The 72,089-nt window shown below is 41.1% G+C and overlaps 1 long non-coding RNA gene across 1 annotated transcript; it reads right to left on the bottom strand.

The window, feature by feature from the left end:
* Positions 1-27,957: 27,957 nt before the first annotated feature.
* On the bottom strand, positions 27,958-70,042 carry LOC119254853 (uncharacterized). Its single transcript, XR_005127381.2, has 4 exons — positions 69,882-70,042; positions 62,074-62,187; positions 36,286-36,380; positions 27,958-28,142 (listed from the first exon to the last, which is right to left on the bottom strand). It is a non-coding gene; the product is annotated as an uncharacterized LOC119254853 (long non-coding RNA).
* Between the last annotated feature and the right edge of the window lie 2,047 nt (positions 70,043-72,089).

Genomic DNA, 72,089 nt, shown 5'->3' with positions numbered 1-72,089 from the left:
ATTTTTCAAACCCAGAACCATATTCATCTCCTTGATTATAAAAGCAGAATGGTCATGCCCTCCTGGTTTTAAAGAATGGTGTGTGTGTGTGTGTGCATGAGTGCCAACTATGTAAAACAGTTCTATGGACAAGTGTAAAAGCAGGCTTCTGGCATCTGTTTAAAAATTACATGCAGTTTTCTGTCTTTTCTAAAATACCTATCACACAATTCATCTCTTCATTTCTCCCATCGATCCTAGTCTTCACTTTGCCCTTCTATGCAACCCTCTTTTTCTAAAACTTTAAAATGGGGGTGACATTTTTTCATGTCTTCTGATGTATTTACATTTTCAGTAACATGATTCTCCCTGCCCTTACTGCTGTCTCACTATTATTGCCTCAAGAGGGAGCATAAACCCCTAGGAAAAGTAAAGGCTGTGACATAGGGGCAGTTCCAGCAGGCAAAGAAGAGAAAAGATAAAGTTGTTCCAACACTCGGGAGAGAAGAGAGTAAGGAGAGGCAAGGGGTCACACTCAGGTGAGATATTTTGTTTTCCCTCCCACATTGGAGATGAACCTTGAAGTAAGGAAGAAATAGGGGTGTCTTTGGCAATATCACTCTATTTCGAGTGATATCTGATTGCAGCTTTGAACTTTCCAAGAGCAACTTGGAAGAAACGATTAGAAATGCCAGAAATTGAGTCATCTTTGATTGTTGAGATCAAGTTTCCCTTTCACCATCAACAAAACCAAGAAGGAGACTATCTATGGAAAATAAAGTGACTTTTATTCTATGCTACTTGAGAGACTGCAGAGATAGTCCATTGCTATCGTGAAGGATATCTGGATTTTCTGAGACAGTCAGAATTACTTACAAATAGTCTATTCCATTGTTCATGTAATGTTAATTTTCATTCAAAAATGAATAGCATTATCCAGAGAATATTGTCATTTCAGAAATGATTAGTTGTATTTTTTTAAGAAAAGAATCATAAACTCTTCTCAACTAAAAGGCAATATTGACAAAATATGTAGCAACTATAATGTAGGCTTCTTACAGTAAGTGAAACTTTTCCAACAAAAGGTTACACCCACTTGCTTTGGAGAAAAGAAAATTTTCTTCTGGCCTCCTTTCAAATAAAAGGAAAATCTGCTATACTACATATGCACTACTCTCAGCTTATGAAAAGAAGGCAGGTGCCCAATATAAATATTACAGCCAACGAAAACCAAAAGGGGAGAAAATTATTGCAAGATCAAATATTTTAAAGCCCAGAAGGTTAGGAGGGCGGGACAGGTCTTAAACAGACAAGTCTGGGTACAAAGAAGTATATAAGAGGGCCCCTTTTCTTTACTAGACAAAGACTACCCCATTTCTGCTTCTCACTTCTCAAATGTTCCCTAAATCCCAGAGTCTGGCTGCTTTCCAGCCTGAGAATAAGCCAGTTTTCCCACAGTTCACAACTCTTAAGTCAGAGCAGAAAATGAATAAGCTATTTATTGAAGTCAATGTAAAAGCTGAAATGACCACTGCAGAAACCAGCAAACATGTGATCACTGTCCCTCACAAGGAAAATAAAGCAAAGCAGAGATGTTATTTTACAGTGGCAAATATGTTTGAAGAAAACAGGCAATTCTGCTGAGGTTTCAGTGGTACTGGTCTCACCGCCGCTGGTGACCGACAACATTGTGGTAGCATCATGAGAATATAGAATCACACTCACAGCAATGGCCCAGTCTCTGCACAGCAACGCTAGCATCCCAATTCTGAGATAAGCCTAAAACTTTTTTCAAGAAGAAAGCAAAGAGCTATGTGCACAAAGATATTTACTGTAATCTCGTTTATTTCACCAAACAAGAAAACTCAAAAAATGGGCACAAAGAAAAGATTAAAAGTGATTCACGACACATTAACATAACATAATCGTCTGCTTCTTTGAAAGTATGTATAATGCAACCCATTGAGATGCTGGGACTATGTTTATTATATTATGTTAAATGGAAAAATGAGGCATCAATAAGTACCCGCCCTCTGCTACAAATACATGCAAGTGTTTGCTTGCAGTATAAAAACAATAAAACAGTTGTATTCTGATAGTGAGGTTCAGTTTCTTCCTTGTTTAAAAAGAAACAAGTCTTATTTTTATGATCTTAATACACAAACATTCTGCCTCTTCCAATGCAAGTTTTAAGAAAGTCCTTTGAAGAGGCAGTGTGGCTCTGATGTAAATCCAGATGGCAAAACGACAACGTATTTAAAGAAGCCTTTCGATTTTGATACAACTTAGAAATTAAAAAGTAAAGGGAAGAAAAGAGGCTGGAAAGTGAGGAAATCTATAACTGGCGAAGGAGCAGGTGCCACTCATGTTTAGCCCAGAAAGGGGAATGTTTGGTCATTTTGGCTTGGGCCATGTACCTTTTTTTTGGCTGTGTGGAGACATGTTTGTGAAGTGGTTTTGCTTTTGTCTTTCATGGTCAGAGCATGGGTCCTATTGACACTGTTTATATCAACAGCACTCCAGGGTCGAGCCATTAGGACCAGGCTGCTCCAAGCAGACAGTAGTCAGGGGCTGCCCTTTTCTTTCTCACCACTAAGAAAATAATTAACTCCAGGGATGAGTAATTAGCTAGGAACCAGGGAAGGAGGCCCCAGGGTGAAAGCTATTGAAAAGTAGAGAGTCAATCCACAAAGCTCAAGTTCTAGGAAAATGAGCCAGAAAACAAGTAAAAGGTACTATTGACTTGAAAAAAAAATTAAGAAAACAGACCTATGAGCAGGTGACAAAAGATAGGCAGGGAACTCACACCAGGAACGGAGAGCTTCCACCAGGCCCCGCTGCTTCTGCACAGGCCTGCAGAGTTCACAGCTGGGGCAGATTTTTCAAGGGATTCAGCTAGTCCAAGCATAGTAATATCTCGACCATTCCCCAGCCTGCTAATTTTATGAAACGCTGCTCCAAATGGCATTTTATCTTAAACTGATTTGTGTTTGAAATAACAACTATTGGTCTATTTTATTTCATACTTTAGTTTCTTTTATTAAAAATTGAATTGTCATAACAAGAGATGCTCTATTCAATCTCTAAATTTTCTATGCTTGGAGCAAAGGGAATGCCCATTCACCTCTCGAAAGCTATCAAAAGCATAGAAATAATACTTCAGAAGAAATGAGTTTATACAGATGGGAAGGATATGCATTTCAGATGATATAAAACCTTTTTGGTTTCAGAGAGTAATGCCTTTCTCACTCAGTATATCTGTTCATACCACAGCATATGCTCTGAGTTTTTTTCAAATGTCTCTACATCAAACAAAACACCCTGGTCTTGCCAACGTAGATCTATTTAGTGATGCTAAGACCCATAGTCTGTAATGGTTAATTGGTTGCATATTCTGATAAGTGTCTGTGAGATAGGAGTTTGGATCGTGCTGAAAAGTGTTTAAACACACAAGCTGAGCCATAAAGACTCTCCATCCTACATCTATGGGTCTCCTGGAGTATACACTGAGAACAGGATGCATATTAGACATCACACAGGGCTACCAGCATCCAAGGAGGCCTCCGAAACATTTGGAAGTGGCAGCAGTATTCATGGGCTGCAAAATGACAAAATAGTGATTCTGGTGTTAGTTCCAGTAATTGACTTTGAAGCAGCAGCAGAGGCAGGGCACCCCCTACAGAGGGCATCGATAACTTGGTTCCTCAAGGCAAAGTCTTGCTGGCACCTGGGTGATCCATGACCTTTGGCAGATGGAGTAGAATTTGGATAAACCAGATCAGGAAAATAAAACACAATAAAAAGCAATTTGCTAAGAAAAACCTACATCAACTGAGCTGCCTGCAACAGCTCATCAGTTGGACCTATGAGAGTCACACAGGAGGCTTAGCCTTCTCCTCTGCTCCAATGAACATGCACTTGGCCCCCACCCCATTCAGTCTTTTTGGTCTTGGCCAAAAAGGAAAATGAGCCAGAATGTGTGTGTATACACATAACTTTATATCCATTGCAATTTTTATCTGCTAACAAAAAGCAAAGGAACATCCATAAGACCTCCTCTGAGCAGTTTTAGTGGAAGAACAAATCGTGCATTTATGGGCCAATCAGACATTCCCAGGATTCAGGTTCCATTGCTGTTATTTGCACCCCATGATGAGCACTGAACTTGGTAAAAATCTTCAGAGTTCACAGAAGATCTGGGAGGGTTCATCTGGGGATACTGAATGACTTTTCTCTACAATGCATGTTCACAACAAGGACCTGCATCCGAAGGTGTGTCCCCCTTTTAAGCTAGTACATACATGAGAATATAGTCTCCTCCCTTGAGAAGTCCACATGGGACACTGTTGAAGCCAGTGGCTTTCACCTGTGCTACATATTAGAACCACCAGAATATGCCCTACCCCAGAATATTTAGATCAGAGTCTCTGTTAGCAGACCCAGGGATCAGTACTTTTAAAAGCTCCTCAGATAATTCTCATATGCCATCCAGTTTGAGAACCACTGGTTTAGGGTAAAGGGAAGAAAAACAAAACTAAAGTCAGGAGCTATCTCTTTACTATAACTTGGTAGGAATGGAACCACACGAATGCCTCAAGGAGTCTAGAGCCAGTTACTCCCCAGAATCAGGGTGCAGATGAAAGGACCTTCTGGAATTTGAATAGAAGTCACAGCAGCCATATGGATGGAGCTGAGTTGAATGCAACTTTCTCACGTAGCCTGAAAGAATCTGCTAAGTGAAAATGCAGAGGGGAGTCCTTGCACCCAGGGAGAAAAAATTTCTCTTTGCACACAGGGGCTCTTTGGCCCCAGAGAGAAAGAATTTCAACCACCATGAGTCACAACTGATCAAGGTCATAAAACTTCCTTTGAGTGTAAGACAGAGTCTAAAGTGAGGACACTCTTTTCTAGTGTCTTCTGGGCCCTCCCAAGCACCTGCCTTTGCTGCCTCTGTTTGCCTATTTTCCTGGGGTATTGGCACCTGGGAGCAAAGTCATGGGGACAGATAAGTTTTGCTTTCAGAGAAGCAGGTGCATGGATAAGCTATTATGCAGAAATGGGGGCTGCTATTTTCTCTGCAACCCCAAGATATGTTTTGCCATACACTCCAGCCAGCTGGTAAGATTTAATTCATAGTTATGCATCCCACTGTGTTAAACTTATCCACACAGTCAAAGGAAAGTTTCTAACAAATTTGTTTTAATGCCTTGCTATTTGGTGACCATCCCAAAGTCTGTAGACTCTTAGGCTGTAGGACCCCAGTTTACTGGCTTCACAGCCACTTCTCAGTTTCTGTGACTCCTCCCTTCCTGTTTGGATGATATAAGCACTGTGTATCGCTCAGGGCGTTTTATGTCTCATACTAGATAAACATTTGCCAGATAGATGAGTAATAACAATGGCTCTTAATAATGCGCATTTACTATGGGCCAGGCACTCTGCACACTTTACCAGGATGGACTCACTTAAGTCTCAATAAGTCCTATGAAGTCAGTACTCACGTAGGGCCCATGCCACAGTTCAGGACCCTGAGCACAGAGAAGTTAAGTCATTTGATCAGAGTCACAGAGCGAGAAAAGTGGGGACCCCACACTGAGGCCAGCTGGCTGCAGCAGCTGCCTCTTTGTGGAGGGTGCATGATGATGAGGTCTTCTCTTGCTGTTGAGTGTGTCTTCCTTTAGATGACATACTTTCTATTTTGTTGCTTTTTTCCCCCAAGCTCTCTATGGAAACAAGCTGTGACTGACTACTGGGTTCCACTGAGAATCCCGACAGAGTTACAAAGTCACTTCTCCAGGAGGGAGACCCAGCAGACTTTCAGCTCTCAGAACCCCAAACAGCAACAAGGGTGCCCCCTTGCTTTTGTCCCTTGTGAACTTTTGCAAGAGTTCCTGCAGCGACAAATCCAGAGCATAAAGTGTGGTGGAAGGGAACCTCCTTCACAATGAAGCTGACAGGTCCTCCTCACTCCACTCTCCAGATACAGGAGAGCAGTTTATACCCAGCGTGGGGTGTGTGAGTAAGAACAGCACTGACTGGGCTGTGTGACCAAGCAAAAGTGAATCAAAATTCAAGACTTTCTGAGCTTTCAATGACCCTGGTTCTACCTAAACTCCTTCTAGCTTAAGCCAGTGTTCTCAGGCATTGAAGCAATTATTTTTATTCTTACTAAAAATAGATGGATTATGTATTACACAAGCTAGTTCATGCCACCTTCCAAATCCCAGTTATGATTTTAAATCTGACTTCATTCTGTGCATAACGCATAATGTCTAAAAGCTACCATGTGGATTTTTATTTTCTGAATAACAACTCAAAAATAATAGGAAAGTTAAAATCTATCTATCCCTGCAACGCATGTACAAATATAGTACTTGGCATTGGTGTTCTGCTCAGGGAACCACCTTAAGAAATGCAGGCCTACTAAAAAGCACGTTGGTATTTAAGAGTTCTGGGGCAGGGGGAGGAGGGAGAAGAAGAAGAAAGAGAAACTGTACCCAACATTGAAACCCCAAGAATGTTCTGGCCAGATCCAGGTTGTCGGCAGGAAAAGATTTTTATAATTTCTTTTCCATAATTTAGCCTAGCTGGCTAATTACATTAGAAAAATAAGAGAGTAACCACAGATGTGTATGCAATGGAATACAAAAAATGTAGATATGTCTCTTGTGGAAATAAAAGGGACACTAAAAAGCCATTGTTATCAACTTTAGAATAGAAGTTGTAGTCGCTCCAACCAAAAGGACAAATAAAACCAGCCAGGGAGACACAGGATGCCAATCTCTTCCATTTGTCACTTCAGCAAGCTAGCCCCAGAGTGCTCCACCCTCACTGTCACACTTCCAAGGACTAAATCAACTTAGACAGGTGTGGGTAGTCAAGCCTCTTACCCAGACCAGCTTCACCCAAAGAGCTCAGAACTTTAAACAGCAGCTTGAGCTAAAACCATTCTTGGTTCCCCATCCATAGCTGCAATGTTCTGGGATGGCATCATGCTAAAATTGAAAAGAGCTCAGGCTTTAGGATCAGCTGGGTAACAGTCACACCAGCTATATGATCCTGGGAAAATGACTTAACTTCTGGAGGTTCCAAAAGAAAACCTGTTGACTGCCTTTGCCAGCGTCTGTCTGTGTTCCTCGGCTCATAGCCCCATTCAGCAATCACATCCTACTGAGTTCTGCTTCTGTCATCACATCTCTGGTCCTCTGATCAAGAGGCAGGATCAAGAGGCAAGAGCTCCCTTGATCACTTACAAATGCCTTTGTGGTAACAGTGGCCCTACCCAAAAATCCAGAACAACCCCCCTCCCCATCAAGAGACTTAATTTAATCATAGCTGCTAAACCCTTGCCATTTATTCCCAGGTTGCAGGGGTAAGGAATGGAGTCTATGTACACCATTATCATCAGCCACGTGACATTTGGCAAGGTGCAATCTAGAGGGAACTCAGTTTTCTTTTCTGTCAAATGGGAATTCTAGATAATTTTGAGGTTGAAATCAAATAGTGACTGTAGAGTACCCTGCAGAGGGCCATACACACTTGTTCACAGGGCAAGTGTTCTGTGATGGAAACTCCCAAAACTGAGAACGAAAGTCCAATGACAGAGCAAGTGTCCTGAGGGTTTTATAATTCAAATTGGTTTAACTCTTTCATTGCCCATGTTTGAAAGACGTCTGTTGTGTGATCATACTGAAACCGCCGTGCATGATTTTTTTTCAAGTTCTGATAAAAATAGAAGTTGATGCCATAAACTAGAAGGTTTACAACTACTTAGACGACACGTAATAGAGTAAAAAGAGGACTATATAGAAAAGATTGGCTGAAACACAGCTTAGCTCAAGAGAAAGACCACAACTGTGGAGTGGACAGTAGGTATCAAAAGCCTAACACTGCACTTTTCCAATGACTTAGAGGACCCACATTTAAGTAGACAGTCCAGGGGTCTGCGCAATGGCTCAGCTACACGACTGCTTGTAACAGCATTATTTATAAAAGGACAAAAGCAAGAAAATTAAATTATCTTCCATTAAGGAACTGTCTTTGTAAGTTAAGCCTATATTTGTTTTCAAATGAAAGAAAAAGAGAGAAGAAACACACCAAAATGTTAAAAGTGTCTGATTATGATGCAAATTGTGGGTGGTATTTTCTTTTTTACATTTGCCTAGATTTATGTGCTAAATTTTTGACAGTTTTCTACTTTGTAGCAGACCACAACCAATCTTGTTCTCTTGTCTGTAGAGTCTGTTGGTTTTATGTTGCAACACTTAATGAGTGAGTTCAGTTACGGCTCTGCCTGAAGGTACATGTCCTCAGACAAGCCAGTTGGTTCAAGAACCTGAAGAATCAGGCAAAAGAGAGCACTTTCCCGAGTGTCAGGAGTCCATGAGCTGCATTTAAGCCAGGCACAAAAGGAGTCAGTGAAAGATTTACAGAGGTCCTGGATAATCAAAAAGAATTTTTTAAGCTGGGGTACAGATAGAACTTAAGTGGTTAATATAGGCATCTAAAATATGCCTATTTTGAAAGCTTTGACTATTTTGTTTAATACCACTGTCGATATTAGCGTTCTTTCTCCATACTCGCATTTGCATGTGTAAACCCTACCTTCTGTTGCATCAAAAGTATTGACCTGAGATTATATCAGGGCTGGGGTAAGCAGGGCACAGGGGATCTGGGAGACGACTTCTCTGATGTTACAGTCCAACATAAGAACTGCAAATAATATGATCCTCGTGCAGCACCTCAAGTAAGTACACCTGTGCCCTACACTTGCTATTCCATTAATTAACTATGTGACCTTGAGCAGATCAATTATCCTCTCAGAATTTATTTCCAGAGAAGATCAAACTAGGATTAATGATTTTCTAACTATTATTCTTGGGAACAGCAGGGGGAAGGAGCAAGGGATGCCTAGAAAGAGCTCCCGCCCCCACCCCATCCACTCCTGCCTAAAACCAGAGCAATTATAATTTTTATATATTTAATCATTTACATGTCCTTATAAAATTTTATTTAAAGGATTCCACTGTCTTTCTAAAATATTTTGAACATTCCTTGACTAGATATTTTTCTAATGTATTTCCAAGGATAGCCATTTAGCTGTGATCACCTCAGATGGTGGCCAGAAGTCAGGAAACAAAGAACTTGGGGGTCAGATGCCTGGAGCTTGAGGACAAAGGTGTTGACTGTGTAACACAGGCCAGTTTCACAGGCCACTGGGCAGCTAGAAAGTCAGTGCATCTCGTGTATGTCCTATCTTGCCACTATTCCAGGTAAACTCCCACCACTACCCACATTTCTTAAGTGCTGGATTTGCTTTGTAGCAGTTATACGGGCCAGGTCAAATGGGGCAAATTTTAGATTGAAATTATACCCAAACTTTTAGATGGAGAGAAAGGGACAGGAGCACATATATAATTCTAGACCACTGTCATGTCTAGTGCGGCTAATTATCAAGAGCATGGGGAAGAGTCATATGGTGGGAGGAAAGGATCTGTATCTGTTCGGATAAATTGATGAAAAGGAAAACCAGCACTCTTCCCTTATTATCCTTCCTTCCCACTTTCTGAAAACGTGTACATCTAACTCCTGCTCAGTCTTGGATTTTAACAATCATGGCTCCACTTATTTAGCACCACCTATGGGCCAACTGCACTACTGCATGCTCTCCATACAGAACCTAATTAGTTTCTCATCACACTCCTACAAGGCATTATCCACTGCTTTTAAAGATGATGAAAGCAATATAGAAGAAATGTAAATAACCTGCTCAAAATCTCAGAACTAGTCCAAAAAGGAGGACAAGACTCAAACTTTGATGTTCCTGACTGCAGAGCCTATTTTCCCACTGGGGATGAGCAGTTAAGTGTGCAAAACTGGGGAATCCACACAGCAGTCAAATAACCAATAATTTGTCCCACTACTTAATTATTCATTTTAACAAACACATTTTGACTAATAACAGAGTGCATAATTTCTTTTTTCAAAATGTCTTCTGAAGGTCATGACTTTTAGCAGAACAGCTATTTTCTATTTTGGTCTGGCTTTAATTTGGGTAATAGCCTGATTGAATGTAGATATTTATGACATTTATTAAAAGCTTTTATTACTAATTTTGCCCAGAAAAAAATTCTAATGGAGATGTATTGGAGAATTTCCATAAAATTAATGTCCAGATTTAATGGATGTCTAAGGTATCATTATTAACGGGAATGCTCCATATACTAGGATCCTTTGATTAGAGATTAGATACAGTTAGATAAGAACTTATTTAAAACTGGATGCATGCCAAAGTATCCAGAAATTCAATTTAAACACGTTTTAGAGGCTAATGCTTTATTTAGGTTGTGTCTTTCGGATGCCAAATAAAAAGCTGCAGTTACAAAAAATCAATTGATTTGGTCAGCTGCTGGATGATCTAAAGACCACATCATGCTCAGTTTGACTCCCGCTGATGCCTATGTGAAGCTGGTCCGTTGAATCAAGGTGAATTTTCCATCTGTAGAAATGGATTGCCATCCGTTCAGAAAGACCGGCAGCCAGGTCCCACATGCTACCTGTTGTCTTGACTGATAGTTCCAGCGGGACTTGCTGACTCAAGATCTCAGAACCACAACTGTGATTCTCAGCAATCTGGGGAAATCCCAATTCTCCTGCTCCCCACCCTGAAAAAAGCTTGTCAGAAACTCCTGGAGACATCTGCCTACTATACCTTCTACCAACACTGAAAGTCTGAGAGGTCATCTTCCTTCCCACTGGCCGTGAAGTAAACATGAAAAGTGGGGTCGCCTGGGTGTATTGCTTTGGTTCCCTCCCAGGAATCCTAAGCTGTGCTCAACATTCTTAAGAACTAAAATAAAACTTGAAAGTGGCTAGAAATATCAGAGGAGGGAGACTCGGTATTTCCGATCCAATAGGAACAGGATTCGGTTTCAATTACCTTATTGTCTGCAGGTAATTTCCTGGGTTGGAGGGCCTGGGGTTACCCCTCCTTAGAAATCTTCACTAGTGAAGCAGAGGGCAAGCCCCAGATCCCAGAGGCAATGAGTGAGTCTTTTTGTAAAACATGCCCTGAAGACTCTCACTTTTTAGGCCCTGGTTTTTACTTTCCTTCCTGGATCTGTAATAAACCCGAGGCGGCAAACCAGTGGCCTACTAATGTAATTTGGTTGCCTCACAAAGCAGTGGCCCAGACAAATAGTTACAACAAATGAACAACAAACTGAATTAGTTGCTTTTGAAACATTGTGAGAATTCATAGATAATGTGGACTCCCAGCTTCTAGAGAAAAAATTCAGAATACCTGGTGCTGCTGACCTCACATTCCCCAAGGTAATATTTAGAAGGACTCAGTTTACCAAGTCTCCTCACTCTCAATTGTCGACTGTGCTGAGATCAAGTTTTTCTTTACAATGGACTCCGTTGGTTGGTTATTATTGCCTGCCTGGCCTCTGTAGGTATTTGATTTTGCAACTTCACCCCAAACTGAAAAAACTTGGTACAATCAGAGGCCATCTTCTCAAATCACCTTCTACTATAAACGAGTAATTGTTGGTCCAAAAAAGGGAACCAACTTACCCCAAATTACCCATCTTGCTAGTGGCAAAACTGGGAGTAGATTCCAGGTCTTAATCCATCAATTTCACCTCCAAATATATCAACTTCAACAACTACTCCAGCCATTAATATACCAAAAGGAGCTAAAATGTACTGAGCCCTGAATATAAACGTGACACAGTGATTTTGTAACAGAGTATCCCCAGGGAAAGGAGAGGTTCCAGGTTCCCTGCAGGCAGGTTTGGGGGTTCCTGGGATGCCCCTCACCCTGCCCTGTAACATTTTCATTCCATTCTCATGAAGCACTATGAAGTAGGCAGTCATGTCACCCCTATTTCTTGGGTAAGGACAGCAAGACTTGGAGTGATTAAGAAACCAGTCACACATCACACAGTAAGGGGCAGACCTACGATGAAAAATCCAGTCCAGATTCTTAAACATCATATATTGTCACACCGTTCTCTATGCTCTGATCCTTTCATTCATTCATCATATCTGTGAACCCTATATTATGAACTCGATGCTGTTCTAGGAGTTGGGGATATAGAGCAGAGATCCAAAGTGGCTGCCCTGCCAGAGGCTGCAGTCCACAGCAGCTGTGGGTGCACTGCCTGTCTCAGGGTCAGCCCTGTGAAAGTAACCATCTCATGCCACGTGCTCTACATTCCACTGGGTTCATGAATTTTTCTTCTCTTACATTACCCACAACATAATGCAGCTCAAGGACTGGCCCCGGTAGGTGTGGTGTAGAGATCATTGATCTGAGATTATAAACAAACACAGACCAGAAAGGACAATACAGGAAGAGAGCCCAGCTTCCATTCTTCCAGGGATTTGGCTGGAAGGGCGGGACAGACACACATCTAGGGTTCTTGTCTGCTCCTCTATAAGCAAACCCTTGCCTGTGTGACCTCCAATACTTGCTCAAATACCTGCATACTCACAGACCTCCCTCCTGGCTGCTCCAGCCAGGTCTCGCAGTGGCTGCAGAATCCTGTGCTTTGGCCTATGAAATAAAAGTAAAAACTGCCGCTATGCCTCATAGGAGTCAAGCTTGCTTTCTTCGGTGGAAAATTCAGGTCCTTCCCCTTGGACCGATATCCAGGCCAGGCGCTGATGGTACAAATGACACCAACTCAAAGTCACCGGAAGGATCCACGCACATGTTGATTAGAAGAGGTGCCTGATTACATCCCACCCAGAAGAGAGAGCTTCCTTGCCCAGGAAGTGATGAGACCCTCTGATGACTGTCGAGAGAACCCCCAGGCCTCAGCTGACAGCTGCTGTCAGCCCCCAAAGCAATTGCTGAGCCGGCAGCCGGCAGGTGCCCTGGCCGCGAGCACAGTTGGTGTGGGAGCCAAAGCAAGACACGGGGAAGGGGGTGAGGAGTGTGTGCTTAGCCCTCAGAGCCACCTCCACGAACCATGAATTCCCTCCCCCCAGGGGAGCATCTCTGCAGCAATGTGTAAAGTGCAACAGAACCAGAAGTCACCTGATAGCTACCTGGTTCACAACAGACTCCAGCAAACTGTTTATCTTCTAAATCATGATTTACTCACTCCTGCATCCGTGATCTCAAAAGCAAACAAGAAGTGAATAGTTGATATGCTCCAGCCACACGTCCATCCCCCACACACCCCAAGTTCATTCACAAAACTTCCCAAAACTGTTATCCTTTTATATTTTCACAAACTTTCCCAAAAAAAGTTAACCTGAGTGAACCTGAGTGGAAAGAGCTTCAGCCTTGGGATCCTAGAGCCCTCTACTATTTTCATTTGACATTCATTTTTTTCCCCACCATTCTCTAGCCTGTGGCATTTATTCACTGCCAGCGGTGTTGATGTGGTACTTTTGCTTAAGCCACCCCATGAGGTGGTAAGGTTAGAACATCACCTCCCAGCTGGTCCTGAGACTTCTTAGATCACAGACAAGAGAGTCTGAACATGCTTCCTGGCCAGGAAAGCTCTCAATGAGTGGGGTCTTTCATTTTAATCTATTGCATTATTTACACAGGGACTTTCTCAGGAAAGATCATCATATTTCCTTTAAATGTATATGTTACTCATGGACTGGTTCACACCAGTTTCATTGAAGGCAAGGACTTGTGCCACCCTCACCAAAGCTCTATGTAAAGCTGGGCATGTAGGAATGAGAGGTTTGAATCTACTTACTATTGTATTACTGTAACAATTACATATTAGCAAAAATAATACAGTTACAATAAAATAAAGCATTTGAAACAAAACAATACTAAAAGGTAGAGGTGATAGGAAAATCATTGAAGATTTCAGGACATATTTTAAATAATGGAAGTAGCAAGGAAAGGATATATATGAAAATTTAGACAGAGACAAGAATCAAAAGCTGAAATAAAGATTCATCAAATCTAAGAAAACAACAACACAAAGAGAAAGCAATTAACTACCAAGGACCAGGTTCACAAGGCATAAAGTCTACTCGAATGGGGCCTATAATTTCCACTTTTAGCAAGAATAAAAACATATACCCGAAATGTCAAAAATAAAAATCTAATTTGTAAATCTCAACTTAAGGTCTACCAAGGAGAACTTAAATTTTCAAGAAAAAAATTACTATAATACTTTAAGTTTCTTAGAAGAAAAAACAGGCCATGCCCTAATTTCAGATTAGATTCCATAGTATAATAGTACAAGAGAGGAGAGAAGATCCTTCTTTTAATCTTCTCATTCTACCAGCTTTTGCATTTCTGCGCAGAATTGAATTCCACTATCTATGCTTCTACTTGTTCAGCATCCTGTGGGGGCTGGTATACATGTGTAAAATGCAAATGAAAATAGGTTCGGTACCTTTAAATTATTCAGACACAAATGTATTTTCCATTATTCAAAGCAATTTCCTGTTGTCTTTTCTATAACATGTAGATCTCAATGTGATATTCAGAGTCTCTTCAATTTGAATTAAAAAACAGTATCTGCCTTTTTCCATACGAAAAACAGTTGCTGATATGAAAACCTATCTGATGAGGAGCGTCAGGGCAGAAAGTCCCTGAGGTAGTCCTCTGGGGTTGAAGCATGATGGAATTTCTGTAAGCCTTTCTTAAGTTGATATTTTTGCTTTTCTTTTTAATTATTTTGGCTGCAAGTAACAGAATGTGAATGTTTTTTAGAAGATGAGTCACTATCACAACATTCAAGGAAAAATTGAACAAATGAGGCTAACAAAAGTCAAGAAACACTGATACTCTAGAGACTGTCCAGAGTTGTTCAGGAATTTTCTCTCCAAAAATACATAATATTCTCAATGGGGATGATATTACCCTCAAGGGGGAAAAAATCAGTTCTTGGGGGAGGAAGCAAAGAATATCTTGCTCTTTTTGTAGCATGGATCTACTACATATGGTGCATACACAGACCTGTAGTATGTAGATTAGTGAATTAAAATTTCATGGGGGTGAAAGTCATCAGGGGAAAATGTCTAGAAAGACTTCCTAAAGGTTGAGAAACAGCACTCTAGGACACCTACCAGCATGTAGATGCAGCTCAGACTTCCCATTTCATTGGTGCCAGTTTTCTACTCTAAGTTTTTAAGACCCGGAGTAGGCCCATCTGTGTCCCAGGCCAGCTATGGCATATCCCAAAGTTGTATATCAGGAGCCTTATACTGCTTGTCTAAACACAAACCTAGCCTTAGCTTCTAAGGTTACTGGAAGTACACTTAAGTACAGAGTATTCATCAATTGGCTGCTCAACACCAAAATAATTGCTTCTTCCTCTCTCATACCTTTGCCCTGGGTTCTTTTTTGGCCTCTCTCTAAGAATGAAAGAGTGGACTTTCATTCTGTGCCTTAGCATAATAACTTTTACATTGGAATCCAAGAGGAAAAGGAATGACTACCTTATTAAACAAGAGATCATGACATTTTCTGTGCAATTCCAGTGAATAACGATGATTTTAACACTTACATCTATGTTGACATCTTCCTGAATAGACTGATTTTTCTTTAGGAGCTGCTCTCCTCCCTAATCTCATTTTTTGTGATCTGGTTAGGGCCCACCCCGAGCCTAAGACACTCAGACATAGGTTACATCCACACATTGTAGTCCCACTGCCTCAGTAATTGGTACAGTTTGCCGTAGGACTAAATCCAGGCAACACAAAAAGAATCTTAAGACTAGCGGATTTTCACCTTCTGACCACACCAACCCTCTATGCTAGAGGAAATTAAGTGCTTGATGCAGAACAGACACTTGATAAGGATTTGTTTTCTTTTTTAACTTTTTATTCATTTCTGGCCTATTGCACTGTCAAGGTCCTCTAGGAAAATGCTGAATAAGAATAGTAAAGTTGTTATCTTTAGTTCATTACCTATCTCAGAGAGAAAACATTTAATATTTATCATTGAAATTGTTCTGCTTGCTGTAGATTTTCTAAAGATAACTTTTAGATTAAAAAATCTTCTGTTCTGAGTTTACTAACAATGTTTTTATTTTAAATCATGAATTAGTGTTAAATCTTTTCTCTTTTAAATCAGATTGGTTGATTTTCTAATGTAAGTTAGCTTTATATTCTTGGAATAAATTCAACATGGAGATGTATTGTCATAAGGTAGGTATGTAGGTAAATAGGTAGATTGATAGATATTCATTGTACTTAATTAATAGTATTTTATTCATCTATGTTCACAAAAAAATGGTTGATCTGTAATTTTTGTTTACAATGTATTTATCAAATGTTGATATAAAATTATGCCATCTCATGAAACAAGTTGGAAATAACATTTCTTTTTCTATCCTCCAGAAGACTATGTAAGAAGCTGGTAAAAATTCTTCCTTAGCTATTTTGAAAAAAGTACACTTAAAGCTATCTGAGCCTGAAGGTCCCTATGTGTGAAGAATTTTAATTACATATTCATATTTTAATGAAAACAGAAAATTCAGAATATTTTTTCTTCTTCCAGATTTGTACAATTTTTCTAGGTATTTGTCCATTTCCTCGAAATATTTGAACTTGTGGGTTTAAGTTATTGATAATTCTCTGAGATGGCTCCAATTCTTTTTTTATTCCTGATATTATTATATGTTTTCTCTCTTTATTAGTTTCTTAGGGATTTCTCAGTTTCATTTTGTGTATTCAAAAAACCAACTTTCAGTTTGTTTTCTCTCTATTGTATGTTTGATTTGCATTTCATTGCTTCCTGATCTTATCTTTAATTTCCTTTCTTTTACTGTCCTTTTTAATTTGTTCTTTCTTTTAGCTTCCTGGGATATAAGATAAGACCTTGATTTTGCATTCTTATCTAGTAATACTTCTTAATTTAACATCTATTTGATCATATTAGCATTTATAGCAGCTTACTTTTGGTTACTGTTGGTATAGTATCTTCTTCCATTATTTTACTTTTAATCTTTCTATGTTGTTTCTGGGCTACGTGCTCTTGTGAGCAGCATATAATATCGTCTGGTAGGATGAGTGCCAAGAGTTAAAATTAAGCCAATTTAAAGGAAAAGTACATCTGCTGCACACCTGAGCTTATGAAATAAGATCGGTACTTACTGTACCTACCTGTAGGTGTGCATGTGGTGAGTACCTGGCCCAAGAACAAGGAACTTGGGGCTAATTATAATTGCACAGTGGTTAGGAGTGCAGACTCACTAAGAGAACCTGGTTCTTCTAGCTTCTTGCCAGCAGTGGCTGGGACAGCTATTTCAAAACTATTTTCCAAAACCAGAGGAAGCTGTAGCCTTGAGTAGGATGGAAGTGGAGAGGTGGGGAGACGGATTTCTAGAGAAAACTGTTTGCAAAAACAATATACACACAGTGGCAAAGAAATATATCAAGAAGGAACACATGGCCCTAATACCAGTCTTATTCAAGGAAAAATTGGTTATGTAGAATTTTTCATTTATAAATCCCCTACCTGACTCTCCTGCTAGATTTGAAACTCAAGAGAATTCCATTTAAAATTATTACCATGTGAATGGTGCACCCTGGAAGTAAACTCTGAACTTGTCTTACATTTTCCACACCAACTCTCTGGTGACCAAATCTTTTAAAGCAAATGGCACAAGCAATCTTCAAAAAATCCTTCTTCCTCTAGATGTGATTTGGCATAGAAACCACTAGAAAGTGAAAATTGTTTTGTCACATCCCACTTAGTTCAAATCACCTAAAGAGGACCACAAAACTAAACAGTGGCAGGACCACACCTTTTTTTTTTTTTTTGGCATGATGATAAAAAAGACCAGACCTACTCATATATGGGATTTATTTTTCAAAATAGTACACCAGGAAATATTTGAATGCAATAAGTAGGTCAGTGCAGCTGTATGGCTAAATATTATAACCTCTGAAGTCAAGAAATTCAAATTTATAGTTGCCACATTAAGTGTAGATGTTAAAGCATTAAAGTTAACACCATATACAGTCATATAAAATATTGCATGTGCAAAGGGGCTGAGTTACGTTCATACTGGGAACCATAATTTAAAATTTCCTGACTTCTGAACATGTAACACATCATAGTAATTGATCTAGCTCCTTGGAGCTAATATAAAATATCTTGTTAACATGTTTTCTATCCAATTCTTTCATCATTTACCTTTTGGCTCTTGGAGAAATAATTCATCATGTTCAAATGTTTTCATACACCTGCACTAAGCTAATATAGCCATTGACAAGCCATTCAGCCAGGATTGAGTGAAAAGATTTGTAAATCATGTAGGAATGTTCTTTGGACACTTAGGCTAGATCATATAAGATGATACTAGGTTCTGGGGTTTTGAGATCTACATGGTCTTGTTACAGTGATAATTTCATATTCTGCTGGATACTGAGAGGTAGGGTATCAAGGTAGCTTATCCTGCAGAATATCTATAAACTGTTAGTCCATAAATCTGATGTGGAAAAGAAATGGAGGATGGCCACTCCATGATGGACCTGGGTATGTTTGCTTCCTGGCCCTGCAAGAGAATCATGTTGCAGTGAACTGAATGTTTGTTTCCTACCCCAAACCCCAAGTTCTATGTTGAAATCATAATCCCCAATTTAATGGTTATCAGGAGGTGAAGAATTTGGAAGACAACAAGGGCATAAGGGAGGAGTCATGATGAATGGGATTAATTAATTTTGCTGGTTCCTTTCATAAGTTACCCTCCACCCTGAGTCCTCTAGCCCTTTCTGCCTTAGGAGGACACAGCAAGAACTTGTGGTATCTACAACCTAGAAAGGTGTTGCCACCAGAACCTGAGCATGCTGACACCCTGATCTCAGGCTTCCAGCCTCCAGCATTACAAGAAGTTAATTTCTATTGCTTATCAGTTATCTCTGGGACCCCGTGAGAGCAGCCCAAATGGGCAAAAACACAATCTTGAAGGCAATTCTCTGCCAAGGGTTGGTGCTACATGTGCTTCTCCCCAACTGACCGCCTGTCTTTATTTTCATTTAAATGAATCTCAAGTTCACTCCACACTAGCCCACTTCTCCATAGGGCATAGCTACTGATTCTTGCTCCACACCAGGCAGACAAAACTGATCGTCAGTTCTAAAGATACTACCATATTCCTGGCACTGCTTAAGCCACCTTAAAAACATTCATTCATTTAATCCAGTAGAGTAAATAATGGCAAACTATGCCCCTGGGCCAAATCTGGACTGCCATCTCTTTTGGTAAGTAAAGTCAAATAAAGGTAAGGAAAGTAACAGCCACAGTCATTCAAGTGCTGTCTATGATTGCTTTCATGTGACATCAGCACAGCAGTTGCAACATGTATGGCCTGCAAAACTAAAAGCATGTGCTAGCTAGTGTTTACCCACAAAGTTTGCCCACCCTGTAGTAGAGTAATCCCCTCTCAGGTCAGCCACGATTCTAAGGCACCTTCTGGTGGGGACCCATGGGAAAGAGGCTGAAGGGGCCAGACAAGTCTGGAAGGAAAAAAGCAAACTCAAAATCAAGATAATGGCTGCCATTGTCAATCTCCCCCAGGTCTCTCACCCACATCTATTTTAAGAGTCTCCTTCCACATCCTCCAAATCTCCAATACAAGTTTAAGGCTGAGAAGCAAGCACAACTTCTGCACATGTCTCTCTGCTCCATGTGCCTCCTCCAGATCGCCTTCTTGATCTATATTCCTGTCCTCTCCAGCTTCTCCTCCAGATCAGCTCCAGCTTTCTTTGAGTGGGGCTGGGAACCTGGAACCTCCCCTTTCCCTGGGGACCACCCTCTTACAAAAGGAGGCATCTATATATATTTCATAAATCTTCAAGAAGCCAAAACTTGCATTTGGAGTTCTAGTACCCTCTTTTCAAAAAGGAACACTTGCTTCTCTGGCTTCAAAGAGAAGGGAGCAACTTCTGGCCCCTCCCAGAATTCCCCCTTAGTCCAGAAGCTACTCCCCAGGAAAGCCAGGGGAATGTATCCTACAAACACACATTCACTACATCCTCACATTGCCAAAACATCTGGAGTGAAAAATGCATTTAATCATTCAGATTATTTTCCCCTGAAGCAATGCCAAACATCTGTCTAACTGGAAACAGCTGTGTATTAGTTTGGGGATGCCATAACAAAATACCAAAGACTAGAAGGCTTAAACAACAGGAATTTATTATCTCATTGTGTTCGAAGTCCTAGATCAGGGTGCCAGCATGGTCAGGTTGTGGGGAGAAATGTCTTCCTGGGTTGTATTTGGCCACCTTCTCGTGCCTCCTCACAGGGCAAAGTTGGGGGGAGGGGCATTCTGATTTCTTTTCTTATAAGAGGAATGATCCATCATTAAGGTTCCAGCATCATGACCTTATCTAAACCAGATTACCTCTCAAAGACCCCAACCCCAAATACCATCACACTGATAGGGCTAGGGTCTCAGCAGATGAATTTTGAGGGGACACAGTCTGGCCCATAGCAAGCTTCATCTCCAGCATTTATCATACCAAACCATTGGTGTCCATGGGGAAGCCCCTCCACAGAGGTTCAGTGAGTCATAGCAGCAGAGACTGCATACCCTTTGGCTCCCTCATTGTCCTCATTGCTGTTAACCAAGTCTTCCTATGAGCCTCTCACTGAGGGGGTCACATAAGAGCAATACCCATGTTGGTACCATAGGCTTTGGGCATTTGGGAGCTTGCCCTGCACTCATTGTAAATCCATTCTGGCTGAGTCAGGATGAAAGTGAGCCAGATACTTCCAGCCATTCATGTTGCAGAGACTTGGCAGACATAAAACTTGGAATTCCAGAAGAAAAGCAGGATCACAAGACTAGACATCATTAGTTATATCTGTTGCTATTGTTGAGTAGCAAACCACACCAAAGCCCATTGGCTTGAAATAGTGAACATTTATCACTGGCTAGCTGGGCATTTCAGCTGACCTCAACATGGCTGACTGCGGGGCTCTCCCCTATGTCTGCAGTCAGGTGGCAGGATTGTTAAAGGGCAGCTGGATAACCTCCGTCACAGGCCTGACAGTTGTTTGGTTGTTGGTTGGGATGATAGAGGTGACAGGGTCATGGAGTTTCTACCCTCACAGTGTTCCTGGAGAACAGAAGCACGTAAGCCTCTCCAGGTACTGGCACACCAAGACATTGTCACCTCTATTATCAAAGCAAATCACCAAACCAGCCCAAACTCAAGGGGTGTGCTAAGAGACTCCACCTCTTGCTAAGAGGAGCTGTAAAGTTACATGGTGGCCATTTTTGCAACCTAGCAAAAGAATGGAATCTGAGAAACAGTGGTTGCTCAACAATGAATGAGCTCCAGACTTGCACTACTTTCCCTCCATGCACTACCTTCCCCTCAGTTGGAAATGAACATGGAGCACTTGGGGGACAGGGGTCAAGGGTCAGGAGGAAAATAGCAGCCTAAGAAACCAGGAACTGCAGGGACAGTTTTGCTTGTCACCTTGACATCAATGACCTCTGTCATCTTGAACCCTTTTCCTGCTTCAAGTTTCTGATTGTTCATCCTGAAAATAAACATGATAGACTATTTAATCCTAAAGTATCTTATAAGTTGGATGTCTTATATTCAAAGCATATTATTCTCTGTAGATCTTTCTGTTAGTCACTTGTGTGTTGGTTTGGGGGATGTCACAACCTCAACTGTTGGAGAAGCGGCCATGTGTATTCTCTAACACCATGTGTATTCTCTAACACCTACCGGTGTTAGAGAATACAGAGCAGCGCTGAAAGCAGCTGAAAGATATTTTTGTTATTGTTCAGAGCAGCGCTGAAAGATATTTCTCTTAAATTTGTCTTTACCAGAGATTCTGTGATTGAAATGATTAGACTTTCAGACAACTCTGACCAAGAGATTTGGATACAATTTTCTTCTGTACCTCTTCAACATAGTTCACAGCAGCACAAATCTCAGTCCTCAGCCCAGAGGATGGAGGGTGAGCTCTGAGAAGGGGCTGCCCATTTCTGTCTTCCCTCTTCTCATGAATTTAGGCAAACTCCTTCCATTTTCTCCTCTCCAACTTGTGAAAAATATTTCAGTAGACAAGTGACACATTTTCCAGAGTGTAATTATCATACTAACTTTGCAAATGAAAGAAGTGTATGAGAAATACAATCTCCCTGGTTGAATGTACAAGTATTTGTCATGTAACTTTTGCTCAAACAGGCAATGTGCCCACCCACTTCATCCTTCCTGAATGCCTTGAGCTTCATCTTGACACTGTAGCCTACTAAGGCCCTGCATTCTCTAATCCCCACTACTGTAACTGGCACATAGTACATGCTCATTAAATATTTTATGAATTTTAAGTTTATTTGGGAACAAAAAAAGAAATTTACTTACTATATTAAGGTTCTGTTTGCATGTTGCCAAAACATCTAGTTGAAAAATGAAAACTCAATCATTTCGATGCCAAATTATGCCACACATTCAGACATCTGGGAAACATTTGGAGCACTTTTCTTTCCCCGTGAATGTTCTGGTGTCCTAGAGAGGCAAGCCTCAGGAAATGGCTGTGGGTGTTTGTGGTGAGGGGAGTGTGCAATGTGGGAGGTAGTATTTTGAAAGTGGCTTCTGGGAGGTGGTGTGCTGGTAAAATGAAATTGAAAATTGGTTCACTCCTCTACGCTGATTGCGTGTAAATTTGTGCTAGCTTTTCTTTATAATAACAATAAGGCAATTAATAACAGGAGTCACCAAAACATCCATTTTGCTTTACTCGACAATCTCACACCAATAATGCAACAGGACATAACATTTAAGAACATCATCCTAAAATAACTCCATGGAATGGTACTCATTTATTAAAATATAAAACATGAGAGCTTTGAAGTCATTAGGAAAAGTATTTTAAATAGGAAAAGTATTTTCAATAAATGGCTAACTAGAAAAAACAGACGATAAAATGTCTTATACCTTAGCGATACAATTAGCTAAAATCAGATGAGATGGGATTGCCACCCTATATGAATATACATGTCGGGTCATGTTGAAGAGTTGGGGGTGCTGAAGAGTACATGGAAGGATGCTGGGGTTGCAGGACAGGGTCAAACATGGTGTGGCAGACCTCTCCTGCTGCGCCGGCTGCTCCCCTCAGCAGTGTATTTCATCAGTCTGCCTGTTCTGTTCCCCGCTCTGGCTCTAGTGAATTCTCTCACCCTCCCGTGCTTCTGACTGTACCCAGTGCTTGTATAAATAAATAAATGAATCTTTAAAAAAAAAAAAAAAAACTAGCAACAATTAAAAAAAAAAAGTCTTCTGTGATTGAGTTTACACATGAGCCAAATATTATTTGTTATCATTTGTCCTGTAACACCCCTTATAGTTTCTTTCCTAAGTCATTGCACCCCATACTTTCATGGGAAATAACCTCTCCCAGTATCGCAGTATCATGTGTGGACAGTTTCATCTGGTTCCTCCCCTTTAAAACCAGTTGTTTATTAATTCATTTATTCAACACTGATGATGAGCTTGCTCTGAGGAAGGTATTAGCTCTCCAGTTGGCTTTTGGAGGGTCTTACAGACTAATGGGAGAGAAACATGTCAATAAATAACTCTTCAATATTAACTTAGTGTTTTCATATTATTTTTGGAGTTTTTGAAAAATGATTTGACAAGTGTCATAGATATTTCAACCATCTCAAATAGCCTGTGACTTGCGTGGTGTCCAGCTCTAATACCCCAATGCAGGCAAGCCAAGGAGTACATTTAAAGTGGAAGGACTAGAGAAATAGGTGTCCTTGTTTCCGGAGGGTAAGTCTTCGGTCACACACTTCCCTGAAAAGGATACCTTGCCACTCAAAATTATCAAAGCAAGAAAGATTCCTCAAAAAGATGCACGTTTTGACATATGTATTTAAGATGTACATAAATCCACATAGCAGTATCCCACTAAACCCACATCTGACTCCTTTGGCTTCTTTCATCATCATATCCCACACAAACAATTGCTGATTTTTCATTTTGTAGTTTATATAAGAAAACTGAATTGGTATGCTTGTCCTTTTCCAAATGGAATAGTATAAGTTTACTAAATTTCAATATTATAATACAAAGTTATTAGGACACACCATCCCACCTTTGAGGAGAGGGGTCCTTTATTCCATTGTTCCTACCAATTGAGAGTTACAGAGCATTCTGAGACTTCAGGACCCTATTGTCTACTACGTTTGGAGACTGTGAGGTCCCTGGAGTGAAAGGTGGCAGAGAACTAAAGAGAATTGGCTCTAAAAGGTGCCATCAGGTATATAATCTATGCGTAGATATTAGAGTCACATCTTGCACCAGTTCCCCAGATATCTCTGTGAACCCTTTCCAAGAAGTTGACAAGTCATGGCCAACAAATTCAGGGTATTCCAACTCAAGGAACACCTCCCTCCTCTCTCCCACCTTATTTTCTTAAAATATTGGTATACAAACTTGTCTGCCTAAATTAGCTATCAAAATCCTTCAAAAAGGGGGTGTTCAAGAGTGTATTGAGTTTACACATGAGACAAATATTATTTGTTATCATTTGTCCTTAACACCCTTTTTAGTTTCTTTCCTAAGTCATTGCACAGGGACCCCCCCACAGATAGGACTCAGGAAATCATCTACGTTTACTTCATACTACGTTTAGAATATTACAAGTAGTAGATTCTAATGAATATTATAAGTAGTAGATTTTTCTCCATTTTAGACCATGTTAAAAAAAATTATACAGTGTAACTGTTGGAGGAATGGAAAAGTCATTTAAGGACAAAGAGAAGGTAAAGAAAACTTGTGAGTAATCAATATATCACGGGCAAGAAAAAATCTGGCACATTTCAAAATGGAAAACAAAATAGTATTGAAGAAAACTAGGATTTTCCATAACTTCAGTTGCACTTCATTTTCCAACTGTATGCTCTTTTAAATGATTAAGGTTTTTAACTATCCAGAATAAAAGGAGCAAAGAGTAAAAGAAAATAAATCTTTCCATATTTGAAATTTGCAATACTGAACCTAGCCAACAAAAACACGGGGAATGCTTGGAATCAGCTCTTGGCCATAATTAAATTAGAATGTGTTTAAATTCTTAATGGCATGGTATTTTACACTGAGTTTGAAATATACACCTAAACACTCCAGCCATCATGAGTTATTAATATAAAGTACCCAATAACTGGAGAAGTATTGCGGCATATTATCACTCCTGCCTGGCTAATGAAACCCATCATCCTCTCCAGCGTTTTAACCACACTAACCAGAATCACTCTGCTTGTAGCTTGAAAGTTTTCAGAAAGCATCGAAGCAGCTAAAAGACCATCTTTTTGCCTGATTATATGACCCTGAAATAAACATGGGGTTATTTTTACCCAAGTGTGTTTTCTTTTTAACACTTTCTACCTGTCTGCTTCTCTTCATAGAATACAAATCTATTCAGATCCCAAAACACACACACAGCATGACCATAGGTTACTAATTGTTATCAGGTAGTCTCTGTATAAGAAGATCACGGTTTACAATCCTACCTGCTTAGTTACTGAGTTTACTATGATAAGAATTTGCTCAAGTGTTTATATTAAACAGACTTTGGTCTAAAATTATGAAAGATGGTTGAATTCAAAGTGGTAAGAAGTAGTGTAGACATCAAGCAAATCTTCGGTCAAACTTTTCATTAAAATTAGGACTGGCTAAACCCTTTAACTAATGGGATTCATGGGCCAGCATTGGGACTCTGAGCTTTGGCAAGAACTGTGGTCTCTCCTCTCTAGACGTTTTGGCACAGATCCAGAATAGTTATGCCAAATGTGCTTCAGTGTGCTCTACCCATTGGACTAATGATCCTCTTAATCATTAGGCCAGGTCCTATAAAGCAATCTTCATAAAAATAGGTGCCAGAGAGTGACAGAGTCGGAATAGAGAAGAAATTTGCCAATATTATAAGAATAGGGGATTGCAAGCAGTTTTCTCCCCATGTAGAAAAGGTACGAGTTGATCTCAGAACCCTCTTATAAGCCAAGTAGTGCAGAAGATCTAAGGAGCAGAAATTTAGGATTCAGGATGAAACTTCATGCCAAATAATCATTTTGAGATAACAAATAAGAACGCAATTTGATTGATCAAGTGTTGCCTAATAATCAAATACAGACAATGGATAGATTTTGTCCAAGGCACCCTTGGGAAGCTCAGAGTTCAACAGAAGCCAGGAAAAAGCAGAAGCCTGGAGGGTAGTGTAGAGAAGTCAGAAGATAATGTTCAACCACGTTCAGAGAGGCCCAAGATTAAAACTGAAGGATACAGCTGGTGCCAGATCTTAGAGGTGAGTACAGATCTCAGGGTGCAAGCCCAAGTGAAAAATCAGAAATCGGAAGACAAGGAGCAGAGCAGAATGGAGGGGCAAAAGGAAGGGTAGACATGAGCAAATCCCGAGTAATTGCTGACATTGGAACTGTGGATTAAAGACTCATTTTTATTGGGTGTCAGCAACTTAGACTTGGTTAAATTCAACTCTTTTAATGTACAGGGTGGATGGAAGATTTATGTTAAGTTTAGAGACATTCCTATAAAAAGAAAATAATAAAAATAACAACCATTAACACTACTTTCTGAGTATTTCTCTGTTAGATGTTATACGAGAGCTTTTATTTATACTACATTAGAATCGATATTAACAACAATAATAACTACAATTGATTATTTATTTGTGTCTGGAAATGTGCTAACTGCTCTCAACACATTATTTTTATTTAATCTTGCAACACTTCGGCAATGTTTTCATTTATTTATGATTTTTATCTTGTGTGGGAAAAACCTGAGGCTCAGAGAAATTAAGGAACTTGTCCAAGTTCACACAATTAGTAATACAGAACCAGCATTTGAATAGCTTTTGTCTGAATACAAAGAGCAACCAAGCTATTTCCAAAGATTGAGTGACAGCGTGGATAATAGGGATGGGAAGATTGATCATTATCAAGTGGAATGTGTCAATGACAACCTACTAATCTCAACAGTTTTGAAGTTGTGAAAGCAGTTGCCCTTCTATCCATTCCCTTGTTCCAAGTGACCCATTAACAGGATAACTACTTAGACAATTATGATTGCAGATGATGATCATGAGCAAGAGGAAGAAAGAGCAGGAAGAGATGGTGACAATGACTATGATGATGAAAATGATGATTATAGCAGCCAGATACACCTCTTACTCAGGCAGAACTATATGGTGACCAACAGACCCTGCTTCTGGTGGGACCACCAACATCTTGGCATCTATTTCTACTTAATAACTTAAAATTCTTTTAGGAGGTCACAGAACTTTCTCTTCATGTTTAGAGACAAAGTTTGAAGATAGTCCTGGGCCTCCCTGGTGGCCCAAGGGGTTGAGCACCGCACTATGAAGCAATCCGCAGCCTCTGCAGCATGAGTTTGATACCCTGCTGGCCAGGGAGCAACCCATATGGCGAAGCAGACCTCTCCTATCTCGCCCGCTGCTCCCTTCAGCAGTGTATTTCAGTCAGTCTGCCTGTATTCTGGTCCCCACTCTGTCTCTGGTGAATCCTCTCACCCCCTGCATCACCGGCCTGTACCCCAGCTCTTGTGTGCATAAATAAATAAATATTTAAAAAAATAAATAGGGCCTCCCTGGTGGCACAGGAGGTTGAGCGCCGCACTGTGAAGCTGTCCACAGACTCTGCAGTGTGGGTTTGATCCCGGCCAGCCGACGAGAATCCCACATGGCACAGCAGACCTCTCCCGTCTCGCCTGCTGCTCCCCTCAGCAGTGTATTTCGTCAGTTTGCCTGTTCTGCTCCCCACTCTGTCTCTGGTGAATCCTCTCACCCTCCTGCGCCTCTGGCCTGTACCCCGGTTCTTGTATAAATAAGTAAATCTTAAAAAAAAAAAAAAAAAAAAAAATATATATATATATATATATATATATAGCCAACTGTAGAGGCAGGATGGGCCACTGAGCAGGAATTGATGATCCAGCAGAGGGGTAAATGAGGAGTCCTGGAGCCCTCAATGGGTTTCTCAGGCTTTTATTGAGCTTTATGTGTATTACAGCAACCAGGTACACACCACAGGCAGGGGTGCCAGGGGGCCAGGAAGCCTGCAGGCCTCCAAGCCCCCTGAAAATCTTCACTCTGGGCTTCTCTGGCCTTCTTTCTCTCCTGCTCCTGCTTCTCTTGGTGACTATCTCAATACTCCTGCCATGGCCTAGGAAGTAAATAAGACAGTTTTCAACAATGTAACAACTGCAGGTGCCCTATCAGGCAGGGCAATCCTAATGGTGGGAGGGCAGAAAAGCCTGAAAAACCACTTACCCTACACCAACATTTTTAAATAAATAAATAAATAAATAAATAAATAAATAAAGATAGTTCTGAAACAGTTTACAGTATCCTAAATTTTCTTGAAGATATGATATTAAAAGATGAAAAATTGGGCCTCCCCTGTGGCATAGCAGTTGAGTGCTGGGTTGTGAAGCTGTCCACAGCCTCTGCAGCACCGGTTCAATCCCTGGCCGCTGGGCAAGGGTCCCACATGGCCGCGCCCGCTGCTCCCCTCAGCAGTGTACTTCATCGGTTTGCCTGTTCTGCTCTCTGCTCTGTCTCTGGTGAATTCTCTCACCCTCCTGCACCTCTGGCTGTATCCAGTGCTTGTATAAAATAAATAAATAAATCTTGAAAAAAAAAATGAAAAATCATCTTTAGGAAGTGTTTTTAATAAGACGTGGAGATAAAAAGGACACAGAGCAGAGACAGGCTGACCTGAGGTAAGAAAGAAAACATCGTGTCCACAAGTACTTATTGAATATTCTAGGAGCCAAGCCATTAAAGAGTTATTATTATTCCTATTTTCAAGGAAATCAAAGCTCCAAGAGGTCACACAACAAATTGTGGCTCAGGCCATGTCTGAGTCCAGAGCCCATTCTCTTTGTGCTTAGCCTAGGGTGGTGGAAGTCAAAAGCCCTGGAGATTTCATAAGTAAGCACATGAGATGCCCAAATGGAATTGCAAGACTGCTTCATCCATGGATGCCCTCACACCACAGGTCTTGACCCAGCACCAAGGTTCAAAAAGAACTCTCTGGCTTCAGAATTTATTCTTGAGGCTGTCAGTGGTCATTCCCCATCCTGATCATGGTAATTCGCCAGGGGAACAAAGAGCTTTTTCATGGGGTGAGATTCCCTATGACACACAGACTGGAAAACATTCACAAACCTTCTTAGTTTTAGAGCCTTGTAACGAGCTCATCCAAAATTTGCATAATATAAAAACATCAGTGGAATTCCACACAGCAATAAACCTCTCTCACTGGTAAGGGCAAGAAAAGCTCAAGTTGCTGCCTCTGAGTGAGCCTGTAGCCTGCGGCAGGCAGCACCCTTTTCATCCCCATATGGGCCCCTTCTCTCATTGACCACCTCCTTCCCACAGCTTCATCTTTGCAAGTGCTCCAACTGTGTCCAGGGAGAGAGGTGCTAATCCCTTCTGAAGAACTTGTGGCTTGGTCTGTAGCTGCTTCAGTCAAGGAGGCAGTGCCTCCAACCATCCTAGTTACAAAATGTGTGCACAGAAATCGATGCCTATTAGATATCACACAGAAAGTAGAGAAAGGAAATTGCAGAGAACCAACAATACCTCGTGTTTGTTTTTATTGCATTTTTCCCCAAAATTTACCAAGGTGAAGAGAAGTTAAAATACTCTTCTTAAAGAAGGAGAACACAATCACATGAATATTAATAAGAGGAAGCCCAGTGGTCTACAAAGACCGAGAGAATGTGCTAAACAATCCGTGAGAAGGTATTTAAGTCATCACAGTTGGCACTAATTATAAAAGGAAACCATATCTTTTTCTTTAAGATTTAGGAGAAATGCAGCTATTTCAGCACATACCAGAAATAAGTTAACTCAATCCTCTTTCATTACCATGTCTGATTCTCCAAACACAGGTTTTGTCTGAGAACCTATTATGGGCTTAGTTGTGTAACCTCCAGAATTTATATGCTGAAGTCCTAACCCCCCAGTAATTCAGAATGTGACTGCATGTAGAGATTGGGTCTTTAAAGAGGTAAATAAATTCAACAGTTCACTGGAGTGGGTCCTGATCCCATATGACTGGGGTCCTTAGGAGAAGAGAGGATTAATACACAGAGAGGCACAGGAAAGGATCCTGTGAAGACAAGGGAGGAGGCAGCTGCCTCTGATCCCAGGAGAGAGGCCTCCGATGAAAACAACCCAGCTGACACTTTGCCCTCATGCTACAAGTTCCCGGAATTCTGAGAAAACGCATTTCTATTGTGTGAGCCACCCAATGTATGGTGCGTTGCTAGGACAGCCCCAAGAAGCTAACACAAATCCCAAGCTGTAGATGCTTGGGATGGATAATCCTAGGACACTTCAGCTGAAATAAACCCACAATACAATGGCTTGCTTCCCATGACCACTTCCACTCAATTTTCAAAACCACTGAAAGAAAGAACACTTCCATCCTGGAACTTGGTGAAATGGCATCTCCCCCTCCAAACCTCTGAAGCCCCAGGAACAAAAGGGAGTTAGGGAAGTGAGCAGTTTGTGTCTGCCCTGGTGCCTAACAAATTCTGTGGGTCATAATTAAATAAAGATTCTTTCTCCCCTGACTAATGCAGCAGTCTCCTTAGTGGCTTCCCTGCCTCCCCTCTCACCTCTTTAATCCATTCTCAGAACAGTAAAGTGATCTTCTAACATTTGGAAATTCTCTGGTTTAAAAGCCTCCCGTGGTTTTACATTGCACTTAGAATAAAACCCAAACTCCTCCGTGTGGTGCAGCAAGCCCTCCGGGATCCCGTCCCAAGCTCTCTCTCAATCCTGAGTTTGAGGCATTTTGGGCTCTTTGAACATGCTAAATTATTTCCTATCCCAGGCCCCTCAGCCTGGTTGGACTGTGCCTGCCTCAGAGAGTCATCTCCAACCAGCCTCCAAACATACCTGTCATCCCCACAGTACACCTGTCATCCTCCATCCTCCCTAGCTTAATTCCTCCCCAGAAAGCATCATAACTGGTGCTTATTTCATTTATTCTTTGTGTGCTATGAGGTCACCATTGTAGTTCCATGGTCAAATGAATGAATGAATGATGATACAGAGGAGAAACTGAAGCTGAGGAGTTAAGTAAATTTTTCAAGTAATTACAGGTAACAAGTGGTAAAACCCAGACTTTTCCTACTACCCCACTACTACCACCTCAATCTGCTGAATAATAATCCCTCCTGGGCCAACAATGCAAATGACTGACAAGTGAAAGAAAATGATGTGTCAGTTTGTTTGGTAGCTGGGAAGAGGTGTTTGTTTGTTTGCTTGTTTTCTTGTTTGTTTGTTTGTTTTGAGAAACTAAAGGAGGGTTTTCCTTTGCACTCTCTTATATAGCAACTCTAGAACCTGCGTTTATATGCCAATGCACACTAAAATATTGCTGTTTTCATTTTACTTTGAAGCAAATTTCTTCAAAAATGATCATGCTGTTTATGATACAGGATGATACCTTTGGCAGATGAAAAATTGGTAAGCCTTTTAGGGTTAGGCCTCCCATATGCTGAAATAGGTATTATTTCCAGAGGATAATTTAGTTCTGTGAGTATTATTTCACTCATTAAACATATTTATTTAATACTGTTATTATCAAACCAACATTCATAACAGATTATGTTCTCCCTTGAGATGACATTTACAAAGTAGTTTTGCTAGGAAAATGGATTCTGTGGTCAAAGTTGAAAGACAAATGATAGACTATGCAAAACATATATTTTAACACATAATAGTCATGGTTACTATCTCTAGTATAAAAAATTCTACAAATGAACAAGAAAAAAATCTGAATAGAAAACTGTCCAAAAATATAAATGGGAATTCACAAAACACATGAAATTGTATAGTTAATAAGCAAATAAAAAACACAATTCCATTAACAAATTAATGCACACTAAAGCAGTATTTGCTGAAAATATTGGTAGATATTTTAAAAGCTGAAGGCATCAATGAAGCCATGTGTATAAGATATATAAGGCATAAATTACTACAATCATTCTGGATGATAATTTTATAATATCCATTTAAATTTTTTTTAAAGATTTTTTTACTTATATAAGAACTGGGGTACAGGCTAGAGGCACAGGAAGGTGAGAGGTTTTTTTTTAAGATTTATTTATTTATGCATACGAGAACTGGGGTACAGGCCAGAGGTGTGGATGGTGAGAGGATTCACCAGAGACACAGTGGGGAATAGAATGAGTGAAAGGCAGACTGACTGAAATACACTGCTGAGGGGAGCAGCAGGCGAGACAGGAGAGGTCTGCTGAGCCATGTGGGTTGCTTCCTGGCCATCTGGAGATCGAACTTGTGCTGCGTGGCTGCGGACTGCTTCATAGGTTGTGTCTTAACCCCTTGCACCACCAAGGAGGCCCTGACCTCCATTTTTAGGACAATATCTTCTTCAAATACTAGCATATTTATATTAGTGTAAAAGGCTATTATTATATTTAAGTTCCTAGTCTATTCAACAAATAAACACTATTTGCATCCATGTAGCTGTCATTAGGTCCTGGCCATAATGGATGCAAGTTTTCATTTGGAAAATATACTCAGTAAGAATTGAATAAAAACTCAATAATAAAGTATTATTTAATGGAATTGAAAAGATCATCAACTGGCAAAGCCATAAGAACAAGCAAAGAGTCATCAACATGATCTTCAAGGGCACTGTCCTCCCATTAAAACAAGTACAGTGGGGAAAAGTTGACTGAGTTCTGACCCTTATTCTGAAGCTTGTTAGCACAGCTTCCATATCCATAAAATGCAATTAAAAATCTGATGTCTATTAAATAAACTCATATCTCAGTTGATTGTTGGTTGGAATGAATAAGTAACAGTTGGACATCACCCAGCAGATTTCACAGCACATGCTATGTGCTTGGCCAATATTAGTCTCTTGTACATTTGTGCTTCCATCATCTGCGGGTCAAGCAGCTGTGCAGAGAGGAAAGGAAAGTAGGAAGCATTTTTTTTACTATTCTAGGATTCATTAATTATGCATTTTCCTGAATTTGCTAAGCCCCTCATTATGGGAGACCTGACCCAGGTCTCTATAGGTGCAAATACACAAAAAAATATCCTGTCATTCAGACTAAGAGAAAGCCTTCCTCATAAACACCCACAGAGAAAATAACTCTCCTTTTAGCAAGACTAGTAACAAAAATAGCATTGTTGATAAGAATAATATAAGAGTTTAATATGTGCCAGGCTCAGTTTTGTTCACCTTCTATGGATTATCCCATTTAGTCCTTTAGACCATGTGATGCAGGTTTTAATATTATAGGTCTTAATGGTCAGTGGGAAAGAAATTTGCCATTTCAAGACACCAAACCGACTCAAAGCTTTGGATGTAACTGAAAAATACTAAGCCCCGGTTCAGAATAAGGAACTCTAAAATACACTCCAAGGGTTCTGTAAGGCAGGATATAAATCAGTGTGATTCTAGAGGGATTGTTTGATCAAGAAGAATAAAAATACTGGTTTGGTCAAAGCTAATAACTTGAACAGGTCACCCAAAAAAGATGACAGATGGGTACCCACCCAACGGGGCAGCCGACACAGAATCCCTAGAGAAGAGACTCAGAGAGCCCTGGGCTAATTCACATGCTCTGTAGACAATTCATTATGTGCTCATTCTGTAAATTTTTGTGAGCAACAACTGTGTCAGAGGTGCTGCTTTGGACACATGAAAACAGCAGTGAGCAGAACAGACAACCAATATCTGCCCTCAGAGCACTTACATGCTAGCCTGATATGGAGACATTAAACAAATAAATGTGCATATCAGATAAAAATGTAAGGCAGAAAAATAAAGCAGGGGTAGAAGATCCAGAGCTCTGACTGAGAGAGGATGTCTGGGGACAAAGGGATATCACCCCGTATCCACAACCTCAGTAAGTCAAAGAAGGCTACTGTGAATCTCCAGATAAGCAAATAGACAAAACCATATTACCAGGGAAAACAGAAACAGAATAAGAATCAAGATACTGAAGAAAAAAATAAGCCTTTTAGCATTTTCATGCTAGGCTTTCATGCAGGACCCTGAGAAACACGTTCACGTCATAGAAACACATATCATAGGTGTGATCACAGGCAGATCACATCTGCTTCTACAGTGGTTAAAATATTTACAAGAATATAATAAACTAGATTAACTTTAATTAAATATTTAGAAATCTTAGCTTTAACCATTCATCACTGTTTGCATGTTTTTGAAAAAATGTCCTTCACGCAATTCAAGATTTTGTAGATTTATTTGTTGAATAAATAGTATATAAAGAGTTAAAGAACTGTTAAAACTTTCATCATTTTTAAAATACTCACTGATTGCTGATCACCAGCTTCTGGTGAGCTGGATGCCCACCCCAACCCAAGCAAGTCCAGTCAAAGGGCCATACATGTGAGCAATGAAGGATTCAGGTGCCCCCAGCCTCAGCCACTGTCAGTCACAGCCACACAAATGAGCCCAAGCAGCAAGCATTGCCCAAATGAGATCATCAGCTCCCAGCACAGAGAAACCATGAGAATCATTCATTCATGCAGGGAAAATGCCCTCTATAAGGAAGGCCAGAAATGGCCAGCAAATAGCAGGCACTACAACACACAACACAGGCAGGGAAAAGATTCTTCCTCCAAGTCTTCAGTAGGAGCCAATCTGACAACACCTTGATTTGACCTTCTAGTGTCCAGGACCAAGAGGCAATAAATTGTGTTTTTTAAGACAAAAAAAAAAAAAAATCACTGTTTTAAACCACTACGTTTTAGGATTGTTTTTACACTGCAGAGGATTAACCGGGATCACCCTGCAAACACTCCATTTGACCATTTTTTGGTGTGATTTTTAGTTAATAAGGACTGTGTTCCCCTAGATATGAACCATCCATCCCCTAAATATCCAGCAGCATGCTCCTTTTCTCCGGTCCACACATTCAGAGCAGTAATAACACACTTTATCTAATATTTCAAAATTACCACTTATTATGATATCCAGACAAAGAATATTTTCTTTCTGCACTTTCAGGAAACAGTTGAAAATGAACTTAATAATGAACATTTTCCAAGCAACATTCTACTCCTGAACTCCAGGGACTTATAAAATAACCCAAATCTAAGAGGGTGAAATGGCTTGCTCTTTAAATTCTTTATATCTTGAAGTCTTTGATTTAAGTCATTACTTTAAAAAAAAAAAATCAAATCACACAGTGCTCTTAATAAAGCATTATTATTTCAGGGAAAAGGATCAAGCTTTCCAAATGCAAACGTTTAGCTGGAGTACAGTGTAAAAGATTCCGAGACATTAGTCAAGAGATGGATTGCTTTGCTGTTACCAGTCTGGGTTACAATATCACTGGAACCAAATTCCCATCAGATTAGTCTTTACTCAAAATGAATGTTTGTAATTATGAAATGAAATAAGTTTTAATTTGAATTGCCTAAAAAGGGGAAACCAAATATTGTGTAATTACAGGAGAAGAAATTTGAGATGGAAAACAAGATAGTGTTATTTACAAGTAAAAAGGCTTTTGTGGGATTATAGGGCTTTAATGTGCATATTTGTAGGATTTTAGTGGCAGAGTTTGGAACTGAAATATTTTTCATCAGCGTTTATTTACAGTGTGCATGCAAGAAATAGAATCCCAGACACATCTGATATTGGGCTTATTTAAACCTTTTATATCCCTACTAAATCTGAAAAGACTCAAATGTTAGCCACACAAAATGGAAGTAATCGTGGAGTGTGATAAAATAAGTATTTGAAAACCACATGCAACTTTTAGGCTCAGATCCAGAACTATAAAATCTACCTAGAGACATAATGAGCCTGAGTCGCCTCAGAGGAGGAAAATCTGTGAAGGGGGACACGTGTCCCTAGTCTCTCTCCACAGCTCATGAACCTGAGTGGAGCCCCCAAACCTCTGTAAAGTTCCCCTACAGCACCCCCTGGCTTTTCTGTAAGGTGGCCATTTCTTTTCCTCTGCATAAGCATGACTTCAAAGATCTTATGCCTCTAGCTTGCATTTCTTCCATGTCCTCCTTAAGCCTGGTTTTTCTCAGTCAGGAACCTAGGACTCTACGACGATCGCTGTGACCCCTCATGTTCTCCACCACTTGGCAGTGCTGAGCCTTCTTCCCACACCCTTTCTGGGGTAGAGTTTTCCTGTTGAGACTGGCCTTCCGGGAGCTAGCACGAATGACTTTGCACTCACCTGCCCTCTCCAGTGATAGTGCCTCCTTGAAAGCTCTGGCAAAGGCAGTTCACAGTTCAGTTCAGCAGATGTCTCTGTTCTCCTTACCTGATCACACACATTTGTCACCGGAGGGGGGCGGCCAGTCGGGCGTTCCATCTCCTAGACACTCTTGCAGCCAGGTGTGGCCATGGGACTGACTTCTGGCCAAGCGATAGAGACAGATTAATTACTGCTACTGTAGTCTGGCCCATGAACACCTCCCATACAGCTCCTCCCCAGGTCTTCTAATTTCCCCATTCAGCTGGTAGGAGGGGAGATCATTCCTGGGGTGATCTGGCAAACCTATATGAACTTGGGCCCTTGAGTGACTTCATGGAAGAAAGCCACCCATCCATTTAATAGTAATACTGACTCTTCCCATGTGACTCAAGAAGGGGAAATACATAGATGGTGCTCTCTCTTTCTCTCTCACTCCAATTATACTACCTAATCCAAAAGAATCAACATATTCATGACATAAACTCAGACAAGCTGGGACAAATTTGTTCCCTGTAAGTCACATAGTTTGAAAGCCAACTACACACAGAATCACTTTAATAGACCTCCAGCAAGGGTTGGCCGCTTTCCTGCCCACAGACCTCTGGCAACCTAGTTGGCCATTGCCAACAGCAATGGCCCCAGTAGCAAACCTCAGATATTATTTACACATTTTTCCAGCATTTCAATTTAGAAACTCAGCAATCGGTGAAAAACTCCTATATCATAATCTTACCACCTATCCATCTGTTCAATCATTCATTCAAACACTAACAAGATACCCCAAATATTAGATGTCATGCTAGGCATTGATGGAACACAGGCAGCTTCCTGCCCATTGGTGTCCGCAGGTAAGAGAAAGATCATGAGAAAAGAAAGGCGCAGCAGAACTATAATCGAGGGAAACATATCATTATCATGTAGCTGGATTCATCAAGTCCATGTTATGTGCCAGAACTCTGTTCAGAACTTGACATTCCTTACTTTTTTTAATCATCACACAACCCCGTTCCCATATGACAGAGGGATCACGGCTTAGAGGCATTAAGCAATGTGCTGAAATTGCACAAATAGCTACTATCAAGGCTGGGATTTAAACCAAGTTCTGTCTGATTCCTAAGTCATTTACTAACTGTGTGACTTTGGGCAAATTAGTTGAATGTCATAGCTTGCCATTTCTAATCTGAAATGTCATCTCAGTCACAAAGAAGCAATTTCTACTAAGAGTTAAATTGCAGGGCAGAGATGTTTACACGCTCTGCCCATGGTACCCTTTATGAATACTATGTGTGAAAATCTGGCCTCTTGAACAATTTTCTTGTTTCTGAAATGGCAATGGAGGCTGGAGGAAGCTTAAGTAAATATTTACAGTACTCATATTATGAGAGAACTGCAGATGGTGTGTTTGAAATGCTGATTGCCTTCACACAAACTTGAGGCCCCCAGCAAATTCATTTTCACAACTTAGAACAGTTGTGCTAAGGTGATCACCAAGTTCCGATGAAACAGGCTCCCATGGGGTGCTTGCGGGGGCTCCGGGGACCCAGAGAAGAAGGCTCCTCTCTGAGTATCTGGGCTGTGAGACACACCACGTGGTAGCCCCCTCCGAGCCTGGCTTTCCTGCCAAATGCACCCTCCATCAAATCCCGCACCCCAGGTGCTTATTCAGGCTCAGCCACAGAGTGATAGTTGAGCATCCGCTGGAGGACCGAGAAACACACATTTGGAAGAGACCTGGAGACGAGAAGGTGCTGAAAAAGGAACACAGAATAAGGCCAAGCCCATAGTGCGGTGGATTAAGGGTGAGGGAACACGGGAGGGGATGGGGGAGTCTTCATTTCCCAGGCTTCTGTGCCCAGAGATGGGTTGAGTGAACAGGGACAAGATTCAGCAAAAGATCAGAGTACATGCAAGGTGAACCTGTCTCACACACTGCTCTTCAAAGACAGTGAAGTAAGTTCATAAAAAGGAATTTTCCAGATGCCTTGTTTATTTGTTTTTCAGCTGAGCCGGGCTTTAAAATTTTAAAAGTGAGACTTCTGGAGTTAGACACTTAATTTTAAATTTTTCTCTTACTACTTCCTAGCTGGATGATGCTGGGCAAGTTTCTATCCCTCGATTTCCTTGACTGTGAATGTGAATATTAGACCCACATTCCACAGTTAACAATAGCTAAATTCAATGTAAAACACTTAACAAAGCATCTGGACTTTGATAAATGCTCCAGCAACTTCACAGATCTGTGTAATGGATTTGGGATAAAAACCAAGATGAGTTGCTAAAGAAGAAACTCTCAAAATTTTGGTCTCAGGATTCCTTTATACTCTTGAAAATGATTGCAAGCCACAAAGAACACTTGTTTATGTGAATTATGCTGGTCAAAATTTACCATATTACACATTAAAATTGTAAACACTTTTAAAGATTTTTAAAATAACTCAATTAAAAATAGCAATAATAAATCCATTATGTGTTTGTATAACTTTTTTAAAAAAATAACTATATTTGTCCAAGTAATTTAGTGAAAAGAGTGGCATTGCTTTACATTTTTTGTAAAGCTCTTTATTGTCTTGTCTCTGCTACATTCCCAACCTCTGTTTCTACATTTTTTTTTTAACGTGAATTACTTTAATCAGCACTCTGAATGGCTCTGAATGGTTTCTCAATTCATAATTTTTTTTTTTAATTCTTACATCATTTTCCTTTTTGCACAATGTACGCATTTTCATTTTGGTTGTATTCCCCATCCGGTTCTGCCCCCACTTATTTTGACCCAAGTCCCTCCTCTCCTCCCCACCGCCCCATAGTGTGTCTCTGGTTTATAGCTGCTTATTGATTTTGATTTTTTCTTTATTATAATTAGTCTTTTTCCTGGCCCCTTATTTAGGTTTTCTAAATTCCTGCTATGAGTGAGACCATCCGGTATTTTTCTGTTTCTTTCTGGCTTATTTCACTGAGCATGATCCCTTCCAGCGCCATCCATGTTGCTGCAAATGGCATGAGTTTATCTTTCTTGTTTCTACATTTGATTCATTGTGATATATCATTTTCATTAAGGTCTATGAAGAAAATCCAGCCTCATACAGATGTGTAGTTGGGATAGGGAAGAACACTTTACTGTCTTTTTGGGTGATTGTGGAGAGTATTCTCTGACACTACAAGGAAACTCTGCTAGTGGTAGGTCCTTAAAGCCCAGGTGCCAGGAAGAATGTAAAGCTATATAAATAAACTTACTTTTTGTAGGTCTCTTGTATTGTGAAGAGATCTTTCATTTATGCATAATTTTTTTAACACTGTGCATTGGTCATTTGGAAAATACTGGTTCACATCCATGTTGACACATTTCCTTATAGAATATGCCACCATACATTTGTCAGAGAATGAACATGACAAAGGCCAGTAGCCACTCAATCTTATTATGATAATAGTTTCAATCTCTCAGACCCCATCGAAAATATCTTAAGCACTAAGGTGTCCCCTGAGACCACATTTTGAGAACTCCCAATTAAAACAACATAGAGGAAAATAATCTGACATTTCAAAGAGGAGTATGATGTTTCAGAAAGCCAAAAACAACCAACCAAAAAACTATCAAGGCAATGGGAAAAGAAGATATTGGTGGAATGACAAATTTGGGGAGCCCTCCTAAAACCATCACCTCTCATTCTTCTTCAAAGTCTAAGTTTGGTTCCCCTGAACTAATCCCATGTTTCTGTTGTAAGTCATTACTATCTAACCAAGTACGAGGCCAAATCAGTACTCAGAAAGTACGTGAAGATGGACTAAGAAAATACCAGCTTTGTATATTAATAAAATCAAGCTTGACTTTAAGTTAATCTGTTGGAGTAAATTTAGAATTTGAGTTGAGCTCTTGCAAAACACATCTTCACCATCTAACAAGTCAGGGATCTGTCAGAACATTCCCACATGCACTGACCTGACATCTTCCCGGAGAGAACTAGTGACGCATACCTAATACTTTCCTTCTCAAATTACCAAAGGGCTAATTAGGAATAAGAATCTCTAGCCCCATCCTGGATCTTCTGAAATAGAACCTACATTTTAACAAGATGCTCAGATGATTTTTTTTTCCCTGTTAAAATTTGAGAAGCATGGACGGGGATGGTAATCATGCACCTTGAAGCATCAGGCTACCTAAAGAATTTCTATTAAACCTTCAGATTACTTTGCTTTTGTGGAGTCAATCTGAGTCTAAAGACAGGACTTAAACATGCATGCACACACAAACATACACACTCAGGCAATAAAACAAAAACTACAAAAACCCACATGTATTGTGATGATAGATACAGGTGAGAGGGGAAGGGAGAGAAATCTCTGGGTTTACCTGAGAGATTAGAGAAATTTGGCAATGGCAATAGAATAGTGAAAGCTCTGAGTTTTCAACTTCAAGAGAGAAAACTATCCCAATGAATATCAAGCAAGTAACACCTGCTGCCTATCACCAGGAGAAGTCCAAACACTTCTGTCCACCTTCTCAGTGACCTGTTTGTATTGAATTCTCCAGGAAAACACAATCAAGCACTACACGAACAATGCTCCACTCACACAGAAAAGGGACAGAGCAAAAATTAGCTCCAATAGGGCCTCCCTGGTGGATCAAGGGGGTAATACACAACCTATGAACCTGTCCACAGCCTCTGCAGTACAAGACTCTGTAGTGCGAGTTCGATCCCCAGCTGGCCAGGGATTACCCATATGGAGAAGCAGACCTCTCCTGACTTGCCCGCTGCTCCCCTCAGCAGTGTACTTCGGTCAGTCTGCCTGTTCTGTTCCCCACTCTGTCTCTGGTGAATCCTTTCACCCCTCACACCTCTGGCCTGTACCGTAGCTCTTGTATTCATAAATAAATAATAAAAATCTTTTAAAAAATTAGCTCCAATAGTGGGCAATTGGCCTACATGCATCCTTCTAGCACTGCAATAGAAGGGTCTGAACCCTCCTGAAAAGGACAGACATAGTAGTGCTGCTGGGCCAGGTGCCAGAAAACACACAAAGTCTAGGAGAACAGAGGATCACACGTTGAGTCTGAAACAGGGAACAATATTCGTGGATAAGGCAATAAGTGCAGTACAAGCACAAGTCTTTGCCATGGATTGTTCTTCGCTGATATAGCCAAGCAGGGGTCACAAACCGCTACATGAGTGCATGAGACTACCTTCCCCAATAAAGAGACCTAAACCAAAAAAGGAATATGTTGTTTCATGAAACTAAACAATCCAGAGATAGTTGGCTTCAGGCACAGATATATCTAGGTATTGAAATTATGTCCCCAGAGATCGAATTTTCTCCATTTCTTGTGCTTTTTCTGCTTTGGCATCTTTCTTAGACAAGTTACTTTAGGGGTTTATCATAGAGGGTTCAGGCTTACATTAACTTTTCAAGAGACCCAAAAAGAAAGCTTCTCCTTACCAATTATTCCTGAAAGTTTCATTGACCTAGTTTGGCTCATGCGACCATCTCTGAACTGATTATAGTGGTCAATAGATTTAGACTCAAATCCTACTCTAGTCATGCTGCCAGCTTGTATGAGTCTCCACGTTCAGCTCTGCAAATGACAGAGCAATACCCAGTTTGCAGTAGCAGAGGAGTAAATGGCTCACTAATTTGTAACTATGATTATCAGCACCACTATGGTTCTGTATTCCTTGAGAAATTGACTTAATTTTTCAATATGGGGAACTTTCAGTTTTCTTTCGTAAGCAATACACCTCAGCCATACCTTTGTGAGGCCCAATTCTATAAACACCATATCTGCTCAACATTAACTTTGGAAAGAAAGGTTGTTTTTTGAAAGATTTATTTATTATGCCTACAAGAATTGGGGTGCAGGCCAGAGGCATGGGTGGGTAAGAAGATTCACCAGAGACATAGCAGGGAGCAGAACAGGCAGATCTACTGAAATACACTGCTGAGGGGAGCAGTAGAAGAGATAGGAGAGGTCTGCTGCACCATGTGGGTCAGCTGGCCAGGGATCGAACTTGTGCTACAGTGGCTAGCAATAGTTTGATAGCTCTGTCTTTAACCAAAGAAAAGTTGTTATCACATCAGCTGGCTCAGGAACCCCTGGAAAAACACCAAGCAAGGCAATCTATAGTTTAGGCAGATTTGAGACAATAACTTTTTATTAAAAAGAAGAAAGCAATGTAAACCCTCAGGGCCACAAAGATTGAAAACATTTATCTGTGATTTCCATAGACTCTTTATAAACTAATTTGGATCCTGACCCTATACCTTGGAAGGTTTACCAAGACTCTATTCTGCATTGAGGCCAGTGTCTCTACTTCTGTCTCTCCTTCCATTTTCTGCACCCTGTCTTCATTTGGCCAGGTGGACACTGGCAATCCCAGCCCCTTGACATCATTTCCACATGGGGCTTTCTGTGAGCAAGCACCCCTGGACTTCAACCAGCTCGAATAGCAGACAGGTGGGCACAGTCCTTATGAGTCCTAAGGCAAGTTAGGGAATAATTAGGCAGCCTCAAGGACAGTGCAGGGACTTCAGGAGAGTTAAGGAAGGCTGCAGAGATAAGGGCAACAAATTCCAAAGAGGACTAATCAAACACCCCAGGACTCAGGTCAACAGGACATTCCAAACTGAGGACAATAAAGAAAAAGATAAGGGCTGGGACACAGTTCTGGGCACAGAGACATTTAGGTAGTGAGTGAGACCACCAAGAACTAACCAATCACCAAGAGACTGATGCAGCTCTAGAATAATTAGGGAAAGAAGGTCTATATGCCCCGAGGCATGACTCCACTTGGCTCCCTTAGCCCTCCCTGGCCTGGTTCCACCAACCTGGGAGTCCCACTTTATTTTCTGTTCCTTTTATCCTCAATAAACTTTTTCTAAACAAATCTGCCTCTTCTCGCTTGTTTGCCTGAGCATCTGCAAAGTTCCTGCTGCAGCTTCGTGAGACACCAACCCATCATGGTCTAGTAGCTGGGCCTCAGCGCTGCCACTGCAGCCTGGGACCCATTCCTGGCTGGGAGACTAGGCCTGAAAACCTGCGTTTCCAGAATCACTTGTACATATAAACTAATTCAGAGCACACTCTGGGCTGCAGTGCAAGGGGAGGGGCGTGACTGGTGTAGGGGAGGTTTGGAGATGACAGGGCTTCTCCCAGGTAGACAGGAGTTGTACATGTGCTTAGTGAATGTTTCAGAGTTTTCTCAGCAATCTGCCCAATGTTAATCTGATTATTTGTCAGTCTAGAAAAACCTAGAGGAGAAGGGGGCAGTCTCTCCTCACCTCCACGATGGTGATGAGTTCACATCAACCCGGACAGGGCAGGGTTCAAACCAGGGCCTCCACCCACACAGAAAAGAACTGAAGGCAAATCATCTCACTGTGCTTCTACTGTCACCATGAGCTGTGCAGATGAACTTAAATTTTCCCTGTTACAGGCAGAAACAGATATCAATGAACAATGATGCATTTGAATTTAACCTATTATTTCTGAGCAATGGATGGAGCTCAACTAATATTTTCAGAGCCAGATCAAGCTGACTTATGCTAACACAAGATCATCTACAGAATACATACAAATACTTTCGAAAGAAAACAGAAAAGCAAAATGACAAATACAGTCTAGCGGCTGGAGATACATATCTGTTCTCTGAAAAAACCTAGGAGGAAAGCAGAATAGAGGGAGAGAGAGGGAGGATGAGAAACAGCTCCCATCAGCAGTGTTACCCACAGTTTGAATCATTGGGCTCTCTCCCTTCTAGCACTTTGCAGCGGGCATGTCTGTAGATGAGGCTAACTTACCTATTTAATGGAAGAAAGAGAGAAAACAAAAGAGAAACACCAAATGCATAACAATGGTGACCTTCAAACTGCTGAGCTTAGAGGTCTGGCCTTTGCTCTGGGCTTGTAGCAATCTCTCAATAACTGATTAAAGGATTAACCACCCAATTTGTTCAAAAGAACACAAGATTTATGTACTTAGAATGTTCCAGAAGACAAACACCTGAATTAGCATAACAATAACCTACACCAGAGGAGTCAGACAGAAAAGTAATTCACATTTATAGTTTGAATTTTAACTCTAACTATAAAATAGAAAATAAAGTCAACCTTGCCACTAGCTCCTGCAACATTAGGGAGACACATTGGTTTTATCTGTAATTCTCAAGCAAACAAGTCTAATTAGAAATGAAAATCGTGCATCTTTGGAATGCAGGTTAACGACCCACAAATCTACACATGTTTGATCTGAGGTTCTTAAAGGGATTCCATTCAGTTCTAAGTGGCATAAAGAAAGGTGGGTTCCCAGCTGCAACAAAGCGGTTAGACAGTGCCCAGGATTCCAAAGAAGATGGCCTGGCAAGCCTGAAGGGTGTCATTAGGAACAGGTGTTAGAGGAACAACTTAATCCAGGGCTTTTGTTTTTAATCTGACGCCACCCTCCAAATTAAAGAACTGTTTGCTAAAAAAGACAAGAATCACATGCACTGAGTCAGGAGCAGTGAAACACGCCCTTTTGGAGAGGATCAGATGATGGGGTTCAGTCTGGGAATTGGCCCCATTAGAAGTCTTCCTGAGCAAGTCCTTGCAGGCAGATGTGTCCCCAGGGAACAGGCAGTTGACTTGGGGCCAACTGCTCTGTGGATGTCCTCACACAGAGAGGAAAGTGCAGGGAGAACCCACTGCCAGGGAGAAGCCCACCTTGAGGGTTGGCCAGGGGCAACTGCATCTAATTTCCAGGCTGGATCTAGCTAAGGAAGTGAAGAGGTGAGGGAGGATTTGGGACTTTATGTCAGAAAATATGACCACACACTATAAGCAAGCAAAGGGCAAATCCTAATGTGAGTCAAATTTTAGCAGTTTTGTCTGACTTTCCTTGGGCCTGGAAGATACTTTGTTCATCTTCCCCTGCTTCCTCTATCTTCTCAGTCAAAAAAGTCAGTTAGGGGCCTCCCTGGTGGTGCAAGGGGATAAGTCTCAGCACTAGGAAGCTATCTGTAGCACGAGTTCAATTCCCGATCAGGGAGCTGACCCACCTGGTGCAGCAGACCGCTTCTGTCTCTCCCGCTGCTCCCCTCAGCAGTGTATTTCAGTCAATCCACCTGTTCTGCTCCCCACTCTGTCTCTGGTGAATCCTCTCACCCCCACCCCCACCCCTCTGGCCTACACCCCAGCTCTTATATGCATAAATAAATAAATAAAATCTTTTTTGAAAAAAAGTCACTTAGCTAGTCCTTAACCTGATCTTAAGTGTCTCCGCAAAATTTCATCTTCCCCTGCCCTCGCAAGCCGTCTCAGAATGCCTCTAAACAGCTTGCTCCTGCCGGGGCTTCCCTCTTCTCTTACTGAAACTGACCGCATTTCTCTGCTCCACAGCCATGCTTCTCCTTCCAAAGCCAGCGTCAAGCTCACTTCCACAAAGAAGTCTCCATAAAATGTCTGCCACATTCTACTACAGTAATTTCAACAGATTCCCTGAATGTCGGACCATGCAGCTGAATCTGGTTTATGTTGTGGTGTTGTACAGCCTTCACTAGTGATTAGCATGTGCTTCATCATGGGGTATCCCCCACCCCCACCCCACTGAAGGGACCATCTCTGCCCTGTGCTCTCAACGTCCTTGGTCTCTGACATTGAGCCCATGTTAGCTCACTGATAACCTTTAACTGCCCTGTCTGTCTGTCTGTCTGTCTGTCTGGACTGAAGTGGGTGGATCAGGGGCACATTGAAACAAGCTAATCCAGTTCATTCCCAGCTCACCACACAATCCACCTGGTCATCCAATTTCAGCCACTAATCCACATGCCAGGTGTGGATGTGGGCCACCTGATGGAGATTTTGCTGATGTTCTTGGTTCAGTTCAATGGGGATATGTGAACAGAAGACATGTTGTTAAGCCACACCACCTCTTGATTTTCTTTTTTAGCTTGATCTTAATCTTCTTTCTGTGCTAGCAAAACCTAGTCCTCTAATCATTGGAACCCCAGTTTCTGAAACCAGAATACAGTGGCTCAGCCTGACAAAGGAAGTTTTTCCTTTTTGTAAATCGATGTGAAAATATCCTAATGATAGAAAATTGAGTCCTCTTTAATTTTAAATCAAGCAAACCATCTATCATCATTCTAGACAGGAGTAGAGGTTGTATTAGCTTGAGAATTTAGGAACATCAAGGCCATGGGAATCACCACGGGTAGAACAAGCCCTGTTTACTTCTGAAATCCTTCAAGGCTTGAAGCCGTGACCATCTGGAAAATGTGCCCAATGAATGGGAAATAGGATTCTGAAATTAGTGAATGATACACTCATAGATTTGTTTATTTTTTTATCTCTGACCCAGTCTTTTTGCCACAGAAGAAAAACATGAAAGCGTTTTGAGTGCTTTGGAATGATGTCCCAGCACCCCATCAACACTAACTCAAAGCCAAGGAGGTTTGAGACTGTCTGAACATGAATCAGGGCCCACAGAGGAGACTGGAATCAAGTTCAGAGCTTCCATGAGTGGGAATTAAGCACCAGTGGGCGTGGGGTGGGACTGATAAGGGATGACATCACAGCTAACTCTGACAGAGGTGATGCCAACCAGCTCCTCATTCTCACAGATGCCTGGCTACCACTGGGGGCTTCACAATATAAAAATCACCAAAGGGATCCTTTCTTGTGCTGATCAAAGTGCCTTCCCAACAGGACTGCTTTGAAAAGCATCGCAAAAGGGAAAAAGATCTCAAATCCGCCTTCTCTTCACTTCATGCTCCCCAGCTTCTTGGTAATAAGTAATCCGACAGGTTGCACCTAAACCAACCTCAGTCTGGAGAGTTAACTCTATGGAAGTATTTGGACCATTTTTAACACTTGTCTCAGACACAAATGGATTCAGGACACTTTATTTTTTAAGCAAATAGAGGAGAGTTCCAAGGAAACATATTCATGAATATAATAAATAGGAAGCCATTTTCTGATTATCTTCCACTAAGGGAGGAAAGAGATTAATTGGCATGAAGCAATTTCCAAGGTCAGCTCAGTGACTCCTCGCTGATGGGCAAACCATATTCCCAGCATCATAGAATTTTAAAGCTAGACAGGGCATTGGAGATCATCTCACCAACTTCCACATGTTCCAAATGAGGAACCAAAATTAGATACTCAGCAATTTTCACAAGGGGACATAATGTTATTAGCACATAATTTTATTAGCAAAGGCTGAATTAAAATTAATTAAAGTTAAAATAAAGGTGTCTAGACAACATATATATTCAAGTATAGCCTGTTGCAGTCTTCCTAATATCACTATTCTAAGCACTAATTTTATGAGAGAACTCACCTACAAACATCTTCCTTTGCAGAAAACCCTCACAAACTTCTACATAGCCCTTGGGGCCTGACAGAGAAGCTACCTGGGGGAAGTATGAATCCAAATCAGGCATTGAAAATCAATTTTTCACAAACATTGATCAACTTCAAACAAAGCACATCTTCAGAACCAACTTGTGACCCTTGGTGTAGCATTTCTAAAATAATTGTTCAAGCTTGAGGTGAGTCAGTCCATTATAAAAGAACAACAGCATTACTCAAGTGAAAAGATGGAGCTCTGAAGAACCATCGCTGTAAGGAGCCAAGACTCTAGTTTTTTGAGAGTTCCAGCTTCTTCCTTCTCTGCTGCTCTCCTTTCACATCTGCTTCCTCAGGCAGGATGAACATTGGCCACTTAACCCACCATTAAGCGTCAGTGACAAATGCTGAAAATCCAGGGCACTCCGTTTCAGGTTGACATTTGAGCAAAAAGACAGCTGCTCAAATAGCAGTCATGTCTCCCCCTTTGTTCTTATTTCTTGATAAAAGAATGGCCAATGGGATATTATGAAGGAGAACAGAGGCTACCTGAGTTCAAAGGACCTCACTTGCCATGCTCCTTGTGCAGTGTTTGCATCACCTGGATCGTGTGTGTGTGTGTGTGTGTGTGTGTGTGTGTGTGTGTCTGCCTTGTGCATATGTTTTGGACATTCCTTACCTGTTCCAAAGACCAGATGCATAGACATGCTTTGACTGTCACTAAGACCAGACACATGGAATGTAGATTAGAGGAAAGGTGAGGCTTGGAGAAGGTGTGGCTGGACAAGATCTCTGCACCGTCCAACCAATTCTGCTGTGTTTCCCAATACAAACAACTGATCTCATTTTTAGACATTTTAGACATCGACTGGTGTCCAAAAATCTAATTCAACATGACACTGTTTATCAGAGCGAGCTAGCACCAAAGCTCACAAGAGAAAGGGACTCACTCTCACAAGACTAACCTCACTTCCGATGCCAGTACAAAGACCTGAGTCACCTTACTTCTGACCAACTGCTACAGATGGAGGGTTCCTACCACCCTCTCCTTATGCCTGATAACTTGTTAGAACAGCTCACAAATGCAGGAAAATAACTACTCATGTTTGCTGGTATATTATAAAGGATACAACACAGTAATAGTCAAATGGAAGAGACAAATCAAGCCAGATATGGGAGTGAGGGTTCCATGTCTCACCAGGAACCCCAACCTCCCAGCACCTTGTATGTCACCAACCCAGAAGCTAAAAAGATGATCGAACATACAACGAGGTACCGACAAGGGTCACCTGACTGACATTACCCAAAATGTGTTCCCACAAAATCTGATGTCCTGGCAAGCTCTCCAAAATTGAAATTCTGCAAATATAGCTACTTATCTATGGATATTCACATTTACATATTAATGATACTGAGAAGTAAAGAAATTTGGATCATTTACCCAATGATTCCTCAAATCAGGTAGCCAAAGAATCCTTAAAAGAACACTGTTCAGAAATTTGGAAATGTAGGACTTTTCTGCCTGCCAGGCTACAATATCCTTTCCTAAAATTCTTCACATACTTTGGTAAACACCAGAGTCCATCTGAAATTTCAGGACCAGGATGACAGAAAAGGGGTGACCATAATAGGTGGGTAGAACGTTCTCAGAGGCACACAGTCTTGCAGAAAATTACACCATGAGGTGGTCAGAACTGTTCACCAAATATTAAGAACAGAGAAGGATTGCACTTCTCTGTCTTTTTACTGTTAGGTTAGGCACATGACTTGCTCTGGCCAATCAAACATGAGTGAGGTGTCATGTGACTCTTCCAGAAAGGCTTATGTAAGATGCATGTGTGTGTATATATGCACACATGGCCATATAAATCACCATGCCCTCTTCCAATTAGGGCAGTGATTTCAAAATCTAGGTTGAAATACAGCCTCCATCAGCTTGGCCCCTTGTGGACTGTGATGAGCAGAGCCCCTTTTATGCTCCCTGGTGGACATGTAGCAAGAGAGAATAAATCTGGTTGTTGTAAGTCAGTGAGATGCAGGTGCCATTTGTTATCACAATCTAAGTAATTCTAATACATCATTTCTACCTTGCCCAGAATCACTGTCCAATCTCTCTCTGTCTCTCTCTGTCTCTGTCTCTGTCTCTGTCTCTCTTTCTCTCTCTCTCTCTCTCCATTTTCACTCTTAACCTGAGATACCACTGCCATCATGAACTGAGTTCACCCCTAGACAAAATTGTTCTTTATAAAAAAAATGCACAAAAGAATTTTTCAATACTCAGAAACACCCCGCTCTCCATTCAAGGCTTTCCCACTGTGGTGGGAGAATTAGCCTCAATAGTTTAGAGAGATTCATGCCTAATTTTATTGAAAAGGGAAATCAGTGCATTCCCTTTGTAGATGGTGTGACTGAATAATTCATTGAAAGCTTCATTATCTATAATTGTGATAACACACACTTTAAAATAAAGTATTGCACATATCAAATATCCCTGATACATTTCCGAGCAAATATGTGCACATATGTAATCAGCTGTGGTAATCAACTGCACATCAACAAAGAAACGGAGTGTTTTAGGGGCGTAAAGATGCTGTTACAGTGAACAATCATTTGGCAGTGTGGCTTATTTTAATAGACACATCACTTTAAAATAAGTCTTCACCATCTGCTGCAGCCTCTAATTACAAATGCAACAAGAACATAATTCACAATTGCATCATTAAAAAGTAAGACAGAAGGGATTGAATGCATGCCTATGTCCTTTTTTAATGCAGCAGGCGTCTGTTCATCTTCTCTTGTGTTCCAGGCACAAAATTGGTGGTAAAACTTTCTTTCCTCCCTGCTGAAATTTCCCAGAGAGTAGAGTGCTTCAGAAGACAATAGAAAGCCCATAAAAGGATGTTCTATGGTCAAAAATATTCATGAGCTGCAATACTATCAACAGTAGATTGACTTGTCAATAATGTTTTTCATAAGCAAAAAAAAAAAAAACTGAATCAAAACACCTTGCAAATGAAGAAAAAAAAATTATTCAGCAAGAAGTGCGGATAACTATTTAATTCAACTAATATGTAAATAGCTTAGAAATTTCCTTCTGTTTTAGGTATCTAAATAGATGAAGCTTTCAGCTGTCCACTTTCCCCATGTTGTACAATACAATCTTGTTTATCCAGGCCTCTCCTAGATGCACAATTAATATAAGGATATACAGTGCCAAAACATCTTGTGTAAGGTCCACTATTTACCTTTTTCCTGCAGATAAAATATTAATTATTCAAAAGGTGCTGAAGAAAAGGGTGGCCATAGCAAAAACTGACAATTGAAAAATTGGGATTTGCAGGTTGGCACTTTGTCTGAAATAATGTGGTCACTACCGGATGGAGGAGTTCATGGTCATGACCCACAGGTCTCAGTAGCAAAGTTATCAAACAAAACAAATCTAATCTAGTCAATTACGCTTTTAAAAAAAATATCATTTTCATCAACATCATCATGACTAACCATTATTTTTAAAAACAAATATATTTAACTTCATCACTACTTATTATAGGAAACACTGTAGAGCCACCTGGAAGAAAAAACAAATTCATATATTCATATGGTTCTTTCAGCAATGCCCAATCTTCATCCGCCAGCATCATCATACAAGTTGCCACTCTTTATGAGATATGTGACTATTTATAAGCTAAGCAGAGAGAAAAGTACAACACCTGCCAAGTTTCAGGTAGTCTATTTCGGGGAAAACACATACAGCATATATCCCACTCTCCCGCATTCCTCGAATATTTGAAACACAAGACAAATGCACTTACCACAAAGTTGCATTAAAGAAATATGCTGTATCATCTGTACTTAATGCTAGGCCAAGAGATGGCCAACAGTAACTGAGAATTGCTGGTGCTTCTGCCCAAAAAATCTATTCATAGCACCCGCGACCACTGATGGTTTATTACTGCTTTTCTGAGAGGTTGGCTTCACGAGCATTCCCAGCATCTCCCAGGATTTCAATGAATTCAGTGAAGGATTCCCTCCCAAGTCTCCTTGATCAACAGGCCTTTCCCCTTCTAGATATTGTTGCCTCTGTTTGGAAACTTAGTCCCTGCCTTACAGGTACTGCTTCTCACACAATGCCTGCACATGAGGGCAGAGAAGGCTTTAACTCTTCCATTCATCAAGGGAGGGAAACCTCTGCCTCATCTTGATAGCCGCCATCTTATTTCCATTCACAGGAAAGACTTTTCTGTCCTAATTGAAGCCCTGTCCTAACCGTCAGGTGCCCCAGGGGAACTTCCTTCCCCTCCAGTCTCCCTCTCTGCTTTGATGGCTCAACACTTTATTACGGACCACACATCACAATCAGTCACATAATTTCTGATCTTCCTTTTATCATGTATGAGGCACCCATCAAAGATCTTTTGCCTACCTGGCCTCTAGTTTTCTCTCATAAAACCAATAATTACTTTTTGCTTTCACAGTGGATCATTTTCACTCTCTCAGTTCTTAGATTCTTTCCCCTTTGCGGTGAAAATTTCTATCATCCCGAATTTAAACCAAAGAACCCTAACAGTCCTCACAGTGAGCAGCTGATTCACAGAATTCTACGCACATGAAACTAATTCCTAAATGATATTGAAACTACAAACTTGGGTCATAGGAATACAACATTTTAAAAACAGCTAAACAAAACTACAGTTTTAATAATGAAATAGAAAGTCACTTCTCATTCCATTTTCCAAGGAGCATAATTTTATTTTCTTTCCAAAGAGCAAAATAGAATTAAAAAATGTCATAGAGGCATAGAAATATGGAATTAAAGGAATATTTCAGAGAGCAAAATCTCCTAATTCATCTTCATGGCTTCAGTCAGAAAGGAATGCACTTAAGCCATCCCAGAATGATAGCTCTCTACTATATTCCAGAAACTTCAGGGAGGGCTCCTTAGCACATACCCACCCACATAACCCTACACTCTACCTGCCAACCCAAACCTACCACACCTCCTCACCTCCACCCTGCCTTCCTGGCAATACATGTTAGGGTCTCCCAGCTCCATTTGAAAGGAAGTTAATTCTAAGTCCTCTGCTACATTCTCAGATCTTTCATTTTTACCAGTGGAAAAAGAAAACAGCTGTCCATTTTTCAGTACAATAAATCGCCTTTCTGTACTTTAAATGTATTGATTGAGTTTCCCCAGCTGTATCTTCTCTTGATTAAATCATGCAAATGCTTTTATCTTGTCTTTCTCTTTATTTCACTGCTATTATTTGGTCAGCATCAAAATTTCCTTTGAAATTTTATAAAAATAGTTTAAATCAGGTTTCTATAGCCATATCTAATTGTTACTATTATGACTTCTGCCATTTTGAGTTGTCTTTATTTCCGCAAGGTTCAGTTTTCCCAGATCAAATTTTGTACGTCTAAATTTTGTCAAGAAGATTTAATTTTGCCATCAATTTTTTTAACCAATAACAAATTCTACCATAAGCTGTTTTAGTCGCTGTCAGTTTTATTTTGTTGTGATCAGTTCTACTAGTAATAGCCATTATGAATTTGATAAAAGAAAGATAACTTGAATTTATTTCCTAGCTAACCCATGAGAAAATTGTCAGCAGTTTTTATGAAACAGAAATAAAGCCAAAAAGCACAAAAATGAGAGAGGAGACAAGAGCAGAGATTCACAGGAGATAGAAGTAAATATCCCTACAGATTGAATCTAAGAGAGAAGCAGCAGTAGTATTAACAGAGAATTGTCAAAATATTCTTTGGCCAAAATAGTGGAATCTACACACACAGCTTTGTTATGAAAGTTATTACCCAGTTTCATCAAATTATATTTGAAATTATAAGGATTGAATGCAAGCATCACACTCTCCTGAAAATTTGATGAGGGCCTCCCCTGGTGGTGCAGCAGTTGAGCGCTGGGTTGTGAAGCTGCCCTCAGCCTCTGCAGCGCCGGTTCGATCCCTGGCTGCCGGGTGAGGGTCCCACATGGCGCACAGACCTCTCCTGCCATGCCCGCTGCTCCCCTCAGCAGTGTATTTCGTCTGTCTGCCTGTTCTGTTCCCCGCTCTGGCTCTGGTGAATCCTCTTACCCTCCCGCGCTTCTGACTGTACCCAGTGCTTGTATAAATAAATAAATAAAGCTTTTAAAAAAATAAATAAATCTTTAAAAAAAAAAAAAAAGAAAATTTGATGAGCACTCCATGAGAAGGAAAGGTTTGGCCAGGTTTGGTTGGGCCCTCCATTTGTTTATTCATTCACCTGGTAAATATGAGACACTTGGCTCACATGGTGCTAAGCAGTTAAGATTCCAGACATGCTGGACAACACAAGCTTGCCTGCTCTCATGGGTAGGAAGACCATGTATGTGTCGCAAATAAAAAAAATATGCTATGTGCCACTGAGAAAAGTGCTTTGAAGGATAGATGGGGCGATGAGTCAGACTGCAGGGAAGGGATAAGCTCTGGATGTGAAATTGGACTTGAAGCATGAATAGTAAGACACAGAGAGCTAGGAAATGAACAGCTCAGACCGAAGAACAGAGAGAGCAAGCATCTGGAGGTGGGTTTGGGCATAGACACTTAAGGAACAGAGAGGAGGTAAGCTTGTTTGAAGATAATTGAGAAAGTGATATTCCAAAAGAAGCTATCATCCTCTGACAAGTGTAAATTGGCAAACAAAATGTTTACTTCAATAAATTAAAATTCAAATGTTTGAGATAAATAATAGAATACTGAGGTCAGACACATTAATTTCACTATTCACTTTTCCACCAAACTGGCTTTCAATGTACCTTAAGCACTCAAAACCAAATATATATATATGTGTGTGTGTGTGTGCGGGTGTGTATACACACGTGCATGCATGTGTGTGATTGTGCCAGTCATATTTCATATTAACAAGTTTAAGATTACATTTTTTAATCTGCTTGTGGGATAACTGGAGGCCTGCTCTTACTCGAAGTTCCTGAAACATAATTTTCCCCATTGGTTTAACCCAGTATGTAAAGCCCCCAAGGAATATTCCAGCAACAAAGACCTTCCCCCATCAAACACAGGAAGAAAACTAACTTCATTTCCTCCTGTTCCTTCCTGCCACAAATCTACCTTCATATCAGAAGATAAACTGACCCCCAAACACAGGTGTAATTCAATATTCTATTTCAAATGCCATCTGATTTGAAACCCAAGTAATTAACAGCCCACTAGGGACTCTATCGAAATAAAACCAACTTTGATCCTATTCCCAAATCCCTTGCCAAATGGATGGGCAGCTAGAACCCTCCTTTTGCATTAATTGAAATGAATAACTATATCAGAAGAATGCTGGGGAGGGGGAGAGGATGCCACAAGGAGGGTGTGTTTTCAGTTTGATTAGTAGAGGAGCTAACTTGAGTGTTGGGATGGAAAAATACTGACACGCAGAGTCATTCTCCATCCTGAGTGACATAACCTCTTGGCTCTCCAGCATCTTGGAGGAACAGAGGTAGATGGGCCGTGATGCAGCTTAACTTCAAGGAACAAACCTCTGGTTCTTTTATTACACCCCAGAGAAGAGTCATATTTTAGTCTAACATTTTAATAGACAGAAAATGACCACCTGGTCTAGGGTACCACTATCCATAGACTCAGGACACAGAACATTGTAGTTTTTGGCAATTTGTTCCTCTTCTATTCAATGCTTTGATTACCTGCGGTGGTTTACTTAGCCTGGTCTGAACAACACATCAGTTTCCTTTTTACAGAAGTCACTGGGATGAGGCCAAAGGGTCCCTGATGAATCATTTTGAAACAGATCAAATGGGAGACATAAGTGATGGGCATCAGAACCTATAATACGATATAGTGACCATTTGCTGGGCTCTAACTTTCTGCTAGGCCTGTGCTATTGATCCCAGCCTGTCTTCCTCCATTTCTACTCTTTTTTTTTTTTTTTTTTGGTGGGACCCTCACCGGTGGCCGGGGATCGAACTGGTGCTGCAGAGGCTGCGGGCAGCCTCGCAACCCAGTGCTCAACCACTGTGCCACCAGGGGAGGCCCTCCATTTCTACTCTTAACCACTGCTCCAAGGTACCTCCCAGTTAGAGCCCTAGGATAAGAGTCAGAGACCTAGTTTTTATTCCCAGCTCTGCCAGCTCTTCATCTAGGACCTTGCACAAGTCACAAAGCCTCATTTTTTCTGCTACAAAATGGAAATAAAATTTCCCCCCAAAGCCAAAGTGAGCATGCATTAAAATTTTTAAATAGAGAAAGTATTTTAAACAATAAAGTTCTACATGAGTATAATATGTAATTATTATTAACTGTTACTTACTAAATGCCAAAAAATTCCCAAGTAGTGAGCTAGAACCTTTATAAACATTTCCTCCAATCCTCACACAAGAGAAGGAAACAGATGTACAGAGGAGAAATGTTCTTGCCCGAGGTTTAACTGAAATAAAAATCCCCATCAAAGATGGCAAAATATCCTGAGGTTATTCTGGCAAAAGACATCAATTAGAGGGGCCTCTCTGGTGGCACAAGCAGTTTGAGTGAAGCACTGTGAAGCTGTCCGCAGCCTCTACAGTGCGGGTTCGATTCACAGCTGGCCAGGGAGATTCCCACATGGTGTGGCAGACCTCACCTGTCTCACCCGCTGCTCCCCTCAGCAGTATATTTCGGTCGTCTGCCTGTCCTGCTCCCCACTATGTCTCTGGTGAATCCTCTCACCCTCCCGCACCTCTAGCCTATACCCCAGCTCTTGTATAAAAGAGCTTTATAAATCTTTAAAATAAAAAGACATCAATTAGAAATACCCATGGACCTCCAATTTTTTTTAATTCCTAGAAAATAATCTGCAAGTCTTGCAATATATGTGACCACAGTGTGTGTACGCATAATAAAAGCACATGCATGACAAGTACATTAAGCAATCAGTTGCATATGAACCTAGCAAAACTGCTTCATAGAAGGTAGGAAGTCACTGAGTAAACTGGTGTCTCCTTTTACCCTGTGGAGCCATAGAACCTGATTAAGTAAAGGTAGCATGTGCCATCGTGGAGAAAGTGAGCCACTGAGTTGTAAATTTCCCTAAGATGTCAAAGGTGCAGCAACTCCTGAGTAAGATATGGCACCTTCCCATCTGCAGGGGATATTCAGTACTTTCCAAATGGTCTTTCTAGGTTAAGTAAGTACAATTCAATTGGAAGAGGTCTTCTGTCCAGTTGTATCTGTGGATCCTATAAAGTTTAATGTCTTATTTTAAATTCCCCTTCAGAATTCTCAAGGTCTAAGTGAAGTAGTTCTATCAAGAAAGAAAATGAGAATTGCAAAAAAAAATTGCATCATTCTAGAAGATGCATCTGTAAGTGTATAGATGATCCCTGCAGTCCCAGGAAGTGTGGACCGTCTGTATTCAGCAGGAAAGACTAGCCTATGTTAGAGAAACAAACAAATCCTCAGTAACTGAATGCAGCAACAATTTACTGTCAGGATGGATCCTCTTCTGGGCTCCAAATTGCAGTCAGGCACAGGGCCTGGCTTTCCTAGGGATCTACCCAAAGGACACAAAAACATTAATCCAAAAGGGCACCTGCACCCCTGTTTATTGCAGCACTATTCACAATAGGTAAGCTATGGAAACAACCCAAATGCCCAAAAATAGATGAGTTGATCAAGAAGATGTGGTACATATACACATTGGAATATTACTCAGCAATCAAAAAAGATAAACACATGCAATTTGCAGCAACACGGATGGAGCTGGAAAGCATTGTGCTCAGTGAAATAAGCCAGAAAGAACAAGAAAAATATCAGATGGTTTCACTTAGAGGAGGAATGTAGAGGATCCAAATAAGGAATTGGGTGGGGGGAGTAATTATAATAAAGTAAAAATCAAAATCAACAGGCAACTATAAATCAGAGACATTCTGCAGGCGGGGAGAAGGGAGTAGGATCAAAACAGGGGTGGGAAGAGCACAAGGGACCATGGTGATGGTGCACGGGTGAATGGGTGGTGGGAATTTCATGGGAACTACAACCAAGATAAAAATTCATACATTGAACAAAAATGAAAAATGATGTAAAAAAAATATAAAATTAAAATAAATAAAACAAGAAAAGTTTACTGCTTATGAAAAGTTCCCTTCTGGTTGAAGCAACTGTCCAGGAAAGCTATCCTAGGGTTTCTGTCATCTCCACATGAGGCCCCCTGAGTCAGAAACTCAAGGAGAGAAGGCTGAGGGTCACGCAAGTCCTTTCATTGCCCCCACCTAGAAGCCATGCATGTCACTCTCACCCATTTCATTGCCAGGAGTCAGTCACACAGCCCTGCCTGCCACAAGGGATAGGGAAGTCTAGTCTTATGCTCCCCAAGGAGAAGGGACACACTCTCCCTCTTTGCTTTCATACCCTCCACAAAGGCACAGAGTTGGTTCCTAGTATTCAGGGATAAGCTAGACCCCGTCCCTGTCCAGGAAGAGCCCTCATCCTTATGGAGGAGACAGGATCTACAGAGTTGACATTAACGCAATGCATACTGCAATTTGTAGTCTAATCCAGCAGTAAGTGTGGGGCTTTGAGAGTGTGAATAAAAAACAATTAATTACATCAGGGGGCATAAAAGGAGATTTAATGGAAGTAGCATCTGAGTGGAAATGAAGCAAGCTTCTACTTGTCACCCAACAAAAGTACAGTGGGACAATATCTGAGAAAATAAAAGCAGCGGGGGAGACTGCTGAGTACCCAAACTTCTTCCCAGGCTGGTACCCAAGAGCAGAAAGAAATGAGGAAGCCATGGAGGAAAATCCTGAAGCTGCCTGTGTCCAACTCACCCTTGCAGAAAATCTTGTGTTTGAAACATAAGTGTGTGCACATACACAGTTTTTATTTCAACACAAATAATACCCTTTCCTCCATAACCGCCAAGTAAATTTAACACTGAGTTAACCTCATTTTCCTGTGGTTTCTTGGAATCTTAGCTGAACCTTAGACTCTTAGGACACTCTAATGTACAAGGCACTGAACTGAAAATAACAGAAAATAAAAAAATTGGGATTATTGCCCCGATTTTGCCAAGAACTATCTGTGTGGTTTTTAGTTTGTCCACCTGTAAAATTAGACTATATACACCATTGTCAAAGTCTCTTTCCATAATGTTTCTCTGGAGTGATAGTGAAACTTTGAAAATGTATGTAGCTGATGATAAAATGCCATCAACATTTGAGGTAGATGCTATGAATCAGTTCCCCAAGGCCCTGCACCTCTACCCTTTCAGTTAGAGAAGTTGAAAACTGACTACTATGCTTCCAGCGTCTCCCGCAGGGAGGGTTCTGCAGGAGGCATAGCCATCTCCTAAAAGGTTTCCAAGGCAGGAGGGAAGCAGAGACCACCTGCTGCTCCTCCTGGCTCTTTTCTTCTGGCAAACACAGTCCAGGAAATGTGAGTTTTCCACACTGGCATTCCAGGGTCCATTCTCCAGCTTCTGGACATCATCAAGAGGCAGTGCCACCTTGGCAGCAATGATGGCCTCTTCTTGACTCCCCATTTCTGGACCATGAGCTTGAGATGTGCTCTTGAACAGGCCAAAAGTGGCATATTGTTGGTATATTGGTGGCTCCAAATGTGGACTCACCCAATGTTCCATTACATAGTTGCTGAATGTCATCTCTGAGAATCCAGCCTAGTAGTACCTGCCCAGCGGACTTTACAAGCACCAGATGCCCCATTAAATTCTCTACTGAGGGCCTCCCTGGTGGCGCAGCAGTTGAGCGCTGGGTTGCGAAGCTGCCTGCAGCCTCTGCAGCGCTGGTTCGATCCCCGGCTGCTCCCCGGCCACCAGAGGAGGGTCCCACATGGCGCGCAGACCTCTCCTGCCGCCCACTGCTCCCTTCAGCAGTGTACTTCGGTCCTTCTGCCTGCTCTGCTCCCGGCTCTGGCTCTGGTGAATTCTCTCACCCTCCCGCGCTTCTGACTGTACCCAGTGCTTGTGTAAATAAATGAATAAATCTTTAAAAAAAAAAAAAAAAGAAAGAAAATGTCCTTTAAAAAATAAATAAATAATAAAAAAATAAATACTGAATACCTACAGTGGGCTCCATTTAATCTATTAATTAAACAACCCTCTGTCCTCCTGACTTCTGAAGCAGAGTTCCAGGCAAGATATCCCAGGTTTTAGTAGATATGTGGTAACAAGCAGGTGTTGTAAGGAATTACCTTCCTCATGTTCTGAACCTTCAGCTGGGGCTGTGCTTTAGAGCTCCGACCTTTTGTATTGACAAAAAACTCTGAAGAAAATCATCCAAATCAGAGCACACTCAGCATGAAGACCTGCCTGTCAGTCTTCCCAACTTCAACCATTGAAAGGGAGGCTTCTCCCTGAGCAAAAGTGGCCTGAGAGAGTGTGAGGCAGACAGCTGAGGGAAGAGAAGGCTAACTTTTCCCCCCTGGAGCCAGGGTTTTGATCTTAAAAGGGAGCTGTGCTTTGGGAAGAAACACTCTAACCCCTTGGGCATCAACTTCCAACCAATCCCAGCCCCGGGGAGAACTTACGTTGCATCTTGGGTGAAACACAGGCATCTGGAGGGTCCTTCCCTCATGGGACCCGCTTCCTATTTATGTTCCTGCATTTTTCTTTCACTTGCTTCCTCTCCTGTTCCCCAGTGTTCCCTCCACTTTTCCCTTCTTCTTCCTCTCCTTCTACTGCGTTCTCTCTCTCTCTCTTCTCCCTGTTGCTCCTTCTGCCTTCCCTTTTCTCCCCTCTAGGCAGCATTCATCAGGATGAAATGTGGAGGAACCAATTAAACTGCATTAGGAGCATTTGTCTCCCATGGAAATCTCCTGGTTATTCCCTCTCGACCAGATTCAGCCAGCGGATTGTCCATGTGTTTGTTGTCTTCCTTTCTTGGCGAAGTGCTTGAGGGATGTGTGCTGCTAGGCACATTTAATTATTTATTGTTAACTATCCTGCGTTCATCCTTTTTTCACCAAATAATTCCACACAATTCTCAGTAACTAGCTAGCTAAATTTCTCTTTGTTTCTTTTATGTAAATGGACCTTGGCAAACTCTATTTCTAAAATGTTTTCTGCTCCTCTTCTAATGGCTCCTGGCTCTTATCTCTTGACCTTTGGCTCATCTGGGAAGAATGCAAAAAGGACATTGCTTTGTTTTCAGAACTCTTCTGTCATGAAGATTTTTTTTTAAATTAACTGTTCTGCCCTTGTTTTCAAAATCATCCATAAAAACAGGCAGAGAATCCTAGTGGACCACACTGGTCCTTTCATGCTGGGTCTTGGCATCTCAGAGTTCTGTGATAAATCAGTAAGTCTGGGAGAGACCGCGTGTCTTTGTCCCATGAAGTTTTGAACCTGAACCTGCAATCCTTTCCCAGTCTCATTGGTCAAAACTGGGGTGTAAAGGAAGTGGAGATATCCAGTTGTTGACATTCATGATAAAGAGCATTATCTGCCTGGTCACTACCGGGGGTGGGGTTGGGGTGGCGGGGTGGAGGGGGCATTCATTATTCACAGTGAGGGAAAGTCACACTCTAGGTGTGCAGCCTCTGACATGATTCATAATGATTCTAATTCACATCACAGAAACATCAATACTTCAGTCATTTGTCAAGAGTTTGTGTGTGCCTGTGTGTGCACATGTGCATGTGCATGTGCACACATGTGTATGGCATAAAGGTTCACATGTTCCAAAGAAGAAAACCAATATCCCAATGTCCCCTGGGAAGCTTTTGCAATGGCCACAATAACCAGTGGAACTGCAAGTGTCTACCTGTCAACGTTGAGTTGAATTATAAAATCTGAACCAACCATTCTGAATGCATCAAACTAGTAAATATATATTGACAGAATTTAAGCAGAATGGTCACTTCTTACAGTGCCAGCAAATGCAGGCAGTCTCTAGTTTCTACCCGTCTTGCCACAATAGACATTTCACTTTTTTTGATTTTAAAACTATCAAAGAGTATCAATACAGCATTTTTTATCCCTCCAAACTGCAATTTCCTAGTACCAAAAAAAAAAAAATTCCAAATAACATCTTCACTAAGCAGGGTCGGTCTTCATTTTGCGCCACACTCCTAGAAGGCACTATTTCTAAAGTGTGGCATCTTAATAAGCACATTGCCTTGCATTGGAGCCACTCGTTTCCATCCACAGACTACTTTCTTATTTATGACCTCATTTATTTGGATTCATACAACAACCCCACAAAGCAGGTACTGCTTTTGCCTTCATTTCCCAGATGCTTAATCTGAGAGTTGGGAAATGTAAGGGACATGCCCAGGGCCTCAAAGCCAGTTAGAGAAAAGTTGCTGTTCCCTCCTCATCTCTCTGACTTGGAGCCCACCACTCCCCTCCATGGGATGTGTGATAATGAGACTATACTTCTAGCAACAGGGAGATAAGTGGGAGACCTCAGGCTTCAAATCACCTTGAAGGGCTCGCTCTTCTGCATTCCTTTTCATTACCTTTCAAAAATGGTCACATAGTCAAGAAATAAGCCAGAATACGCTGAGCAGGACCTTGCACCATACCCTCCCACCTCCTCACCTCTTGAGTCCATCCAGCCATGATTCATACTTGCAAGGTCAGGCCCTGAACCTTCTGCAGAGCAGGCAGCTACTCTTCCCAAAGCATAGCCATAAATCCATAGAAGTCAAAGATCTGGGGGAAAAAAAAACAAGGATTTTGATCACTAAATCATCAAAGTATCTTAGCTGACTAGCTCCCCACATTCCTAGAGAATTAGGAGAGATATATCCTTCCCTGCACTTGACCTAATATCTTAAAAATAATAGTTAACATGGCTTGGTGATAACTAATCACCGAGATACATTCATGTGTATCCCTCTCAAAATATGGGGTGCAAAAATAAAAGACATGAACAAGAAAATAAAGCAGCAAGTGTTGAAAGCTGCATAGGCAATTTTTAAAAAAGCAATGAAAAAGAATTGAGGGAAAGAAAAGTAATGTTCTAATAGATGGAGAAGATGACAGAAGAACATCAGGGTGCCAGTTGAAATGGCAGGTTACTTATGTCTAAGGTAGATGCGTCAATAAAACTTCCTGCCACCTTCTCCCCAATATTTGCTTCAGGGTGGCCTGGAATTTTCCAGTCAGGCTAAAGCCCAGAGTCATTCTATTTTCACTGAAGCTCTGGTCTCCTATGAATCTGAGACTTTATGGTACTCCACAGGCAAATAAAGCACTGATTGGTGCTTAATAAGGAGTGTATGTATTAGAGAGTAGGACCTGGTTGATTGCAAGTGACAGAAAAATTACTCAAAGCTGGTTGAAACGTAATGCAAGAGAGTCCAGGGGAGGAGCCAGCCCCAGGCAATGATGGAATATGGGCACTGAAACATTTTCATTAGCTCACTCTTACTACATCTCTTACCCATCCCCTTTCTCTATCCCTTTTCTCACCATGCAGATTCTCATCATGTTGCCCTCATTCTCTCCTTAATGATATTTCCTTCCTAAGTAAGGACAGACCCAGAGAATCCTGGGGAAGGCACAGGTAAATAACTCCAGGCTTATACCTTCTCAGCTAGCAACCTGAGAGGGATAAGAGAGTGTGTCCATAAATAAGATTCCATGGAAAAATACTCACTGACCTGGTCTGAGTCTCAAAACCCATCCCTTGGCCAGTCACTATTACTGAGAGATAGGGGTGCTGTGGTGAACCAGGTCTTAGTCACAAGACCACCTCTATGCACCCCGTTTACTGAAGTTGTCTTCCATCCAGAGTCCAGTAAAATAATACAAGGGGAACACTCCCTCCCTACCCCACCCCCATTAAAAGAGGGACTAATGATATCAGAATAAATTTAGATGAAGGAACTAAGAGAAAACAATGTCTTCCATAAGACACAGTCAGACTGTGGGTCATGCTGATTTTCCAGCCCAGTCTTCCCAATGGAAAGTCAAGGACTGAAGAACATGCACGAGACTGATCCTGCACTGTATTCTAGATGGTCCACTTTTTCCAGAGAAGGAAATCTAACACATTGTCCAGCTGGGTTCTACTGAAAACTACGAGTTGCCACATTCTGACAAATCTTTGGAAGTCAGACTCTTCTTTAGTCTACAATTCTACATAAATGTCATTTGTGGATGCCTAGGGAAAACTAAACTCTGACTCTGCCATTTAAGATGTCTTTTGTTTAAAAACATAGATGAACCCTGATAATGAAGCGAGTGTAATCATTCCCCAATGCATTACAAACACATCAGGCTGGAAGCAAAATAGGGAACATGGGGGATAGGGAGAGAGTAGGAAAGCAGTTGCTGCCTTGATCACATTCTTCATAAGTGGCCTTTAGAAACAATTTTAAAGGTAATGAATTAGTTGTAAAACTATAATAAAAATAAATTAAAGTCAAAGAGTTAAAGCAAGGCTTGAAGACACAGAAATAAAATAACCAAAGGATGGCATTGACTTTATATACTGGTTCTCCAGGGATCTGGCAGCTCAGGCCTGGCCCCAGGCTTCACCCCCTGCCTTTATAAGAAGCTGTTTATTGCTCTGAACCAAATCTATGTTTGTGCCAGAAAAGTGAAATGGAGCATTAAGACCATTATTTGGATACTGGAGAGGGAACACACACAGCAAAGAAATCTAGGGGAAGTTCTACTCATTTGAATTAATTGAGATGAGCATTTATTTTTTGTTTAAATTGACCCTGTAATTGTTTCTACTTTTTTCCTCATGAGATTTGTAAAGACATAACCTCAAGGGCTTGTCCATTTACAGCAAAAAAGAACTCAGCACGACTCAAATGCCCTGTATCATTCACCCATGCAGGTCATACAATTGATTCTCTTGCAGAGACCGGCCATATGGATTGATTTAACAGCATTTCACCGGCTGCCTAGAGACAAGGCTTGAGTCATCCTGTATAAATTACTTAAGTCTCCACCACAAAAAGGGGGAAAAAAATGTTTTCTTGCACAGCAGTAGCAATTAATGTTCAACATGTTTATGGAGTTTAATAATATACGGCCCAGCACCGATCTCTGTATGCAATACCATTATGTTGAGAGAGAGACTTAGGTGGTGTCATCAACATGCAAGACACAGATGATTGATTCATCAATAACTGAGCCTGGCCTTATTACAGCAAACAAATTAGACATCGTGGAATATATTGCCATATAGACAGGACTTCCTTTTCTTTGAATATATGTCATAATTGATAGCGGTGACCTTTTGGCAAGACTGAAAAACAGCTTGCAATTAACAGGCTCCTTCTTCTTTTAGTGTCTGTACACATAAGTGGTCTTTTCAGGCTTGGCCCAGATCAGTGGAGTGGAGCAAAGTCTACACAACATCTTCCCAGGAAAGCGTTTGTCAGTAAGGTCAACCATTTCTTCATTTTCTCATATTTCACTGCAGAGTAATGCAAGAGGAAAGCAATGAGACAGATATTTATTGAGCGAGCCACTTCTATTCCCAGGCACTGTTCCAGGTATGAGGGATACAGCAAAGAACAAAACAAAAAGGAACTCCCTCCCTACCCGTGATGGTGGAGAATGACAATAGGCACACAAGCAAATGAGTAAGTACATTTTAAGTTCCGATACGTAGCCTGCAAAGATAAAATAGAACACTCTTGAAACTATGCATTTTAAGTGGCAAATAGGGATTTCAACAACAGGACATATTTCATGTTCTCAGCAACCACATGATTGAATTATCACCAATATATCCAGGATTCTGTTCTCTTCTTGAATTTTAAAAATATCATGCCAATTTTGGAAAGGGATGGATATAGGTCACAATTTGATAATTTTAAAAAATTTAATTATTTCAACATAATTATTGTGGAGTTCCACAATAGCCTAGATTCATCCAAAAAAAGGTGGATGCTAAAACAAAAATTACTCTGTACTTTTAAAAACCTAGTTATAATGCAAAAAACAACAATAATAATAATAATAATAGTACCAGGACACATCAGAATCATGGAATTACCTACATATACACTGAGCCATTTGTGAAATCATTTTATTCTCTTGAAAGTTTTAATCTCTATAGTGTGATATAAATGATGTCGACTTGGGCAAGATGAAATTCATATTTAAGTAAGTGTCCAAATAATTTAATTCTATTTTAAAAAGTCTTCAAGCGAAAATATTCTGTTGGGGCATAAGTCCTTCTGACATAAATTCTCTGTATCCTCCTTCAATTTCTCGCTCTAATTTCAGATATCACCTTGCCCTATTTAGACATAAAGTAAGAATATTCTAACCAGGCCTGTGGTTCTCAACCCTCATGGCAGTAAACTGAGACATTGGGTTTATTATGAGGTGTCCATCTCAGTAATTAATCTGCACTGACTTACCCTGCCCTGTTTCCCATAACAATCCCACCCTCATACCTGTGAATCCCATGTCCTTTTTGAGTCCTGGGAAAGGAGGAGCAGGGAGCAGTGGCTAGTAACCTGGGGCACATGTGACATTCTTGGAGAAACGATCTACAAGACACCATCACCTCTCATGTATGTCCCAGCCAAAAACACTCTGAGCAAATGCAGTTGCATGTTGCTTAACAACAGGCATATGTCCTGAGAAGGTGTAATTACACAAGCCGAGATGATGTTGCCAACACACACCTAGGCTATATAGTGTAGCAAGCTAGGAGCAGTCTTCTCTGAGATCAGAACAAAATGGCATGAAATGAAGTGAAAATACATAGATCAAAGGAATAAATGATTACACCAGGTACTGTGGGTTGCTTTTCTTTCTACCTCTCACTCATTTCCAGAGTGGGATGGTCCTATCCTTCCCTGCTCTGCTTGCATCACTGATGGGCTTCCAGCTGGGTGCAGCCAATGAGAGCAAATGGCAGAAGAATGTAGGGCAGAGGGTGGGGAGAAAGCACAGCATGTCTTCCTGCCTCTGTTTTGGGCATCATCTTGGCAGTAGAGGTTCTTGCCCTCGCCAGTTTGGCCTTCCTTGGTTCTAGCTTCCATCTGCAAGTCCCAACTCCCCCTTCCTCTCTATGTTAGAGGAACAACAGGGAACAAACCCTGAGCTTATGAATGAACTCCACCTCCTGACATTTTTACAGACTCCACCCCCATCTCCATGCTGAAGAGAGCCCAGGGTCTGAGGACTACAACTCCCAGCACGCCATGAATGTGAGCTTCTGAATGGGGCAGGGAGGAACTGGGAACTAGGGGAGGAGTTAAGCAGCCATGCTTGGCTTATAACTGAACACATGCATGCTCTTGCTCTCTTGCTTTTCCAGTTTCCACTTGAATCCAAGTACTTGGAAGAGACGAGTGGAGAAGAGACAGGTAGAGATACTTGGAAGAGATTCTTGGCACATATGTGGATGAGAGACATGTGAGGAGGCTGCTTCTGGTCCTTGGCAGAGACTATGGCAGCCACTACCTTGATGTGGTATATTTTGCCTTTTATTTCTCTATTTGTGTCCTAGCTCTCTGGAAACTGCCTAACCCCTTTCTTGTAACAGCCAGAAGGTGCCTTAGATTTGCAACAAAGTTTTGAATCTCAGTGGCCCACTTTAGGCCACACCTATTTGACTGGGCATTTGCCCATTAGGAGATAGGTAATCTTCAGAGTTTTATTGGGAAAACTAGAAATACCCTTTCTTTTCTCATTCTCTCTCTATGTACACCATCTCTACTAAAAATCTATCACACTAAGAATTTGCTTTCAGAGCAAACTGAGCAAAGATGGCCGAATCCCTTTTACAGCATTAGAGCAATCCCTTAACAGCTTGGGGTCCCTGCTACCCCTCAATCACAGGCTAACATCTAGAGTGGCAGCAACTCCTTGCTGTTGCTACTATCTGCCTCACCTCTCTGTCCCCTGCTCAGGTTCTCAGCTCTTCTATCATCTGCACAATGAACTCCCCACATTAAAGTTCCTCTTTATGATATTCAGAGTGGTTTGTGCTTGTTTGGATTACATATCAATTGATATCAAGGATTTGAAGGATTCAGTGCAGTGTATATTATGCACCTTCTGAATACTAAGCTTTGCACTACATACGAGGAGGTTGTGCCACATGGCCATGTTGTCTGCCCCCAAGGAGGTCTGAGTCTAGTGAACAGATCATTTCAAGATTATCTGGCAAGTGTTATAACAGGACCGAGGCCTGGGACTCTGGAGACACTGAGTCAAGCTCCTTTGCTGGATCTGAGGCTTAGGAAAGTATTTGTAAAGGAGATGATGGTTGAGCTGAACCTTGAGAGATGAGTTAACCAGCTGAAAGGATGCTGCAAAGTCTTTCAGACAAGGAATAGCATGAGTAACTGCACAAAAGCATTAACTCAAATGCTGTTTCTGGGGTTCATGTAAGGGTTGGGAAAAATGGGCAGGTGGGGACAGGAAGCAGGATGATATCATTAGCCCTCAAGGCATGAGGCCAAGAATAGGGAAGGAAGTCACAGACACAAGGCAAGAAGAGGTTTTCTTCAGGACACAATTAGGGGTAATTGATGATTTTTAAATCAGTGGAACTGCATGGTCACATTTACAATTTATAATTTAGATGGAGTGTTTGGGTCACAGTCTAAAGGGTAGTGCTGGAAAAAGCAGAATAGATAAAAGCAAAAAACATTACATGAGCCAAATCATACTAATAATTCAACTCAACCTACAAGCACTGAGCTCCTGGGAACCAGCCACTGTGCTGAAGCAAAGAAAAAGTGTGAAATTGTGCAGGACACATCATAACCATCCCTGACATTTGTGAGTCCTTTAAATTTACGAAGTCATTTAAACACATTTCTTCTCCTCACAAAAATCCCATGAGTTTGGTATCTGAGCTCCCATTTTTCAGATGAGAGAACTGTTTCAGAAGGTGAGAGAATATATCTAAGTTCATGAAAAAAGTAAGAAGTCTCCTGACTGCCAATATTAATAACATAATTTTCTGTTCCCCATTAGGTAGTAGCATAAACTGATGTCCCAGAAAACTGAGTTTTAGTCGCTGCCCAATGTAGGCACTCCCATATACACATACAGTGGGTAATTTCAGAATTACTGCATACCCTATTCTAGGCTTAGGCAAGTTTTGTGTGTTTGTGTATGTATGGTTTACCTCCTACTCCCAAGACTGATTCTAGGGAGTTGAGACTAACCATAGGTCACTGACTCAACATCTCTGGATGAGGACTGGCAGATGGTAGTCTGTTGCAGCAAGCAGAATTTCAGTCAAGGCTTGAATTGCCCTTCCTTCCTTCCCCAGCATAACAGGGATGTGAAGATAGAGGATCTAATCCTAAAGAAAGTAATCATACCAGTATTTGAGGATGGGGTCAAGATGATGGACATTACAATCCCAGGCTTCATACTAGTATGTGATCAATTCTTATCTTGTCCCTAGTGGCAACTCTGCTCTTCAGAGGAACAGACTTATGTTCTGATTTTCCAGGTCATTATACCTTCCTCTTGCTAATGCTGATACCCACTCGTGGCAAAATACTAGTATTGCATTGTGATACAAACTCCCCATTCCCAGGAGGGACTGAAAGGAAAAGAAACTATGGCACTAAAAACCCAGACCCTATGCCACCAGTGTAATTATCCTGAGGAAACCTGCCTCTCAACTCACCCAGGCCTTTGCGAGGGTTGCCCCTCCCAAGCCAGGAGCAAACATCTTGGCACACCTCCCGAGTCCCAGCCAGTGCCAGTCCCACCCTGAAGGACTCCCATCAGGAGTAGGCAGGCTTGGGCAGCCCTGACTCTGCCCACATTCGAATGGCTTTTGACTTCTCTGTGCATACGTTCCAACTCTGCATCTTCGTCATAAATAAACTCCCTGTCATTACAGAGGAAGTGGAAGCTGGAACAGTTCTTAAACAGTATCACTTGTCGCTGGACCATATGTCATGAGAATATTCGTGAAAATAAGACTCTAATTGACTAAATGCTTTGTAAGTACAAGAACCTTTTGTATCTTATCTCCTATTACACCTCCTGCATCTAGTACCTTTGCTGCCCCATAACAGGCACTCAATAAATGATAATAGCTAACATTTATCAAGCGTGTATTGTGTTCCCAGACACTGTTAGAAGAATTTTACACACACTGAAGCTCATTTAATTCTCAAGCAATCCTATGAGTTAGGTAGTAAAGTGTACAATGCAAGAGACAGAATCTGAAGCACAGATCAAGGATGTCATTTGCCTCAGAACATGCAGATCATAAACTTGGAATGTAAACCCAGGCAGTCTAGACAAAGAGTCAGAGCTCATAACCACCAGGCAACACAGCCTGTCATTGACTCAGTCACTAGGCATCCCCATCTGTCAAGGAAGATTAGATTTCTCTTTCCCTTCTAGCCTCCCCCCAGGTGAGTGAAACACTGCCTTCTCACCAGGTAACAGACCATCCTCCAAGGAACTGGACTCTCACGCTTTGCCAGTGGTTTTCTATCTTGGGGTAAGAAGACTTCTGTGATCCAGGCTGCTTTCTTGCCTCTTCTATGAACCTGCAGTTTGCTGTCTCCCGGTCCCCCTTATGGGCACAATGCCCATAAGTTCCCTGAAATAAAACAAGGTTGTTAGATGGCAATTTGTCACTTTTAGCAAAGCCAGCATCTTTCAGGGTGGCCAGTCTCCTGGTAATAATGTTTCAGCTACATACTGATAGGAAATAATTCTTTTGCATGAAAAAGTTCCCCTTCTTCAAATATCTGTTCTTATTTCTTATCAAGAAAACTGGGATGGGGGTAGGGGAAATGTTCCCAATTTGGGTTGAATTTACACGGAAAGTTTCATATCTCAGTAGCACTATGGTCTTTAAATGCACATGTGTCTTTTATAGTGGTTACCCAGGTGATTTTTGTCTCTTCAGAACATTCACCTTCTGATCTGGTTTTAAAAGAGATGATACCACTAAAAAGCTGCTTTAAACTTGAAAGCAGACTCTCAATACTCAGAGGAAATGCTTATGAGGAAAAAAGATGATTTTGACCTATATAGGAACATTTTGGACTAAAGTGGTTATTACTCTCTAAGAGCCTTGCAAATAACCAACTTTTCCAGAACTGAAAGAGAAAAATCAGAGACATCATTTTTACTGAATCCTAGACACCTCCCTTTGTTTTCTAGCAAATTAAACACTACCTCAACCATCAGGTCTATAACTATAGTTTGACCTCCCAAGTTCTCCAGGCCAGCGCCAATTAGCTAGAGCCCAAATGATCCAGTTGAATAATCCTATAGATGACGCCACTGTAGAATGACAGATGCACAGACCCACGGGGGCAGATCATCCTTGTTCCACTCCACTCGATCCTATCCACTCTACCAGCAAGTCGTACAGCCCTACTGTCAAAATACAGTGTCTCGAGATTCTCCCTCATCTCCTGAATTCCCTCCAAATCAAGCTACTATCACCTCTCTGAGACCATGGGAGAAATTTCCAATTGTCAGTCTCTATGATTCCATCTTTCCTTTTTAACTGTTTTTTATTGAGCTATAATTCAAATTCCATCACGTTCACCCATTTCAAGGATATAGCTCAGTGGTATTTAGTATATTCAAAGTTCTGTAACCATCACCACAATCTAATTTTAAATCATCTTCATCACCTCAATAAAACCGTATGCCATTAGGGCCTCCCCGGTGGCACAGCGGTTGAGCGCTGGGTTGCGAAGCTGCCTGCGGCCTCTGAGACACCGGTTCAATCCCCGGCTGCTCCCCGGCCACCGGAGGAGGGTCCCGCATGGCGCGCAGACCTCTCCTGCCGCCCGCTGCTCCCCTCAGCAGTGTACTTCGGTCCTTCTGCCTGCTCTGCTCCCCGCTCTGGCTCTGGTGAATTCTCTCACCCTCCCGCGCTTCTGACTGTACCCAGTGCATGTATAAACAAAAAAACAAACAAACAAACAAATAAATAAATAAATAAATAGCATGCCTCTATATAAAAAAAAAAAAAAAACAAAAACCGTATGCCATTAGAAGTCACTCCCATTTTATTCCCACCCTCCCAATCTAAGAAATACACTATCTACTATCTGTCTTGCCTGCATGTTGAATACTAAGAATATGTGTTCTTTGGTGGCAGAATTCTTTAATACAACCTTATGTAGTTGAGGTTCATGCAAGTTCTAGCTTGCATCAGTGCTTCTGTGTTCCTTTTTTATTGTTCAATGGTATTCTATTGTATGGAGAGGTCATATTTTGTTTATTGATTCACAACTTGACATACATTTAGGTTGTTTCTACTTTTTTACTAATATGAATAATGCTGCTATGAACATCGGTATACAACTTTTTATGTAATTATATGCTTTCATTTATTGGGTAGATACACAGAAGTTGAATTGCTAGGTCATAAAGGCAACTCTGTTTTGGCTGTTTGGGGAACTGCCTACCTGTTTTGCTAAAGTGGTTACACCATTTTACATTTCCAGTCATTTCCACAACATATGAGGATTCCAATTTCTCCACATTCTCTCTGACGCTTGCTATTGTCACAATCATTTTGATGACCATCAACTGAGCATGAAGTGGTAGCTCATTGTCATTTTGATTTGCTTTTTCCTTATGACTAGAGATGCTGTAAGTCTTTTCATGTGTTT

The sequence above is a fragment of the Talpa occidentalis genome, unplaced genomic scaffold (genome assembly GCF_014898055.3).
Source record: "Talpa occidentalis isolate TD23 unplaced genomic scaffold, MPIMG_talOcc4v2.1 talOcc4.3, whole genome shotgun sequence".
In the NCBI taxonomy this organism is placed as follows: domain Eukaryota; kingdom Metazoa; phylum Chordata; class Mammalia; order Eulipotyphla; family Talpidae; genus Talpa; species Talpa occidentalis.
This window is presented reverse-complemented; position numbering and strand designations above follow the sequence as displayed.